Genomic DNA, 72,089 nt, shown 5'->3' on the forward strand with positions numbered 1-72,089 from the left:
CATTGTCCATAAGGACTATCCTTTGATTTCTGAGATATTTTTTTTCAAGATCTCTTTTGATTTTCATTTGCACTTGACCCTCTATCACCTGTGTAGGTGTTAAAGGAAAAAGCACAAAATATTTAGAATTATGAGTAAATGTTATCTCGTTGGTAAGGCCATTGTAAGTAGTTTTCTTGTCAAATTGTCAAGGCCTTCCCAATAAGATATGACAAGCTTTCATGGGTACTACATCACATAAAACCTTATCATTGTAGTTACCCACAAAAAGACTTAATTTTACTTGTTTATCTACAATTAAATCTCGCTTTTCATTCAACCATTGCAACTTATAGGGTTAAAGGTGGGGAATAACTTGTAGATTTAGCTTTTTCAACCAACGTAATGCTACAACAATTGCATCAAGAGCCATTATCTACAATGAGAGAACAAGTATTTTTTAAAATTTTACATTTTGTACGAAAGATGTTCTCTCTTTGTGACTCATGTTTCATAATAGGTTGATTGTTGAGGGTTCTCCTAATCATCAATAATTCCCCCTCACGTGGATATGCACCTCCACTCTTTTCTTTATCCTCATCACTAGCTTCATCTTCATGGCTATTGTATTCATTTTTGCTCCTTAAGATCATAGTTCTTCTATTGGAACATTGAGATTATATATGACCTCTAACAAGACATTAAAAACATTAAATCTCTCTAGTGCGAGTTTGTGGGGTTTGCATAGCTTTTCCTCTCTCTAGGCTCTTGGGAGTTTCTAATTTGGGTTTTTCCTTAGGATAACTCTCCTCCCTTTTGTACTATTTCTTATACTTTTTCTTAGGATAAGAGTTAGAGTAAGAACTTTCTTTTCGACTTGACCCTTTTCTCAAATTTTGTTGTTCAACTTTTATACAATGTTGGACAAAGTCATTCAGATCCCTGTAGGGAAAAAATTATACTTTATCCCTTATCTCAAGACTTTAGACCACTCAAAAACCTAGAGATTGTGGTGGTTTCTTCCTCCCTAATGGATGTTATCATCATGTATAACTCAATTTTTTGCACATACTCCTTTACATTTATATTCTTTTGTTAGAGTCTTTGGGGCTTGTTTATCAACTCCCTATTGAAGTAAAAAGGAATATGGCGACGTCTCAAAGCTTCCGTAAGGTCATTCCAATAAGCAATGGGAAGGTCCTTATGGAGACGTCTCTCTCTTTCTAGAATTGTCCACCAATATATAGCATTTGATTGAAAGATTAAAGTTGCCATGGATACTTTCCTTTTCTCACTAACATGATGGCAAGCAAAACGTTGTTCAACTTTTGTTTCCCAATCTAAGTAGACTTCAACATTTTCCTTCCCATAAAAGTAAGGTAAATCAACTTTGATTTTATTTTTAAGGCTTTCTCTTCTAGTTCTCCTAGGCATAGGTTGATAATAATCATTGATCCTAAGACTCCCTTCCTCAGAATGAGAATCACTAGACCTAGAACTAGGTGGATGAGACTTTTTTTTTTATATTCATCTCTTTGTTTAACCATTTTCAACTCCTCCTCAAGAATTGCAAGATGAGAATCTTTTTCTTTCTTTTCTTCAACAATTTGATTCTCATGTTGTAATTGTCTTAGTTAAAGTGATTGGAGATCTTTAGTCATTTCTTTTAGAGATTTTGTAGAGCTTAAATCACTTTCACTGAGATGAGAAGTATGTTTAGACATGTTTAAAGTTTATGTTAAGAACAATTTCCAAAGAGAAAAATAGACTCAGTGCACTAGGTAGTTTCCCATGAAAGGCAAGTGGACCACTAGGATCACTTAACTAGTAATCCTTTCTTAGCCAGATACTATCCCAACAAACTTCATAAAAAAATTTCTAATCAAATTCTTAGAAACACAACCAAGATGAAAAACACTATTTAAAACAATAAATGAAAAGCAATAAAACAATTAAAATTGCCAAGACTCGAAAGCTTTTAAACTAGGTGTTTCCTAGGTGAGACTTCTTCGCACCTTAGACCTTGAAGACACACTCATCAAACTAAGGTGTAAAAATTAATCCACTAATTAAACGTTTAAAGCAAATACAACTCAAAGAAATACAATAAAAAAGATCAACAATTTAAATGCACTAAAATTTCCTATATTATGCACTCCAAAATAATTTGCTCTTCTTGCTTGTGGCATTTTTAGGTTGATTTTCCTTTACTTCACCTCTTTAGGATATTCAACCTAATTGATTCCTATCCTTGCTTCTCCAATGATTTAGTTTGCACCAAATTTCAGCTCCACTAATCACCAAAGATATTTAGCTATTCCAATTTAGTGTCAAACAAATTTATGTTAGAATTAATGGCTTAAACAAGAGGGAGTGAATTGTTTTATCAAAGATTTTCGCAAATACTTGCTACAAAATGAATCCTTAATAAACAACTCAAATAAGCACTTAAGGAAGGCAATCAAACAATCCAATAAAAAAGTTATCAGAATTTCAACCGGTTAAAGTCACGATTTAATCGGTTGTTTATAGCAACGAAATATCAAACAGTTAGAGAGTTTGAGGGAAAGAGAGATTTACACACAGAAGTTATACTGGTTCACTCAATCCTTGAGCTACATCTAGTTCTCAGTCAAACCATTGAGTTCCACTAGCAATCACATATTACAAGCATACACACAAAGAGGTGACTTTGAATCCCACAAAGCCTACGCACCCCCTTTGCACACACAACACCTCTAGACAAAACACTTTCTGTCTTTATAGGATTTCAAACACAAACAGTATGTAAAAGATGTACAATTACAAGATACTAAACAGGATAGAAAGCACCTGCATTTACAGAACAAGAGATCCTATGATTAGAACTTGTTACCACACAGCAAAGCTTGAAAGTAATCTTGCTCTTTAAAATTCTTTCTCAAAAAGCAACCCTGCAAAAATTAAAATCAGGTTGCTAGATCTGGTCCCCTTACGAATTTGGGTCCATGAGTGTTAATATGTTTCCAAGGAACATTAGGATCCTTAGGAACCCATTTAAGAATACCCTTAAGAACAGAAAACTTCCTGATCCTGCAGAACCTAACAGAATGACCATTTTTCATGCAATAGAAACAACAAACAACCGGTTGTTTCGACTTTTTAACCGATTGTTTTTTGGTGAAAGTTGAAAAAGGTTTTGAACATCCACTTTGTTTACTTTGGGGGTTAAAACCCAAACTAGATTTTCCAAAAACACATGTTTGAGATGCTAACACATCTTCAAGGTTTGATTTCTCTTTTGAAATGGTATCAACTGTTTTCACAAGATATAAAACTTTCTTTTGAAGGGACTCACTATTTTTGCAAAAACTTGAATCACATTTTGAAGAAGAAATTTTATAAATCAGTTAAAGATTTTTTAAATCAGCATTTGATTGGTTCAAATCATTTTCCATAACTGTGATTCTCTTTTTCAACTTGTTGTTTTCACATTTCAATCGGTTATTTGAAAAAGTTAATCTCTTAGCTTCTTCATGGATTTCTTGGAAAGCATCAAGCAATTGAAAAAAAAATTTCACACTTGCTAGAAGAGGCTGTACTTACTTGACTTGATTCAGATTCTTCCTTGGTCACTAAGCAGACTTCCATCTTGATTTCAAAAGAGATTGAATCAGTAGAAGACTCTTCTTTATCCATTAAGTCACTCCATGAATTCTTGTGTCATTTCTCAAGTGTATCCCACATTTCCTTAGTTGAGATACATTATGAAATCTTGAGCAATTCATCAGAATCTAAGGCAGAAACAATAATATGTTGTGTTATACAATCAAGATGTTCTTTAGATGATGCATAATTAATTTCAGGCATATGCATATAGGTATTATTTGAAATAACATTTCGAATGTCCTTATCTAAAGATTGAATAAAGAACTTCATTCTTATGCACCAAATTGGATAATTTTGACCATAAAACAGAGGTGCTTTGTTCAAAGAAGCACCTTCCCCAAAAAGCATTTTATCAGCCATCAAAAAGATTTTTCAAAAAACTAGAAACAAGGACTTGAATAATTTTCAAGAACTTAGTTTTTGATGCCAATTGTTAAAATTGATGGCTTAAACAAGAGGGGGTGAATTGTTTTATCAAAGATTTTCGCAAATACTTACTTCGGAATGAATCCTTAACAAACAACTCAGATAAGCCCTTAAGGAAGGCAATCAAACAATCCAACAAAAACAGTTATCAGAATTTCAACCGGTTAAAGTCACGATTTAATCGGTTGTTTATAGCAACAAAATATCAAACCGTTAGAGAGTTTAAGGGAAAAAGTGATTTACACAGAGAATTTATACTGGTTCACTCAATCCCTGAGCTACATTCAGTTCTCAGTCAAACCACTGAGTTCCACTAGCAGTCAAATAGTTACACAACTGATTCAAAAAACAGTTTCACAACTTTCAGCCAACTAAGTGACAAACAACCGGTTATTTTGTTAAATCAACTGGTTGTTTTTTCTTTGCTTGGAAAAACACTTAGAATCTTAAAACAGATTGAATTAAGCTTTGTGTAGACTTCAATAACTGATCTTACAAAGATTCTAAACACCCTAATCTAAACCTAAACCTAGAAAGCAGCACAGCTTCAGGCTTCATATGGATTTGATACATCAAAGCTCCAATCTTCAACAATTTAAAGCAACAAAAACTCAAGTTAAAAACAAGTACTACTACAAAAAGAGTTTATGCTAGACATTACTCAAATTATTAGACAATAAAATTTAAAATCAAGAAAATAAGGTTAAAAAAAAGGTTAGTACACAAATTAAGTCCTAAAGAAAGTATCTCGAATAGATAAATAAAACTAAAAAGCTCTACTACAAAATTGTTAATGAATTTTCACAAACTTGGTAATAAATTTATACTAGGATTCAACGTTTGAATTTTTTATCATCGAAACATCAATGAATAAACTAAATATTGGCATTGGAATTTCACTGAAACAAATCACAAATTAATTGCTATAAATTTTCAAAATCGCTGCTCAATTCAAATATTTGGAAATAGCTCTTTTGCACTCTATTCGTAATTGATTTGTTATTTTTTTTCTCTTTTAAATTTTGATGTAATTCTCTTTTTTTTCACTTTTTCTCAATACTTCAAATTACTCAATTCCAGATTTTCATATTTTTTTTTATCAACAACTCAAATTATAGTAAATGAGTTCATTCAACAGTAAAATCTAGAAAACAAAGGATTCCTAATTGATTTCAAAAACAAATTTACCAAACGCAAGACATAAAAGAAATTAATGAAATTGGGACTTGTATGGAACTAACAACGAGTATAGAACTCAATTATGTAAAAAAATTAAAATTAAAATGCACCAAAGCTCAAATTTAAATTATAGGTAAGACTCGAATTAAAACAAATAACCAAAGCAATTAGAATAGGTACTACATGAAATTGTTAACATTCTTGGAAGTAGATGACTGAATATGACTTGAACTTGAATTCAAAATTAAAATGACTTTAATTAAAAAAAAATGCACCGATTAAAATTGAAATAAGACTCGAAAAAATATAAAAGAACACACAGTTTACTCAATGGAAGTCTAAAAAATTCATATGGATAGTTCAAGAATAACAACACATTTGAAATGAATAGAAATAAAAACAACACCATAAAAATGGTAAGAAAATGTAATTGAAACAATTCAAGAAAAATAAAAACTCAATTTAAACAACAAGAAATTAAGATCAAAACAATTAGAACAAAAACCACTTAGCTTTTGATGAACCAAAGCTCTAGATACCAAATTATAACATCCTCTTCATCCGTTTGATTTTTCCTTAAGCATAGCTTGCAGTTGATGGAAGCAAATGGAGGAGATGCATCATGGAGAGCTCTTATGAATCAATGAATTCCATGTAGTTTTCGTGAGGTGTAGGGAGAGTGATTGGTGAGACCAAATCACTTGGAAAAAGTGGGAAGAGATCAAAAGATGTCTATACTAGACAAGCTAGACAAGAGAGGGCTAAGGCTTGCAATTTCAGCAGCATAACACTCATATATATTATATGAAAATTCATGAATCAAGCACCTACTTTTATAGGTAAAGAGATCGGCCAAGCTTACAAGAAAAGAGTGGGAAATTTTAAACAAAACTAATTTAAGATTGTCGCCAACCTTGAGTCACACGACAAGTATGAGTTGTTAATCAAGAGTGATCAAGTGCTTTGAAGAATCCAAATCCAAGTGTTTGATGAAAGGCTGTTGTTGTTGTTGTTTCTGGGAGGGATCTAGGTAGAATAGAATGTGATCCACTCCTATGTTTAATCTAAAACTGATGTGATTTAAAACCTTTTTGAAATCAAGTGTTTTTCAACTAAGTGAAAAACAATATGTTGTTTTGTTGAATCAACCGGTTGTTTTACTCTTAGGAGTTTTTGAAAAGGTTGAAAATTGTTTTAGTTTGGTTGACTTAACTGTCAAACCAAACAATCGGTTGTTTCGTGGTTTTAGCCGATTGTTTCTTTGAAAATCCTAACAGAATTATGTTTTGAATGTTGGATCTGCTTTAAATGTTTTTCAACTGAATACGCTCCTTCATTAATTCGTTTTGACCAATATTTGGAAAATATAAATGGTTTGTTTATGTTTTCAAACAAGCAAGAAAAACATATTTGAGTGTTTTAGTTGTGTCAAAGTTGATTCTAAGATTTGAACATTCACATCAAGCTTTGGGTTTTCAAAGAGAGTGGAATAGGATTGCAGTTGTATTGATTTCAGTTTGTACTGTGAACAAGTGTAATCCCTTCTAAACCTGTTGTATTTCTGGTGTTGTGTTGCCAAGGAGTGTTGTTGTTCTTGAGTGGTCAAGATCAATACTCTTGGTGTGTTTTGCCAAAGGTAGTGTGTTTCTTGAAGGGTTCAAGGTCACTACTTTGGTGGTTTGTGTTTTGTAATCTGGTTTGATTGCTTAGTGGATTACCCAGTGGTATTCTGTGGACTGGATGTAGCTCTTGGCTTAAGAGTGAACCAGTATAAATTGTTGGTGTATCCCTCTCTTACTCTAAACTCATTTAATTTATGTTTTTAGCTTTGCTGGTATAAATAACCGATTGTTTTTCTGTTGCTTAGTTGTTTTATTGCTGAAATTCTTGGCAAACTTGATTCCTGTTCTGGATTCACACAAAGAATTTTGTTAAACCTAAAAAAGTATTCAAAAACCTCTCTTAAACAATTCACCCCCCGCCCCCCCCCCCCCCCCCCCCCCCCCGTTTAAGGCCATATATTCTAACATGGGTGAGGTGTGCACCTTGTGTTCTAATTAAGTCTAATGACCGACCTAAGGTTTTAATGTAGGTTATAATTAAGCCCAATTATACCCTAGGTATGTTTTAGAAACTAACCTTAACCCTAATATACTCAAGGTCAAAATACAAGCCAAAATTTTATTCTACTTTTAAGCAAGAAATTTAAATCCTACTCTAAAAATTACACTAAGTTATGGCACCTTCAAACATATATAAGAGAGTGTTTGTGCCATTAGTAGCAGAGTCTCAATCTTCTTGGATTCTTCTAGGCATTGTCCTAGTGGTTGGTCTTGAGTTTAGGCCTCTGCCTTGAAGTTCTCTCCTTACCACTAAAATTTAACCAAAGTAACTTTTCTAAATTTTCATCTCGATAATTACTAAAATTTCATCCCTAGAAAAAAATTTAAATAACATATATAAAGAAATATTGTCTCGATTAATTTCGTTATTTTGCTTGTCCCTTATCAAATAAAACTCGTGTTAGGTAGCACGTGCCTTCACATGAAAAATAGCATAAAACTAAAAAAGAAAATGAGGACCAGACCAAACCCATGTGAAAAAAAAATAAAAAAACAAAGAAAATCACAAGAGTAGCCTAAAAAACTACATTGAGAGTAAACCAAAAAATGAAATATTAAATAAAGACAAAAAGACAAACAAAAGAACATTCTCTAATGCATAGCTCCCAAAAAGACAACAAATATGAACGATTGAATTCTATAAATTCAACAACTGTAATTAAATCCTATAATATTTTTGCACCTCACTACCATTATAGTTTCTTGGGTTGACCTATTTTGGACGTCATTGAATTTCACTCCAGCTTTAGGAGGACGTTCCGATCTCCTAAAGGTTTGAACTAGTTCATCGTCTTCACTTAATGATTCCTCCTTATCCATCTTTTTAGCCTAGAACTTAGAGACCAAATTGACTTTTTCTAAGAAAATACAAATCGAGGTAGATTCAACTGTATTTGCTGCCAAGATGGTCGGACATGACTCTTAAGCCCCTTGTTCACCATCTGAAAGAGATTCAAAATAATTTTGCAAGACCAAATCTTGTGAAATAAATATAAAAATAACCTGTTTGGTAGAAACTATTATAGGACTAATTGCATTTGTTGCATATTTGATATAAGAAAATTCTTCTAAAAGATTAGAATTTTAAAGAGGCAAAGAGTCATTTCTTTGTAGTAATCATTTGATTCATGGACATCTTCAAAAGAGGACATATCAACAAAAAAAAAATCATCCCAACATCTTGAACTAGCCCCTATATCTTCAGTAGATTTCTTAAACTTTTGACCAACAAGAGATCCAATTTCTAACTAGCGAACAACAACTTCAATAAGGGTATCAAGATCAATAAAAACTCCCTCAACTTCCACTACCCCTGCATTACAAACATGTACATCATATATCTGTACCGCTAGTGCAAAAATTTGTTTCTCTATTATACCATTCTTGTGAAAGGCATCATTATTTTCTTTAGTATGGATAAACACAAGTTTATATTGTACAACATCAGGTTTTGGACAAAATAGTAGGCGATTTTGTCGTGTTATTGAGCTTATCATAATTTCATTTGCATTTAGAAATACCATGCCCTATCATTTTGCATGAAAAGCAAATGGAAGCGACGTCTCAAATTCAATATCTAAAATAAACGAAAAATCAGGTCTTTCAACCAAAATTTGATTAGGCAAAAAAGATAGCATATCAATATCAACCAACACTCTAGCAAAAGTACCTCTAGATTTATTCATGGTGCATTCATCAAGAGAAAGAGGAGTATCGATCCCTCACTATAGAGAAAAATGCTTTTGGTTGCCATTATTCCACATAAAGATGGCCCAAAGTCTTTAGTCCAAGTAAATACTCTCAAGATACCCAGATTGAGATTCCAAGACCCCACTGCTAGGACTCATCTCATGTCTTCAAGGGAAGGAAAAGAAAATTCATAAAACCCTTTTTCCAGAGGAATAACTTTCCAAGATCTTGGAGATTTCCAGGCAAGATCCAGCTTTTTGCACACATTCATATGAGTAAGAGGTTTGTCACCTTTGGGTAGTACTATTCTCCTTGAAGGTGATTTTTACACTCTTTAAAACCTGCGAGATACACATCTTCATCAATCTGAACAGATATCAAATCTCCATTGATGCAAGGAGAAGACAGCTGTGGAAAAGGGATATCACAAACATTATTCAAGGCTTGTGCAGAAGTCTTCTTTTGTGCTTAAGCCACATAAGATGACTTGGCTTGTGATGAACAACCTTGGTCCTTGGTCCTTGATATGCCCTGGGAATTTGAAAATCGAAAGAATCCATCCACACCCCACCAAAAATAACCAACACTTCAAACATGTGATAAATAGAGCCGCTAGGAACAAAGCGTTGACCACCGACTAGCTAGCTACCAACCACAGAACACCCACCAAGCCCTAACCACTACACTTTCTCTCCAAAACCCTATAAGAACTTTATTTTACCATTTGAGTTATAAATTTTGTTTACTCATGTAACCTGGGTTCGATTCCTCTCAACACCATATAGTTGATAACAATAACAACATTAGTAATAATAAATTATTATAATAAATAAATATCCTATAAACTTGAATATGGTTTTAGCTATATTAACTAAAATTGAATTCTAGCAAGTTCAATACACTTTTCTAAATCACATAATCACAAATTCACATTAAGCTTAAAAGAGATTATATATGAAACATAAAAAAATAAATTCATATACATATACATACTTCCATAACAATATGTCTTTTTTGGAACAATTGACTCTGGAATGGGGAAGTTTGTTGGAACAATTTGTAAGACTTGAAGACTATGATGAGTCATATTTGATATATCCAAACCCCCATGAAGATTGAAAGTTGAATAATTCTTGAAGATAAAGATTATGACTGTGTTAGGTAAAACATAACTTCACTTTTTTAAATAACATCAGTTTCACGTTTGCACCTTTGCACCTCATACCTCTCTTCAAGTCGCAATACTTCAGTCTTCTTCAGTCGCAACGTTTTAGATAACAGTTTCATCATTTGAATGTGTGTTAAAGGGTTGAGAAGAAGATTCATTGTATTCGACATTCTCCTATGCGAAGATGGTTTTTTTTAGTTTTGTATTCCATTTTTACATCTCGTTGGTTTTTTTTTTCTTGGTGAATTCTAAAAAAATGAGAAAAAAAACAAACAAAAACACAACCACCACCAGTAAAATCACAACAAAACTTACCTCAATCACCAACGTTCCCCCTAGCCATCATTAGTCACCACAAACAACCACCACCACTTGAAAATAAAGAAAAAGACATCACACTCTCCACCATATTTAAAAGGGTATTGTTGAAATTAAAAAAAAAATATGAAGGTGTATGAGAAAGATATGGAGGTGTAGGAAGAATTTGCCAAACAAAAATATCACACTTCTTTTGGTTAACCCCCATTGTTGAGTCAAATAAAAGTAATGTAATATAAAAAATAAAGGCTCCTTAGACTACAAACTTACAAAGGTAGTCTAAGCTTAAGAGAGGACAAAGAAAAAAAAACAAGAAAAGAAAATAGCACATGTTGGAAGTCATCAAATTTGATTTTAAAGATAATCATCCTAAAAATAAGGCACTCATGATTTGAAATTATGTATGAGCATGTTTCCTTTCCAAAAAGAAAAAGAGTGAATATCCTTTACACTTTCTTTGAGCCAAGAAATCATGTTTTCTTTCAAATTGTCCACAAACAAGGATCGTGAAAGGACAACTCAAAAGTCAAATATAAAAATAAACAAAAGTAAAAATAAACAATGGCAAAAATCCAAGAAATAGAAAAATAAAAATTGAGAAAAAGCAAAACACTAATGTGAGAAAACATTGATTGTATTTGATACAATATATGGTTGATGGTCTTGTTTCAAATAATAAAAACTCAAATACTTCAGAGCCTTCATATCCATTCTTTTCATATTGATCGAAGCCTAATAAAGTTTGCACCGATCGAAGAATGACTGCTCTAATTTTTTATAAAGCTTAACTCTACAACAAAACGAGGTGACTAACAATAGTCGCAAAAAAAAGAGTAAAAATGATGGTTGAAATGCTTCAAATAAAAGGAATTTACTTTATCAACCAACAAGTCGACTAAAAATGTACTAGGACATTCCTTAATGTTTGATGCAAATAAACCAATTCACGTTCCGTCCACTTCATCTTTAGCCCTATACATCATAATTGGGACAACTTTATAGACCACACATTGTCCTCCTCTTCTAGCAATTAATGCTGGAAGAGTGCCTTCATTCTTGGAGGATTGTTGGTGGAATTTGCGAAAGCTTAATGGAGGTTCACGGTCAAGGCTCTCCTAGGAGATGTGGCTGCCTTGGAGGTGCAGGTTAGGTATGAAATGAGAGTGGTGAGGTCATCTCTCTTTGATAGAATGAAAGTTGAAGATTATTAGTCTAACCTTGAGAGGTTTTTGACAAGTAGTGATATTAGCTCAAATTTGACAGCAATTCACAATTATATTAATCTTGAAATTACATGAGTCAAGCCCTCTTATTTATAGTGTTTAGAGGGCTGAAAATTCAAATGAAAGTGGAGGAAAATTCAAATGAGAAGCATGTGAATTTAGAGCCAATTCCTAGTCACAAGGGAAGTGTGACTTGGTTTCTTTCTTTGGCACCTCCTAAATCTCCACCTACACCTTCTTTTTATGTCACATGGAAGGTGTGACTTACCTTTATACATTTGCACATCTTATATCTATATCTACACCTCCCTTTATGTTCTACTAAAAAAACTACTAAAAAGTAATTACAAAAAGAGACATCCAATGATGCTTAGTTGGCCCAGATTTTCTATTTGTTGGGCTTGAGCTGAAGCTTGAACTTGTATTTGGGCTTGGGCTTGGGCTTCTTCTATCATGGGCTTGGGCCTTTTCCATCAATTAATGTACTCATTTTAACGAGGAGGGTGCAAGGAACAACATTACCAATATGATTTTCTTATTGAGTCAATGCACAAAACATTACTCATAAGATGATCTCAAGGTATGAGCATCTATATGTTTTGATGATAACAAACACTATAAAGTGTGTCACATATGACTATTCATTCATATGCAGTACAAGATCAGACAAAAACAAAAGAGAAAATGAGCAAGACTCACTAGACGATAAACAAGTGAAAAGTTGTCAGACAAAATAATGATAAAGCTCATTAGACAATCGAGTTATAATGTTCATTCTCTAAACAGATAATGCAAAGAGAACATTGAAAAGAAAAAACTATTGTGTAGAAAAAACAATGTAAAACCATCATATAAGACAAAGTGTTCATTAGACTAAGGACGTATTAGAGCAAGCTCACATAAGATAAATAGTTAAGAATTTGGGTGTTTCTTCCTACACCACTCATTCTTCTTAATGTACTTCGTCACTCTTAAAAATCTCGTCACTCTTAAAAATCCCAAAATTGTTCTCTGTGTTTTATTTCAAAAAGCAGCTTCTATGGTAGTGTGTGAGTTGCAAGTGAGATCATGGTGTTAGTTGTAGCAAATTTGCAGGTGAGATCATGGAGTTAGTTGTAGCAAAGTTCCAAGTGAGATCAAAATTAGTTGTAGCAAAATTGTAGGTGAGATCATGGAGTTACTTGTAGCAAAGTTGTAGATGAGATCATGGAGTTACTTGTAGCAGAAGTTGACCTCAATGCAGGTACAATGAAGGTGTTAATGTGTTGAAAAAGCTTGTTGGTGGATTGAGGTAAAAAATGAGGTGTAATGTATTAATTTGGATTGATTATGATGGAGTGGAGGTTTTCAAAAATTGGGTTTCAAAAATAAGTTCCATACTTGATATTCCATAGGGTAAAATATGAGTTTTATAATTGGAATTCCGTAAGTGAAAAATCACATTCAAGAATGAGAGTTTCATAATTGGAAATCCTTAAGTGAAAACACATTCCAAAGATGCTCCACAAATGCCTATTCCAGCAGGAAACAAGTTTTAATACTGTTAGCTGTTTAATATTTTGTTGGAATTCCAGATCCTGAAGCCTAACCCAAATCCAAAAGACTACTTACCTATTCCAAAGCCTAATCCAAATCCAAAAAACTATTCACCTATTCCAGAATTCCGAATTCAAATTGGATGGACTCCCCCAATGTCTTCCAGATTTACCATTTCCATAAAAAATTAAAAATTAGGGATTCTAGAAGTCAAGAAAAACTAAACCTTATTTTTCTTTTCCGATAAATAACGGCTACAAACCCTCCCACCAACACAGAAAAGCAATCACAATGCACAAAGTCTGTTTATATCCACTGAAACAGTGTTAAGAAAAAAAAAAAAGCAGAGAAGAGGGAGGGGGCGCTGCACTACGATTTATTTAAAACCTAGGGTTATTTTTCTCATTTCACGTTTTTTATGGGATGCGAAGAAAAAAATGATGGGATGCAGGAAGAAACAGAATAATTACGGAGCCCAAAAAGCAACAATAAAAAGGAATGCAATAAAATAGATGGAGTACTACTGCAAATTAGATAGATAGCGCCCACAAAAACACATGAAAAAGGCTTGTTCTAGAAAGCTAGCCCCAACACCACATGACTTATATACAGCATTTTCTTCAAAAGAAGCAAGGCATCTTAAGGCCTCATTCTACAAAAGAACATTGTGCTGCGCACATTGTCCTACAAAAGGTTTCTTGTAGAAAAGCCTCCAGATAGAGAACCGTACTTTTCAGTCTACCACAGAACTTAAACCGTCCACATCAAGCACAAGAACATAACTCATTTACAGCTTTTTCATCAAAAGAGACAAGGCAACTTAATGCCTCACTCAACAAAAGAACATAGTGTTGCGCACATTTTCCTTCAAAGGAGGCATCTGAGGGACGGGAACAGCACCAGCACCAGCACCACTCACTCCACCATGGCTTGATGTTGTATCAGATTTGTCCTCCAATTTCATGAAATGCCCCAGCTGGGATGCAGCCAAGTGTGCATAGCAAATTGGCGCAACTGCAGTGAGATAGATAATTTATAGAGAAGTTTCAACAAATTAATAAATAAATAAATAACAAACTATAAATAGTGAACTAAAAGTTATTACCAACAGAAATGGCAGTAGTGCTTCTCTGATACCTGTCATTCAAAAGCAATTCATGTTGGCTAGATTGATCTCAACTCAAACTGTAAAATAAGTGCAATGCAATAAAATATGTCCAAATTTTCCACTTACACGTATGATAATGAATGGACAAGCTCCTGCAGCTGATCCGGAGAGAAACCAATCTCATCTAGCAGCACATGGTAATGGGTAGGCCTGCTAGTTCCCTGAGCACAATTTAGAGGGGGAAAATGTTAATACAAGTTCTTACACTAAACTTTTCCACACATAACTAGGTCTACCTACATTAAATTGAATTGACTGTTACAATACACATGGAAAGAACGAGGAATCAGAAAAAATAGCACTCCATATCAGTTAAAATTAACCTTAAAAACAAATTGGCACTTACACAACTGGTTATGGCAATTTTTCCACACACTCAACAAGACTAGACAACACACGGTGGAAACAATAGAAAAACCATTAAACCATTAAACGCTTCTCCTGTTAACATTAAACCATACCACTAACCCCTCGCATAGAAGCATGAAAAACCTAATTAACTCTATGCTGCAGGAAGACATTATCCAACCCAGCACCAGCCCATTTTCCTCACCAGTCATTCTGATGAAAAAAAAATAAGATGGCACTTGGCAGTTTTGTGCTGACTACGCCTTCCCATCCCAACCATAGACAAGTTCTCGGATGAACTTACACAGGCCACCATATTCTCCAAGTTAGACTTACATTTTGGATATCATCAGATAAGGGTTCACCTTACTAACTATCACAAAACAACCTTTAGAATTTTTTATGGCCATTATTAGTTCCTCGTTATGGTTTTTGGCTTAACAAATGCACCCTCGACTTTCCAAGCAGCTATGAAGGATCTTCTTAGAAAATATCAGCTGAAGCAAATATCAGCTCTGCCTATCAGTAACACAATCAGAATAAATAAATAAAAGGTAGCAAGGTCTAACTGAAAAGGCACATTTGAAGCAAAGGTCAATTAGAGGGAATAAACATATTAGGTAGCCACACAAACCAATCCACAATAATGCGACTTCAAAATTATTGAAATAATACATCACATACATACACCTACACAATATATACATACATACATGCGTACATATATATTAAAAAGCAAGGATACTCACTATCATTCCAGCATGTGCACAAAGGTAGAAATCATAATTTCTGGGATGACAAATTCTATTGTCGATAACAGTTCCTACAAAAGACCAGGTTGATAAATAGAGGAACAGATAGTATCCATCTAAAAAATCTTATTGCAAAGAACCAGAACACTTGCCAGGAGGGACATTGTCAGGAGAGTCAGGCTGGAAAAATCTGGTGTGGTGATTCTTCTGAGCAACAATTACCAAAAACTTTGGCTCCCAATTTTCATCGAGAAATTTGCAAGCCTAAAATTGTAAAGATCAGTTGTGACTAAAATGATCATTATTTAAAAAGCACAATCGACCAGCATCAGTACCTCAATGATACGATCAAGTTCAATATTCAAAACTTGATTGAACTGTGACTCACTAACTCCATCCCTATATTAGATAGAAAGAAAACAAACATTGTTCGGTTTAATCAGAAATGTAAAACATATTAACATTAAATCAATATACTAAAAAGCATCAACTTAATACTTCAATCCAGACAATTAATAGAAGGCTAAGAACACAATATGATTTGAGATAGCACAATAATCGAACCACTTGAAAAAGCAAACATGGTTTATACAACAAAGCCTGGTCACACTAGGTGATAACAGTTGTAACGACCAAAATGAAGAAACAAGAAAAACAACGGAAAACAATTAACAAAAGCTGCATTTTTGAAAAAGAAAATACCTGAATATGATAATATTTTCAGGTTTTCTCCTTCCTGAAGTTGAATAGAAATCAAGCAGAAGTTCCCTGCAAAAATTGAAACCCATCAAACTAAACAGTCCTTATACACCGACCATCAGGAAAAAATAGGCAGTAAAAATAAATACAACTACAAATAATGTTTTGAACTTCTGCTCTTACAAGACAACAAAAATAAATATTCAAAAAAACAGCACAATTTTATATTCAAGCATCAATTACTACAAAAAATATTAAATGCATTGTTAAACCACAACTTATGAATTATTCAACCTCATAATGCCTTCATCTTCCTTTTCAGACACTTGCTTGAACAAATTATCAATCATTTCAACCTTTGCAGATTGGGTACGAACACAAGCCCTATACTTAGATATCAGAGGCCACTGTCTAGAACTGACCACCTGCATGTGCATATTTACACATTAGGCATGCAGGCTAATGCTAAAAGCTAGTATACCTTCATCCAAAATTTAGGCTTAGCACAGACAAGGATTTAGAAACAAACACAGAAGAACAATTATCATTTACCGCAGCAATTGAAGGAATATCAGTCTGCCCAGGAGAGCCATGTGACACATCCATGCCCAGAATGAGGGTGGGAGCTTTGGAAACAATGGGAAGAGAAGGAGTATGTTCAACACCTAACATTGAATTCAATCCACCAAGCTGCATAACAATAAACAAATTCAATGGGGAGAATTTCCTTCAATGAATCATCAACTATGCAATAAAAATCAATTATACCAAGCCTCACGAAAATAAAATGGGGAAAGGCATTAAGGTATTAGTTATTTGGAAGGACATTAAAAACTACAGACAAGAGGTTTCTGCAATAAAAATAAATTATCACAACCAGGTGATATATTAGTATGTGGGAATACTCATGAACGTGTCCATCACACTTCATCTATTTATGATATTAACATGTTCTACAGGCATTTGCCTATATGAACATGCTGTATAATATTACCATAAATACAACCATTGACTATATATACCTTGGCATTGATCTTCAACATAACATTGGTAAGGTACTGATCATTGACCCTTAAAGGACACATACACTGATTAATGATTCCAAAATCAGCAAGATTCTTCTTTTTCCATGGACCTTCAATGTCAAAAATAAACTTTTCATCTATGGAACATGAAAATTGTTTGGGAGTAAATATACTATTAAAACTAAAATCACTAACCATAAATATCACAATTTTTCCGATCAGGAAGTAAACAGAGTAGGAACTGCGGAGCGCCAGGAAGTTTAGACTGGATTGTTTCAAACATCTTCTCCACTCTAACCATGGGTGGGGCACGCCTAAACTGAGGATTCTCATCAAACACCTCAAACGGCTGCTCTATCAACTACAAAAAAAAAAAAACAGTTAAATCTCAGCCAGTAACCCTTTCACACTTCACTAAATATAAAGTTAAAGAACATACAATTCCTTTCATATCTCCAATTCTAATCAGATCACGCACAAGTCCTCGTACATCACAGCGTGCCGAGAAGTTAGCAACAGCCCATCTTTCTACTTTTGACGGCTCCACAAATTTCTGAAGCATTCTATTTATTAGAATCTGGGCAATATTGTTATAAGGTAGAAAATATTAAACCGACACAGGAATATGAATAGAACTAAACTAAATACCTTGTTGCTAACATTCCATCTCCCATTCCTTGGATTGATGTCCTCGCCATTGCCAAACTTCAACTATTGAAGAAGATTCAATAATTATTTTTAAACCATAACACTATTACAGACACTTATGATTGGCAATGAGGAAATTAATAATTAACTGTTCACAATTAAGTAAAATATGAGTTTTCTTCATTCAGCTTTTAGAATAAATAATTGCTTATAATTCCCAACATTGTGAACCTCTGAAAAAAAAAGCAATTATTTTCTAGGAAAAAATCTACTTTCTAGGAAAAAATCTATTTTCAGGCATGTACTAAGACCTCAAATGAACTGCAAAAATTCAAGTCTGGAGAATTTAAGAAAACAAATCTTAACTATTAGTTAATATAGGAAGCTCTATAACTCAATATTACACCAGAATATCGACTGACTCAACTAAAAAAAAAGAGTTCAGGATTTCCTTAATGGTAAGTAAGCATAAAAAATAGTATGGAATTGGCTAATGGGCTAAGGCAAGCAAAAACTTTAATGTCTTAAAGTTATGACCGTCAACATCAAGGAATAACTACACCCTTAGTAACAAAGAGAGCAAAGCCATTTCTTAAAGTAGGCAATAGTTTCATAGATACCCATCCTTGGTTAATTACATGTTACCTATACATTGATAGTTAGTTACAAGATATCAGTTAGTCAGCCTGGATTAATTGGGAAGGCAAGATTAGAGAAATAAGGTATTCTTCCTATAAATAAGAAAAAGGGATGGACGGTGAGATTTTATCTTTCGATTCAGATTGTTGTGGGGAGAATCCATATCATGGGTTACTTAAAGGGCCATTTCTATCTTGTTTACATAAAAAGGGAAAATAGAAGTTTAGCATGGCATTTGCTAAAAGATAAAGATGTAAATCACTTTGCAAGCTATCTATTGGCGTGGCACCAATAATATTAAGAGTAACAAAGTCATTCCCACAACCACATAAACCATAAAGAAAATATCATTCACTTTGTATGCTTTAATGCAACATAAAATTAACAAAAGGATTCATAAACACAATGGTATGAATATATATATACCCTTGGTGCAGGCAAAACCCGACCCTCCACTTCAGTGAAACCAGTGCTTATAGAAATTCCACAATTACGGAGCAAAGGTTCAGACCCATAGTTGCTGCGTCTAAGTGCCTTCAGCAGAAACGATAGTAAGATTCCTTATTCTAAACATAAGAATTAAAGTTGTATCACTCAATTTAGCAAACCAACTCACATCAGACAAAATTTTCATCCTCTCTTGTGGCTTCTGCCTGGACTTTTCCACTAATGAAGCCCTTTGAAGGTTGGACAAAGCTTTTGTATATCGTTGCAATGATACCAATTCACAAAGCTGTAAAACCAAGAAGGAGAAAAGCAATTGATAATAAAAAAAAGTACAACTACGATCAATCTGTACCCATATTAATACTAACAAAAACATTATGGAAAACAAACACAAAAACCCTTAATATACCTCAATGGGAAAATAAGTTGGTCGTTTAGGCTTGCCAACATTAATGCATGGAAGTTCAGCAGAGTATCGCAAATCTATCTTTCGAACATTAACAAAGTAATCATAAACAGTGATTTCCTCAGTACCATCTCCACCATCCCCTCCACCTTTACCCTTCAAAGTAAAACTGCAAAATACACACCATCTTCAAAAACCTCAACACAACACTGAACGAACAACAGTACAATGCCAATGCAGAACAATACACAAGGTATTTAAATTGGCCATGAACAGCCAAAGGAATTTAAGAAAATTTAAAAACAAGTACGTCTGCTTTTGGCATGAAAATTCACTGAGTCCATTAATTTTGAATTCTTGATTGGATGGCCTGGTTTTAATCCTCAGATTCTTTAAGGTCCTTTTGGCCTGTTAGGAAAAAAAATAAAAAGATCAGACCTAAGCCTTGAAGATCAATGAACAATAATGAAAAATGTTTTCAGAGAACTTGTTCACCTTAACCCAGTCAAGTTGAAAAGGATCTCTAACATTTTGATTGGAAATTAAGAAATCCACCACAGGCCCAGGAGTAATTATCATGGTAGTTGAAACATCTAAGCAAATTAGAAATTGCAAGAATTAGACCAAACATATTGACTTGAGAAGATAGCATACAGGCAACAGATTTAACCTATGTTGAGAGACAGGCCACTCTGTGTGGTTCTAAAACTTGAATGGAATCCTCTACAGCCAAGAACACCACCTCCTACATCAGCAAAATTTTTTGGATCATTGTGGAAAAAAGATTGGCGTACAAGCAAGCAGCCTCTGCAATAAACAATGTACAGTTATATTATCCAGGTAATATAACAATCATTGAAAAAAATACACAGTTAAATATACAAAGAAAAAGAAAGCATTATCTACTTACTGCTTAGCAGCATGCTGCCTCAAAATTATGTCAAGAACTCTAATGCCTTCTTGAAAATTCTCTGTCTCTTGCCCACGTAAGGCATTGGTGATAGCCTGCATTGGAATTTTTGCTGCGTAGCTTATCTCTACTTTGAATGACTTTGCATGGTAAGGACGTCGCATCCTCTTTCTGTCACTCTCATTATCCCCATTACCATCAGGGCTGCAATTGCCATTGTTCCTAAAAAATAAAAGCCAAATTAAAAAATATCCTGTCAATACAATAATAGGAAAACCAATTTGGAGGGCCAAAACAACAACTACATGTCTAATTCTTTCTACCTGTTAGAGGTGACATCCTCCAGAACAACTTCAAATTCAAGCTTGTTCCGAGGGAGAGAGCCAATAGTAAACAAACTTTTCTCCCCATCATATGCAAAGTCCTTACCATTTAAGTCAGAATGGTATGTTTCTTGCACCCTGTCCATTATCTTTCTCCCTACACCCTTACCTTCCACAGGACGTCCATCTTCGTAAGTAAAAGCCACCTGTTTGCATATAATATGCAATACTGTAAGCACTGGAGCTCAATCGAATAACTAAAATTAGACAGACTCATAGAATAATAAACCAAAAGAACTTACGCTATAATGGAAGAAATGTCCATCGTTTTTAGCGACATTAACTTTAAAGTGATTAGTTAGTAATTGTATTTTCATTCCTCTCGATCCCAGATCTCGTCTGGCAATTGGAAGTCGAGACACCTTTTTTTTAACAGGTTCAACATGAGAGAATACTTCTTCAGCAGTCAGAGGTACAACATCAGAGGGAACAACAGGTGGTGGTGGTGGAAGTGACTCCTCCTTCCCATTTCCATCTGGCTCAAATGAACTCATAGCCTGTACATACAAAGTTACAGATATAAGGTAAGCATGGGATCACATTATCCTGAAAATCACCAGAACGATACCAAAGTGCAAGTGGTGTGAAAACTGCAAAAGATAAGTTGATGACTACCATCATAGTACTTCCATACTAACAAGTTCTTCAAACATAAACTAGGATAGACTTAAACAGAGTTAATGTTCAAATAATCTCATGAACTAAAAAGGGTATGCAATCAATGCTAAGTATGCACTTGAGAAAGGTTTTAATCATAGGTCTACAGCAACAATTGGGGCCGCAAAAACATCAGGGTTTTGAAAGCCTACAAAACCACAACTGTAGCCACATCTGATGTTTCTGTACAAGCTTTCCACAACATTGTCCATCAAGGCCACAATTTAAAATCATTCATTTGAAAATCATAAGATATCATTGAAGTGTGTTTCCCCAAAAATAAAAATGCATTACCTTTTGTTGAAGTTAATTATTATTCCATAACATATGTTAAGTTAATTATTAATTTCACGCAAAAACACACACGCATATAAGAGATCAATACATGTATATAAATTGCAAGAGTAATTAGAACCGCAAAGGTTAACTTACATAATACCTTTAAACAAGTCACCCAAAAGCATCCATAAATTAATTATAATCCATCAACACAAATACCCACAAATCAAAGACATGCATGACAAGAAATTAGGGTTTTAAACCTATTCCGAGAATGTTCTAAAGAGTAAAACAAAAATGATCACAAAATGCACACATAACTACCCCAACATAGCAAAAAAAACTCCAAAGAATGAACCAAAACAAATTTCCAGCAAATCTAACTCATTCCTCAGACAAGATGTGGTGATCAAGACCAACAGTAAAAAAAAAAAAACTTTTTCCTTCAACATAAACAGTCAAACAAGCAAGTCCGACAAAAAACAATATATAAAGAACTTCAAAATCCAAAAAAAATGCAAAAGGAAACATGCTTTTATATACTTCTGAAACAAAACAAAAAAACACTGTAACGACATTTCAAATTCAGAAGTTAAAAAGTAACAGAGACACAACACACAAAGTAACCATTTTTACAACAAAGCCAACCCAACAAGACAAACAACTCTGGCTGAAAAAATTCGAACCCAGAACAGCAATGCAGCATTACAATCACACCACCAAATGACTCAACCAAAACAACAACAAAATAGCAGTTTCATCAGTAAGCTTGACCTGAAGAGGTAACGAAAGGGGAACCCTAATAAAGTAAAAGTTTTCGGTAGAAGTTGAGAGAAGAATCAGTGAATTTAACTGGGAAGGAACAGATTGAACGAGTGAGTGAGAGGGTTCAGAATTTTTTAAGGGGTTAGGTGTCGACACTGTATTTAAAGTCTCTGAATAAGGTCATTTCTCCTCTGATGACTGTAAAAGAGAGTGCTTATTGAGTACGGTTGGACGCATACAGTTAGAGGGTGTGAGGACGTTGATTAGAGTTTGGGACTGGATGAAGGGATGGGATTGAGAGAGGGTGATTGGGTGCAGTGCCGTCTAACTCCAATAAAACACACACATTACAAGAGAGTGGAGTATGTATTCTCGTTTAGTTCTTTCTCCCTTGGGCTGGGTGCGTTGTGCGTTGTGCGTTGTGGGTTTAGTTCTTTTAAAAACATTATTTTAAAATAAAAACTTATATAGATTAATTTTATTTTAGTAAAAATTTAGCATGTATTATTTCGTTCTTAAACTCAATTTCAATCGTTATTATTTAGTCCTTAATATGTAATTTAAGAGTATATTTTTTACACTAATATCTATATGTATTAGAATTTTAGAATTTTGGAATTTATAACAGTAATTATGCAATTTTGTGTGCCGGTATGGTCGACTAACATGATGACGTGGTTCGGTCACCCAGGTCGAGTTGACCGAGACACATGCTAACGTGGTTCGATCAGGGATCGAGACATCACGCACGGCCAGGCTGGCCGATACCTATACCATTAACGCTCAAACCAAGGTCAGTGAAGTCAAACTACCATTAAGAATTAGGTAATGCAACCATAAGTGTGATTTATTCCACTAATCAAATTCAATGAGGTAAGATCATTAAAATAATATAAATAGCATACACTCCAAGGAATAAGATACGTCATTTATTACTGTGCAGCTACCCGAGTGCCGATCACCTACTTTACTGACTTGAGCGTCAGAGTGTCTTCTGTAGGTACCTCCTCCATTTGGCATTCACCCGAGACTGAGAGTCGAAGGAGAGACACGAAGGCGAGAAGGATCCCAGCAGAGCCCTCGCAACTTGCCCGACCCAAGAAGGAAGATGAAGACTTCAATAGTTTTCTAAGTCTCATCTCCCTAGTAGGAACATTGTCTATGAAACTCATACACTTCTCTTGAATGGCGTGTTGGTGTTGGATACACATATCGGACAGTAACACTCGTATGACACTTATAGGATACGTATCCGTGAAGTGTCCAATTCAAAAAGTATTGTTGAATTTTTGACAATTATAGTACCGTGCTAACATAATTTTAAAAAAAATAATTTTTTAAAAACTCAAACTTATTGTATAAATTTTTATTATGATTATAAAAATAAGAAACAAATCATTTTGAACCAGTCATGAAAAAATATTTTTCTGCTCCAAAAAATAATTTGGAAGATACTTGTGCAGATAAATCTTTAATGTCAATTTATATAATTCATAATTATATAATATATAGATATGTGTCTCATGTCCTACATTTTAGATATTATACGTATATTCATGTTCATGTCGTATCAGTGTCTTAGTGTCGGTCTTACATAGGTTATGGTAACAATCTCATACAAATTATTTTCTTAGGTTCATGAAAAATAAATTACTTTTCTAAAATATAAATACATAAAAATAATTATTTTTATAATAAATAAGAAAATCAATTAATATAAAAATAAATTTAATACATAAATTAATATATTCTAACAAAACATAATATTTGATAACTTTCATATTTTATGTAATTATTTAGATACTATAATTTTATTTCAAAGTTTTATTTATAATTTTTTAATTTTTTAAATATAATATTTTATAATTAAAAGGAGGAGTAAAAAAAATTTAAATAAGTATTTTCTTTTGAAAAAATTGAAGAATTAGAGAGTGTCTGTAAAACTATAACCCTTAAAAAGAAAAGCGCGAACCCTTCAAAGAGTCACCCCACCGCACACACTCCTCCGCATACCGCCGTGGTGGTGCACCTCTGCGAGAACCTTCTTCCCGCCACAACCTGTTGAAGGTACATTTTCCTTTCACTGAAATTCCTCTCCCTCGACGCATGCAGAGAAGAGAAGTAATTGAACCCTAACCTAACCGCGACACACGCTCCGTGTAAACCCTTTAAGTAACCTATGATAACAGTTTAAATCCCTGTAAGTAACCTTGATAACAGTTTAAACCCCTGACATTTTTTTCACTGTTTTGATTTATCTAGCTGAGGGTTGTCGAAGTTAGAGTAGCCACTGCAAATGGGTGTGGCAGAGGCCAACACAGCCCTTCAAGCTCCCTCCAAAGCAATGTCAGATAGCGTGGAAGCCTTGCTTGATGTAACAAGATTAAAATCAAATGAAGTTAAATTAAGTTCATATGTATGTTTTATTATTTAGTGTGATGAATTGTTATGTTGAGTGTTGTCGATGTTTTGATAGGCTGCAAGATATAATGACATGGATGATATTAAGAGCTTAGAGGCCAGTGGGGTTCCTCTTGATTCCAAGGATGATCAGGGGAGAACAGGTATGCATGAAAGTTATGAGAAATTAATTAACTCTGAAAAAGTATATAATATTTTATTTTCGTTTGACTTGTTATTTTGTGGGGCTTGATAGTTTTGCTTAGAGGGATTGGGGGTAGAGTTTGTTAGGATGCAAAGTTTAGTTTGGTATGTAATGAGGATTTTTTCTGTTAGATTCAATTTCAATCATAATGGAACTAGAGGGTTATGTGGTTTTGTGAAATTGGGATACTATGGTGAGGGTGGAACAAAGGATCGCTTCACAAGTGAAAAAGGAAAACATTAGATAAATTGGTGATTAGGCATTGATGGGACATTGCAAAGAATCAAGCTTGGATGTGGTCCATATTGGTTTTGGAGCGCAGTGTTATCAGCCATGGAAGCTCAATGATGACACCAAAATGTTAGGCATAAATATAGTAGCTATTGGAGATCTATCATCGGCTAAAGATCTAACTAAATTATATTACATAAGTAAGTCTAAAATCTTACCTTACCAAGTCAATTTTGGGAGGTTGAGTTAGGTTTAAACCTCATTTCTTAATATGATATTTGAGCATATAAGTGTCTATTGAGGCTATCATGTTACCCGCTATCAAGATCCCATTGAACTAGCCGTAAATATTTCTTTGACATGAGAGGGTCATTGAACTACCCATAAATTGCAATCACTGATGTTGCAGAAAGTTGTGTCTGATGCTGCTGAATACTCCAAAGTTCTTGACGGTGTGGCTACAATTGCAGTTGTTGACTGTATTTTAAAAGCTCGTCATATTTTGAAATTCTGTCAGGACACTTGTTTCCATTGAGTGAAAATATACGGGACCAGGACTTAAACTTCCAATTCTGAGTAATCATTCTCTTCCTGATAATCTATGAATGTAGAAGCTCAGTTGCTTTCTTTTCATTTTCTTTTTGTGTAAGGAATAAGGTATAATGACAAGAGAATACAATTCATGTTCAAATATTTCATACATAACTAAGCTCACCAATCTCAGTAATGAAAGTGTCTCATGTTTTGGGCCTTTAAGTCAACCCTCTGGTCCAATCTCAAATCCTGTTGTAACAGAATTCTTCCTGGTTCATACAAGATCCATCAGAACCAACTTTGACTTGAAGGATCCACATTACTTCCTTTACTAGAATTTTTGGAATAATCAAACATCCTCTTGAGTGTTCCCTATTGCATTGGCTTCATCTACTCATTAGGATTGATACATGTTAATGTGAAGTACCATTGTTCTTCATTAGCATACTACACATTACTATGAACTTTTAAACTAGTAACGAGGTACCACCCTCCTAGTCTCATCTGATATGATGGATTTTGGGTATAACTTTTGATTTCTGGCTAGAAATATATTTTTTTGTCAAATACTTGGATTCAATTTTAAATAAAATTAGAGCGGATTATAATATTATGAGTGGTTTACATTGATATGTTAAAAATATGTGAAGGTAGATTTTGGTTATAAAGTTTGATTTTAAAGCTTGTCTTGGATGAGGTCATTAGATGTAGGGCTTATGAGGTTTGGACACGCCTCTTACATGTACGATACGTATTGGTGAAATATTCAATTCAAAAAATATTTGTTGGATTTCTGACAATTCTAGCACGACAATAACACAATTTTAAAACGGAGAAATACATTAATTTTTTAAAAATTCAAATTTATTGTATAAATTTTTATTATGATTACAAAAATAAGGAAAAAATCATTTTGAACCAGTCATGAGAAACATCTTTCTGCTAAAAAAATTGAAACATACTTGTGTACATAAATCTTTATTGTTAATTTATATAATTCATAATTATATAATGTATAAATCAGTGTCTTCGTGTCCTATATTTTAGATATTATACGAATGTTCATGTCCCGTGTGTCTGTGTCGTATGGGTCAGTGTCTGTGCTACATAGATGAGAGATCCCATTTCATAAGGTTCCGTTCAATAAATAAATTGACTTTCATATTGAAGAAGGGCATTCAGAACTGCAGTCAGGAATAATACAGATTTTCAAGGAGAAGATGATTTTTTTCCCTTATGATCAAATTCAGAAATAATATATCTATGAGTTATTGTACAACGGTGCTTGACTTTGCTCCTTTGATGTATCCATCCAGCTCTTCATATGGCTGCGGCTAATGGACACATGGATATTGTGGAGTATCTAATCATTAAAGGAGTGGTGAGTAGTTTTTTCTCAAACATTCTCATATGGTTTTATAACTTTGTGATCTGAGTGAGCCATTGGTTGATTGCTACAGTAAAAGTAGACACTTTCTGTCTGATATCAATTCATTTCATTGGCCATTACCAACTTTTTCCTTGAGTAATTCTGTTCTCGCACTTTATATTTGATGAAGATTCACTGTCTGATTTCATTGACCATTACCTACTTTTCCATCTCTCACTTCTCACTTCCAAACATCCAATCATATTTGAGGTTTTAAAGCTTTTGCTTGTGCTTGTGAACAGGATCTTAATTCACCAAATGAGGAAAAGAATACACCTCTTCATTGGGCGTGTCTCAATGGGCATGTTGAGGTAAATAACGTGTTCTTTCAATGATATCTCCGTATTTTCCAGCTCATGGTTTCTTTAACATGCAAAATGCCTTTCAGGTTGTGAAGAAACTAATCATAGCTGGAGCTAATGTCAGTGTTTTAAACAGGTTTGTTATATTGACCGTATCCTCAAGAATTTTAAGATGTGCAGTGAGTTTCTTATAAAAACATAAATAGACTTAGTTTCTTAAATGCTTCCGTGTTCTTTAATTAGAATTGGAGTATTGTATCAATAACCTGATTAATAAAGATTTATTTAATGTAGTTTCTCAAATTAAAATTTCAATTTCCATTGTAGTTCATAAGTTAAGTACAGTGTTCATGTACTTACCACATAAAATAGTTTTACCCTGCCATTGAATCGCAGATCGCTATTCGTATGACTTTTTTGGTAATTATTGTAAAAGTCGACAAATTTAACATAAATGGTAGTTTGTGATTGGATGATAGCGTAAAATTATTTTGCATTGTCTTACTTTTTTCTCAAAAATGAATTTAAATTTTGTCCTTATAATGCATCTGTTTTGGCAATGACATTTTCAGTCACGAGAGGACCCCAATGGATGAAGGTGTGAGTAGGGGAAAGCTAGAAGTGATGGATGCAATTAATGAAGCTGTGGCACTTGTTGAACTTCGTGGTGCTATGGTTTCTGCAGAAGAAACCTGAAGTTTATGTTACTCTAAGTAGCTTGTAATATGAGAATTTATACATGTGTTCTTATAATGTTTACATTGTCAGTGTGAACAATTTTATGAATATATTTTCTTCTTTTATCAGTTTCCATAAAGGATTTTCCTCTATCGAAATTAAAGCTGGTTTATTTCTTCATGTGACTAAAACAATCAAGTCACACCCTATTTAGTTCCAAAAGAGTATTCCAAGACTGATATTATTTCTTTAGAGGTGGCAAAAAGGGTTGTGTTTGGTATGTTGATGCAAAAAGTGGCACAGTAGTTCAACCTGGTGGACGGTATGATTTAATGTCTTTTTATAAAATAAAATAAAAATTTACTTTTAGATTTATTATATATTTTGTAAGATTTTATTGTTCCTAAAAAAAATAAAAGTACGTTTGTTATCATTTGTTTATTTTATAAAATTAATTTCTCTAATTAATGGGAAAAATTAATTACTAAAACATTTTATATCTTGTAATTAAATGTTTATTTAAATTAATTGCTTGTTTTAATTTATTTTTATTTTCTTTTCTTTTTCCTTGGCCTGCCCTGCCAACATGGCAAATTCACCCTGCACTTCAATGGGTGGCAAATTCTCCAATCACCTCAATGGATTCTTCTAAACCTCCATACATTCACGTGATATTCCAATTTTGTCCTTATTTAAAATTTTAAAAATTATAGTTCTCTCTTAACCTCCCAATGCACTCTTTCATTGTACAATCTTAACGCCACACTATACTCTTTCATTGTACATACTAAATTGTATATTTGGATACTCATTTCCTAATAACATATTCGATCGTATAAATCAGTATGTATTATCGGATCATAGTATACATATCGAATTGTAAAATTCGATATTTATTTTGACGCAACAAGATACGATTTTAAGTCTCTTTTGCTGGGGCAAAGCAAAGAAGGAGGACTTTCTGAAGAAGGCGTCGTCCGCTGATGATCTTGAGGTTGGGAGGCAGGTCAGGGGAGAACTAATGCTTGTGGATAGCCCGCTAAAACTCCTGACTTAGGCTTTCCTCCCGGAAGAGCTGATGCTACTTACTAAGATACTTCCGTTAGTGAGGAGAGAACTATAGGATATTTATTTTGTAATAACATACCAAATTGTATGTATACTACGATCTAGTAATACATATCGAATTGTACAATTCAGTATAAAAAGAAAATGCAAACGGAAACCATGAAAAAAAAATACACAACTCACCTCACCAACTAACCTTCACTACCTCGAACAACCACCCGTAATAGCCACCTCCAACCATCAAGAACCACCCACAAATATCCATTGCAATTAATCAAAACCTTCAAAATGAAGAACAACTCACCCACTCAACCAAAATCCTAACATATAATGACAAAGGTAAATTAGTATTTAAAAATTCTATGGAAATGCTAGAAGAATTCATTGAATTACAAGGATAATTTTCCTGCCACATTAGTGGTCAGGTTTTCAGCCTATTTTTTGTTTTCAATTGGGTGATTTATTCCTCCACCCCCATGGTTTGACCTGCACTTCCATGGGAATTGTGAAATTACCATTTTTATATTCCTCGCCCCTTCTTCATCTTCCTCACACCTTTTTCATATTCTTCACTATTTCCACATAATGCTTTGTCATTCTTCTTCCTAACTTTTGCAATCTCTACATTCCCATTCTATTTGCGCTTGATTGGTTCAACGTGCGATTGCAAACTTGGTAACAACCTGGTTTAGGAATCATGAAGACTTATTTGTTCTACTCTCATATCATAGTTAAACTGAATTGATACGCTATCTTGAATCTTATCGTCGTGATGGGGTGAAGAAATGCATGGGGTGCAACTCTCATCACCATCTTACCGAAAACCATGAGTGACAACTCAACCTCCCATACATCTGAAAGCCAACTAATAACACTAAAGTAACTCAACATCAAGATCAAAGAGAGTCAACAAGTAGCAATAGGTGAAACCAAAGAGAGCTAGTAAGCAGTATTAGGTGAAACCAAAGAGAGTCATGTCAAGCTTCATGATCCATAATACAAAATTTTGTATTTCAGATTACACAATTCAGAATTGAAAAAAAAGGCATGGATTTAGAAAGACATTTCTAGGATTTACAGAATTATAAGGTTGCAAGAAGAAATTATGGGGGTGCATGAGGAAGTTCACTTTAATTGGAATATAGCCTAATCCAATTTTTGGTGGGTTAAAATTGGGTTAGGTGTCGAAAATATCCATTTCTGATTCTACAATTCAAAATACAATACAATATGAAATACAATTTTTTGTATTTCAAATTGTACAATGCATAAAACAAAATTTGCATTCTGGAATATAAAAATTTGCATTCAGATTCTATAATGTAGGAAGTCTCCATATTTCACATTCCAAAATAAAAAAAAAAACATTTAATAAAAAATATCAAAAGGTAATTTAAATATTTTTAAAATATGGGAATGCAAAAAGAAATGCATGGAGATGTCAGAAGAAGTCTTCATGTTTTTGAAATGCAGGAAATTGGTTACAATATGTTGGGCTTGAAAAGAATTACTGGATACTTTTCCTCTTGAATCTATTGGCAAATTCTCCATGTCTCTCCATGCATTTCCATACTTTTTTTAATTCTAACAATACACTTCTGAGTATGGTGGACAGTGTGGTGTCTTCTTCATTTTCAAGTGGTGGTGGTTGCTTGTGATGATTGGTGCTGACTGGTGATGAACATTCGTGGTTGAAGTAAGTTTTTTGGGGCTTTTACTAACTTTGGTTGGGTTTTTGTTTGTTTTTATTTTTATGTTTTTGGAAGCCACAAAACCTAAAAAAAATAGAAAGGTACACAAATGAAGTACAAAACTAAAAAAAATCATTTACTCACTGGGGAACGTCGAATACAATGAATGTTCTCGTCAACCCTTTGACACACGCTCAAATGATGGAACTGCTATCTCAAATATTGCGGTTGAAGAATAATGGAAGTGTTGTAACTATAAGGAATGTATGAGGGTGCAACTGGTTATTTAAAAATGCGAGATTATGCTTCATTTAGGATTATTTTACATTTGTAAAAAGGTTAAAACCTAATTTTCACAATTAATATGAAAGTGCACAAGAAAGGTATGGAGGTGGAGGAAGAATTTCTCAAGCTATTTCTTTTAAATCAATAAAATGCATTGCATTCAAGAGGAGACATCAAAACTACAACAACAATATGTACACCAACTAGCACTTGACTCGTGCAATGCATGCATGACACTTGTTTAAATAAAACAAAATTTTAATTACAATATTAAGAAAAAATGATTTTTTTGTGTGTCTAAAATCAGAAATTTCATTACAAAATATGAGATTTATTTTTAAAATATAATATATTTATTATATAAATTTTGTTTGATAAAAATAGATGGATTTGAAATAATAACAAATAACATGTATAATATATATGAAAAATTACTATTATATAATTTTAGAATAATAATAAATAATATAAGTAATAATAATTATTATAATAAATTTTTCAAACAAAGTAAAATGTATTATCATAATTTTGTTGTTTGGAAAATGTTTGTTTATTAATCATCATATTCAATTTGATTTTTTGGACTTATAAAAATTAAAAACAATGTAATATAAGTTTACAATTTTTGAAATTTAACATGAAGACTACTATTGACTTGTGTTTGAAAAAAAAACAAACAAAACATCTACCTATACAAAAGTAAATACTATATCATTTAACCTTATTGGAAATTAAAAGGGAGTGAAAATATTTGACCTTGTGGTAATTCAACAAATTATTATTTACCACTACACGAAACTTTTCAGTTTCTAATAAAATCAAGCACAAATCCATAAATAAGTAGTAATAATAATTAAAAAAACACAATACAACCAAACAATTAAATACGATAAAAGGTAATTGATGCAAAATGTTTCAATATGTTTGTTTTATTAAATTCAAATATTGGAACAGAAATTGATAATTGTAAGAGACTGAAAACATTTGTCATTTTGGTAACTCAACAAACTATCATTTAACATTGCACAAAACTTCTCAAGAAAGTTTCTAATAAAATCAAGCACACAATTTGTAAATGAGTAATAATAATAATAATAATTAAAAAACCCAATACAATAAAATGATTAAATACTATAAAAGGGTAATTGATGAAAAATATTTTTAAAAAAATTTACACTTTTTTAAATTCAAATATTGAAACAAATCTCAATGAATAAAAGAGACTGAACAAATTTGACTTTTGGAACTCAACAAATTATCATTTAACATGGTAAGTAACTTTTCTATTTCCAATAAAACCAAGTACACAATTTGTAAATGAGTAATAATAATAATAATAATAATTAAAAAAAACATGCTACAATAAAAAAAAATTAAATATTGCAAAATGATAATTGAAGATAAATATTTTAAAACAAATTTATTATTTTTTAAATTCAAATATTGAAATAGATCTCAATGATTGAAAGAGAGTGAACATATTTAACTTTTGAGTAACTTAGTAAATTATCAACTAACACTGGATGAAACTTTTCAGTTTTCAAAGTTTTCAATAAAGCCAAACACAATTCATAAATCGACAATACTAATAATAATTAAAAAAATGATGCAATAAAATAAAATAAATACTATAAAAGGGTAATTAATGACCATTTTGCCCTAATACTTTTTGAGAAAATGCAATTTCGTCCTATTTTTTTTTAAAATATTCAATATGATCTAATTTTAAAAAAAAAAGTTCAATTATGTACCAACATTTTTAATATTAGTTCAACACGGTTCAACAATTAGATATTATAAAAGAGTACTTGATCCAAAAATATTTAAAAAAATATATTTTTAAAAATCAAATATTGGAATATCTCTCAACAATTTAAAGATATTGAACAAACTTAACATCTTAGTAACTCAACAAATTATCAATTAATAATTTAGGAATTTTATTTATTTCATATTTTTATTTAAGTATAACATTAAATAATTTAGAAATTTTACTTACATCATATTTTTATTGAAATAGTACATTAAATAATTTAGGATATCTATTTAGGTTTAATGACCATTTTGATACTAATATTTTCTAGAAAAAAATGCAATTTCGTCCTCACATTTTTAGAAACTTCAGTATGATCTCAAAGTTTATTAAAAAGTTCAATGCAATATCTCTTTTGTTAGATTGTCATCGCTAGAACAAGTTCGTCTCAATGTTTATTGTCAGTCCATATTGAATTATATGTGTTGTCACCAAATTAAATCATTATAAAAAGTTTTGGAACCAAATTGATTTTTTTTAAAAATGGAAACAAAATTACATTTTCCAAAAAAAAATTTAGGACCAAAATAGCCATTAAACCTTATATTTATTTAGAATTTTGAATACTTAAGACATTTTATTTATTTTAATTTTTTATTTAAGAATGAATTAAATAATTTAGGATCTGTATTTATTTAGAATTTTGAATAATCTAAATTTTTTATTTATTTTAGATTTTTATTTAAATAGGACATTAAATAATTTAGAAATTATATTTGTTTAAGATTTTAAATAATTTAATAATTTTATTTCAGATCTTTATTTAAGTGGGACATTAAATAATTTAGGATTTGTTTTTATTTAAAAATTTGAATAATTTAGGAATTTTATTTATTTCAAAGTTTTATTTAAGTATAACATTACTTAGAATTTTTTTAGAATTTTGAATAATTTAGAAATTGTATTTATTTAAGATTTTAAATAATTTAATAATTTTATTTCATATCTTTATTAAAGTGCGGCATTAAATAGTTTAGGGTTTGTTTTTATTTATAATTTTGAATAATTTAAGAATTTTATTTATTTCGAAGTTTTATTTAAGTATAACATTACATAATTTAAGAATTGTATTTATTAGAAGTTTGAATAATATACAAATTTCATTTATTTCGTATTTTTATTTAAGTAAAACATTAAATAATTTAGAATTTGTATTTTTTTAAGATGAATAATTTAAAAATGTTATTTATTTTATATTTTTATTTAAGTAGGATATTAAATAATTTAGAATTTTGAAAAACTTAGATTTTTATTTTATTTTATATTTTTATTTAAATAGGACACAAAATAAAATTATGATTTATGTTGATTTGGAATTTTCAATAGTTTATAATTTTTATTTATTTCAGATTTTCATTTAAGTAGGATATTAAATAATTTAGGATTTGTATTTATTAAGATTTTAAATAATATAAGAATTTTATTTATCTCAAATAATTTTTTTAAATAGGACATTAAATAATTTAGGATTTTTATTTTTTATAATTTTGAATAATTTAGAAATTTTATTTCTTTCATATTTTTATATAAGTAGGACGTTAAATAATTTAGAATTTATAATTATTTAGAATTTGGAATAGTTTATGAGTTTTATTTATTTCATATTTTTATTTAAGTAGGACATTAAATAATTCAGGATTTGTATCTATTTATAATTTAATAATTTAAGAATTTTATTAATTTTAATTTTTTTTATTTAAGTAGAAAATTAAATAATTTAGGATTTGTATTTATTTAAGATTTAGAGAAATCTAAGAATTTTACTTATTTTATATTTATTGAAATAGTACATTGAATAATTTAGAATTTGTATTTAGGTTTAATAACCATTTTATCCAATATTTTTTAGAAAAATGCAGTTTCATCCTCACTTTTTTAAAAAGTTTAGTTTGGTCTCAAAGTTTTTTAAAAAGTTTAGTGAAAATTTCTCTTTTGTTCGATTGTCATCATTGTAACAGATGGAGGGGAGGATGATTTTGTAGATATGGCTCCTCTCGAGGATGCCTCAGATCATGATGGCGACGGTTGTTCACTCCCACTTGGAATATTTTAGAACCGGGGATGGTAAAGAATTCACCTTTGATTATGCAAGCTAAGGGCTCAGAGTCACAACTTGTATCAGTTACGACTCCTATTGATGATCATCATGTGAGGGTCTCTACTCTTGTGGTTATACTATCTCCATCGCGTCCTACCACTCCTTGGAGGGCTAAATCACTTAGGGATACTAAAACACCAATTAAGACTCCTATTGATGGTCATCATGTGGTAGTCTTTGCTATTGTGACTATACCCTCTCTATCGTGTCATACCTCCCCTCAGAAGGCTAAATCACTTGGGGATGTACTCCCCGATAATGATACGTTGGTCCTGCAAATTCACTTTTCCTCTCTTGATGATTTGGAAACTACAAATGTGGGAGGTGATCCTCATATTGGTGCGTCAATTATTTCGAATGCCATTGTTGAATTTAATTCTGACCATATCACTGTTGAAAATCGGGTCATCTCCAAATTTTGTGTTGATCCTAATGAGATGGAGAAGCATGCCAGTGATACTAGGGAGGAAATAGTACGCACTAAAAGAAAACCAGGGAGACCACCTACGAGGATTGGTAAATCCAAAAAAACTACTAAGGCAATTCTCTCTACAACGTTGCAATGAAGGTCTCTTCATTTTTCTGGAATGTTAGAGGAATGGGAAACCAAAAAACTGTGGAGATGTTAATTAGCTTATTTAAACTACATAAACCCCTATTGGTTTTCTTGCTGAACCTATGATGTCGTACACTAAAGCCTTCGATGTCCTTTTCAAATATGTTAATATGCATTTGGTGACTACGTCTCCTATTGTTAATAAAGTGCTAAGCTTTGGTGTTTGTCGGTTCCTAATCTTGTACAAAATTTCTTGGTCAATGATCAGTTTATTTTTGTAACTTGCCTTTTGCATGATAAATGATTTAGCTTTGCATGTGTTTATGGTGCAAACACATACTTGGTTAGACGTTTTTTGTGGAAGGATCTTAGTTTCTTCACAGGGCCTTGGTGTATTCTGGGAGATTTTAATTTTGTGCTCTGGACGAATGACTGCAAATGGGGGGTGACTCCTAATCAGGTTTCTTGTAATGAATTCCTTGATTGGATTAATACAAAATATCTTTCTTGTATGCCTTTTACTTGATCTTGTTATACTTGGTGTAATGGAAGGAGAGAGTTGCATAAAATTCATAGAAGACTGGATAGGGCTTTGTAATGGAGTGTGTCAGATGAATGAGATTCTTGTGCTTATCATGTTCTTGTTAAAAATTATTATGACCATTCCCTTATTCTTGCTAGTAATTCTTTAAGGAAGGTTAACAATTTTCATTTCTTTTCTACGTGGCTTTAGAAAACTTCATGTGTGAAGATTATTCATGATTCTTGGGCTAATAAGGTTTTTGGTTGTTCTATGTTTATTTTGCAAAAGTTAAAAAGCTTGAAAATTGAGCTTCGAGACTAGAATAAATTTTTTTTGGTAATGTTCACAATGCAGTTCTTCTTAAACAAGGTCTCCTCCTTGATATTCAACAAAACTTAGAGACTGCTAGTTTGTCTGATATTGATGGGCTTCTCTGTCAAGAAAATATTTCTAAGGAGGAGCTTGATCATGCTCTTCATTGTCAATATTTGTTTTGGAAAGAAAGGGCTAAGATGTTATGGTTTAAAGATATGGATCAAAATACTGCTTTTTTAAATGCTGTGCTAAAGAGGAGAAATAATTCTAGTGGAATTCATCGTCTATGGATTGATAATGACGTTATTGAGGATCTTAAACTCATTGATGATCATATTTTTTACTTTTATAAAAAACTTTATACTGAGTCTATTTCTAATGTTCTAGATACAAGTAATAAGAAATATTTTATTGGTACTTATATTCCTAAGCTAGTTTCCTCTGAGGAGAATATGATGTTGATTAAATGTCCTGATTGTTTTGGAAATCAAGAATGTTGTTTTTAATCTTAATGGTAATAGTGCTCTTGGTCCTGATGGTATTGGTGATATTTTCTATCATTCTTGTTGGGAAATTATTGGGACGGATATTTGCAATGCTGTTCAATAGTTTTTTAAACAAAATTGGATTCTCCCTTGAATGAACAGTAATGTAGTATCTCTTATTCCTAATATTCAGGGTGCTGACTCCATTAAAGATTACAAGCCAATTTTTGTTGTTAATTTCAAATTTATGATTATTTCCAAGATATTGGCGGATAGGCTTGCACTTGTGGCTGCTAGAATAATTTCTCCTAATCAATACGGGTTTGTGCATGGTACACAAATTCATGATGCATTGGTATTACTTCTAAAGCTATTAACATGCTTTTTAAAAAGGTTAGAGGAGGTAATGTGGCTTACAAAGTTGATATTTATAAAGCCTTTGACACTTTGAGTTGGAACTTCTTAATATTAGTTTTTGACATGCTTTGGTTTTCATCCCTCATTTGTCGGTTGGATTAGTACAATTCTCCGTTCAACTATGTTTTCTATCGGAATAAATGGCAGTTTGGTGGGTTTTTTTTCCTTGTAGTAGAGGTGTCAGACAAGGTGATCCTTTGTCTCTTTTAGTTTTTTGTGTTGCAGAGGAAGTTCTTAGTAGAGGTATCTCTAAGCTTGTGAATGATAAGAAAATTGTACATATGACTAGTCCACAAGGTTATCTCACTCCCTCTCATATTTTATATGCTGATGACATATTTGTTTTCTAAAGGGGGAATAATAAGTCTCTTAGAAATTTGAGTATTTTTCTTAAAACATATGGTGATTTCTGGTCAATATGTTAATAATTCTAAGAGTAGTTTTTTCACAATGGATAATTCTGCCAGATTTGTCACCAAAATTCAACGTATTCTTTCTTGTAGTCATGGTTGTTTGCTTTTCAATTATTTAGGAGTCTATCTTTGTTGGTGCTCCAAAATGTCGATTTCTTCAACCTTTGGCTGATAAATTCAAATTGAAGCTAGCATCTTAGAAAGGTAAATCTCTAAGCATGATGAATCGGATTTAGTTAGTCAATACGATGATTACTGGATTTCTAGCTTATAGTTTTAATATGTATAAATGACCAATTTCACTTCTTAAGCAAGTTGAGCAGTGGTGTCAAAATTTTATTTAGACTGATGATTTCTGAAAAAAGGCATAGTTTCCGTTAATTGGGATACGATTTGTTCTCTCTTGAGAATGGAGGTTTGAAGATTATTAATCTTCGTCATGAAAATAATGCATATCTTTTTAAGCTTGCTTGGAACTTTGCTTATAACAACATGCCTTGGTCTTTTCTCCTAAAAGCCCGGGTTCTTAAATCAAAATACAAGTTTAGAATGGTTTATAGATCCTCATCTCTTTGGCTTGGAATTAAGCAGTTTTATGCTACTATACTTGATTATACTTCTCGAACTGTTGGTACAAGTACTTTTATTAATTTCTGAAATGATAAATGGTGTTCTACTACTTCTTTAGCAAATATTGCAGGGTTATCTGATGATGCTATCATTCTGGATATAGTCTTTCAATTTTTGATAGGTTGTGATTAGAATATTCCCCGGTCTTTACAGCAGATGCCTCATTTTTTTTAATCATTTCATGGTTTGGGAGGAATAGGATATTTCTAATTGGATTCTAGAGGAATATGGTTGTTTCACTCTTAAATCGGCTAGGACTTTTTTTCTTGGAACTAGGAGTTCCCTGTGATTGGAGTAAATTCATTTGGTCTTCATCTATTCCACCTTCCAAAACTTTAGTACTCTGGAAATTTTTTCATGGGTGGCTTCCTACAGGTCAACATATTTAGAATAAAGGTTTGCATATATGTTTTATGTGTACGCTTTGTGAAAAACACGAGGAATCTATTCAACATATATTTTTTGAATGTTCTAATGCTTTGCATATTTGGAGTTGGGTTCGACAGATTTTTCTTACTTCTCATTTCTCTAATAAGGATGAGCTTCTTTCTTTTATTAAAAGTGATGGTAGTCCTTTGGTTAAATTGATTAAGCTTGTTGTTATAACTTTTTCTATTTGGATGATATGACGTATAATGAATTATGTTAGATTTCAGGATAAAATTGATGTTTCTAGGGCTATTTTGATAATTAAAGATTTAACATGTCTAGTGGGAAATTCGTCTAAAGCTTCAATGAAGAATGATATGTTGGATTTCAACATGATTAAGTTTTTGGTATTAATACTCGTATTGGTAAAGTTTTTCGTCCTTTTCCTGTTAGATAGAAGTTCCCTTCACCAGGCTGGGCTAAAATTAACACTGATGAGGCTGCTAGGGGAACAAGTTTTCTCCTAGCCTGTTAGGGGCTGTTAAAATTAAAACTTGTTTTCTCAAATGTATGATTCAACTTTAAAGGTAGGAACAAGTTTTCTTTTTTATAGAGAAACAACTTATAACAGATTTTAAAAAAACAGTTAAAGCTGTTATAAAAAGAACAGATTGAAAATAAAATAAACAAATTTATTTTCAAAAGCAGTTAGAGAATCTGTTATGTGAAGGAGACTCAATCAATCACTTTGGTGCAAGGACAAAACGAAAAAAAAACCTTTTAAGATAAAAATTGCACCAGACTAAAAAGAATCTATTCATTTACAGATGAACAAATTTATTTTTCAAAACGATAACAGAAAAGACTTAACTATTGAAACACAGTCGTTTTGAAATAGTGAAGACTTAGTCAAAATACTTGATGCACAAAACCTGATTTTCAAAAGACTTAGTCAATGCATCAGTTTAAAAAAGAATCCATTCATTTAGAAAATAACAGATTTATTTTTATGCAGTAAGGGTGTTTTTTTGCAAAAACATGTGAAAATCAGTTTCAGAAAATTTGTGCTTGCTCTTATCACATGGTCAGGGGTTAAGAGATGAGTTACCCAACAAAAAGCTTACTCTTAAACAACCTCTAAACTATACCTAAGACATTCTTAAAGCAAATGTACATACACATGAAATTTACAAAAATGGCTTCATCAAACACATGTCTTGAAGGGGCAACAACCATCTTCAACAATATAGTCTACTTATATATCATTTTTGTTAACATATGGGTTTTGGTCTAGTCCCCATATGTATTGTCAAGATGACTCTGTAGTGACTAAAGAGAACTTACCTTCTCGAGCTTCCAAAGAAGCGACACTTAGTATGGGTAACTATTGTGTCATTTTGAACCTTCACAATACATGGTCCCTTAAGCAAAGCAGGAGTTAACCTTATCGACACACACACACACACACATATATATATATATACTTATAATGGGTTAATGTTTCATGATATTGCTCTCTTATTGGTAAATGATCAAAACCTTACCATGGGAGATAACGCTGCTTGGTACATCCTGCTTAGGTTTATTATGTTGGCTGCTTACGGGACTTTGGGTTGTATGAGTTGGAAGAGTAGCCCAAGGATAAGTGGTTTTGTTACAGTGTCTGCAATCAAATATATGTGGCTCTATAGAATTTAGTTTCTACAAGAGCAAACATTATACTAGTTTCCTTGTCAAAACTATATTCTAATGATGGTCAAAAGCAACTTGAAGATATCTTTACTAAGCCACTTCCTAAGGAAAGGTTTTTCTTCTTAAGAAATGAGTTGGGTATTCTTGATTCTCAAATTCTTTCTTAATTATGTTTTTATTCTTTCTCTTATTTTATTTGTGAAGACAAACAGGGGGAGAATTAGTAGTTTCTAGTGTTGTACTATGCTGCTACACTTTTGTGTACCTTATTCTGCTATAACTGCTGTTATATCTATGATATAACTCTGATCTGCACCTTAATTCATCATTGGTTTACATACTGATCTACACTGATTTTTCACTCTGTTTTACTGGTTTTTCTGCTTAAAAGCTTATGCAGAAAACTGGTTTTTGTGTGCTTATTAAACCTGGGTTATCTTGCTGTTGTGTATGCCTTGTATATGCACAATTTTTTTTCCAGGATCTATCAAATTCAAAAAATGACAACACAAGCAAACCAGGGATTTGTCTTCATCAAATAGGGGGAAATTGTTGAACAAGGTGCTTTGATGTCTAAAAATCCAAGAAGATTGCTTGAAGACCTTGCTGCTAGTTGTGTGTGTGTCTAGAAGTATATGAATTTGTTAATCCACTCTTTGTTATGATCCAAGATTAATTGAATCTTAATTCTTTTGAAAAAAAAGTGTTTTCTAAAGAGAGTTAAAATTCAACTTGTTGAAATGTCGATTCAAATGGTTGTTTTACACTTAGTGGATTTTGAAAAGGATTTGAAAAACTTGACTTTGGTTGACTTTGCTGTCAAGCCAATTCAACCGGTTGTTTCGAAAATTCAACTGGTTGTTTTTTTGGAAACCTTAATAGAATTATGTTAAGTTGTTCCAATTTGTTTTAAATGATTCAAACTGTCTTTGGTTTTTAAATTAAATACTTTGACCATCTGATTGGAGTATAAAAAGGTTGGTTTACGCTCCTGGTCATTTACTAAGAAAGATAGTTTAATCAAAATTAGTTTTCAAGATTTCAAAGAGCTTTTGGATCATTTTCAAGTGTGGAATAGGATTGTCCTGTATTCTTTGTACTTTAATCTTTAATTGTATCCATGTGTATTCCATTCCTTTCTTCCTTAATTACTGTATTTCTGTGTGACTTGATGTTGTGCAGTTTCAGAGGGTTGTTTTGAAAACTGTGTGTTGTTGCTAAAGGTGGTGTGTCTTCTTGAAGGGTTCAAGATCATCACTTTGGTGTGTTTTTTGTAATCAAGGTTCGATTACTTAGTGAATTCTCAATGGTTAGTTGAGGATTAGATGTAACTCTTAGTAAAGAGTGAACTAGTATAAACATCCTGTGTGAATCTCTTTATCCTTACACTCTTTAAACTGCTTTAGCTTTGATTTTATAAATTGTTGGTATAAACAACCAGTTGTTTTGCAAAAACAACTAGTTGATTTTCTAGAATCAAACTACAAACAGTTTTTTAATTGGCATAACAGTTTTCTAATTGATTGATTCTTCATTGTCTTTCACGCTACCTTCAATACTTGCAAAAATATTTCAAAAACAATTCATCCCCTCTTGTTTAAGACCTATATAATTCTAACATAACGCACTTTTATATTCATGAGCAATGATGAAAAAATATCAGAAGTATAATAATTAAAAGCGTGTTAGATATTATCGAAGAAGGAAAATGTTTAATTTAAAAAGCTAAGATAATTTTTCTTGAACAAATTTAGAGAAATCTTTTTGAAATAAATATACTACAAAATTATATGATAATTGGGAATATTTCAAATTGAGTAAAGTTAAATCAGTTTCAATATTGAAAAGCAACAAATTTAGAGAAATCTTTTTGAAATACATATACTAAAAAATTATACACCCCATCTGATAATTGAGAATATTTCAAAATTGAGTAAAGTTAGACTAGTTTCAATATTGAAGTATTTCGGGAAGCAAATGTTTAAAAGCTTCTCAAGAAATAGACGTCTCTTCATCGCATACAAACTCCTTTAAATTCTTAAGAGTAGAAAACAAATAGTTAATCAATATAATAGGAAGCAACATGAACAACACTTTAAACATAGGCAAATATGAGAATCTATTAATCGATATATGCATATTTTGAAATATAATATAAATGTTTATCTTCTAATAAAAATATATAGAGGAAAGAATAAAATACAACTAAGCCCAATAAACAAAAACATGCAACTCCCATAATATTGTTGCACATCTAATTTGAACCATTTTGAAAAAGAATATTTTTAGGTTTTCTTCAAAAGTGCAGCTGAGTGAGTCAAGTTAATGAGACCTTCATTGTTATCTTTCACGTATTCTACAAAAGGCATGTGGGCTATGCCAAATCGTTTTCCTTTTCGCATGATGCAAAATAAGAAAAAAAAGGTTAAAGAACAATTCAAAGTCACCAATAATAAAATAAAAATACATATTAAATTGATATTTCAATTTTTTAATTGGGGATGGATGAGTGGTGCAAATCTTACCAATTCTCTAAGTGAAAGTTCAAATCTTGTCTGTCTTGGTCACTGCTTCAGTGGTTTTTTTTTTTTTTGGAAAACTAATACTATAAAAGGAAAAACAAGAATGAACAAACTATAGGTAAAAAAAAGAAATTGCAAAGAAATATTATATTTCTCTTGGAAATACTTGGAGTTTTTTTTTCTATTGTCATCCATAGTAATCCTAAACATAAAATAACAAAATCAAAGACTTAGATTATTCATATTGAGAACCAACAAATTTCATATAAGAATAGAGAAGACTTTTGTAAGTTGAAGTTGCACCCACCTCCAATAACATATACATAAATGAATTACTTTAGCACATGACAAATACAATTATATTGAGTATAAAACATAATGATTGAACTTACCAACTAAGTAATTAGTATCAAACCCAAATGAAGTCACTCCGGACAGTGGTGTGTAGTGAGGCACTGAACTTGAAACTAAATAAGTATCTTTGGACATCATTTCCTTGATGGAATTAGTACATTTGTGCAAGTGTGACATTAACTCAAATGAAAAGATGGAAAATTATATGAGTGAATAAAAAACCAAAGAAGTAACCATACATATATATATATATTGGAAAATAAGTATTAAAAAAACTAATGGAATATATATCTTCAACATTTCACATTTCAAAATAAAAATTCAAAAGTACTCGCCAATACAACCATAACCTAACACAAATGGAGTTAAAAACCATAATACAAAATATGAAGCCAACAAAACATAAAGAAGTAAAGTTAATTAATCACTTCGAAATACGATTAAGATCCTGATTAAGATCTTGAAAAACATGTTGAGAACAAAAAAAAAAAAACTCAAAAAACGAAAGTTCATTGAACCAAAAAAGGGTTAAAACCCTAAAAACCTCGTATGCAACCAAACAAATTTTCATATGCCAATAAGGAAAGATCTTATTGAAAATATGGAGAACCATTGAACAAAGATCGACATAGAAGAAAAACCTAGAAACTATGTAATACACTTTCAGTAAAAGACGCAGAAGAAGATGTAGTGTTCCTTTGCCAAGAACACAAAAAAGGCAAAGATCTTTCCTCAACGTGGTGAAGATACGGTGGAGATATTTGTAGCAAAAACATTAGCACAAATAATATGACAAAACCTAAAAGAGCGGTGACTTTGAGAGAAGAAAGAGTGATCACAATCCAAACCTTGCACGACTTGTCATGTAGAGAGAATTCTTATATTACAAAGATTACCAAATTCCTCTGGTAAACTAGGAATGTTTAAGAAGTTTGAGATGTTCATATGTCTAAGATTTGAAAGCATTCCAATTGAATGTGGCATCCCTTCCAAATCAATACAGGAGCTTAGCCTCAGAAGTTTCAAATTCTCCAAGTTTCCAATTTCTTAGGGGAATGCAGAAAGCTTATGGCAATTACTAATATATTCTTCCATGCACTTTTGTATAAAGAGTAGAAAACAAATACCTAATCAATATGGAAGCAACATGACCAACACTTTAAACATAGAAAAATATGAGAATATGCTAATTGATATATAGGGGAGGACAAAAAATCCAATTAAATCAAATTGCTATAGTTTTGCCCTGATCCAATCCATTAAAAAACCATTTATTTAAATCTGGATTTTTTTCTAATCCATATTTTATCAATTTTCCAAAACAGATATCCATTTTGATTAAAAAGATTTTAAAAATTGGAAAATCCAAATTTCCAATCCAAATTTCATTTTTCTCTCTTTACTACCCTTCCTTCTGCTTCATTCCCGTTTTTGCTGCAACCCTAAACCCACCGCCGACGCCTCTTCAATTCGTCTGATCACTGTCGACACCTCTTCAATTCGTCCGATCACCGTCGGCGCCTCTTCAGTTCATCCCATCACCGTCGGCATGTCTTCTTTTCGTCCATCCACCGTCGTCGTATTCAATCACCTCCTCCGATAACATTGGTGTTCTCCTTACCTGACATTGGAGCTTGGACGCTTCTAACCTTGTCTTAGTGAAGCTTCGCTATTGGTGTGCGTTCATCTGCTACATCTTTGGCATCCTCCTTAGCCAGGTTCGTCCTCCTCCAACACTTATTTGGTCTCAGTGCACATTAATCTTGTTTATGTGTTTTTAACCCTGGATTTACAAATATTTCCTTTTCAGTATTGTTTTTTTATTTTTTTTTGTGAGTTCTTGTAACTTGCTCAGTGTTTATTAGCTGAATATTGTACTATTTTGTTGTTGTTGCTATTTGAGGTGATCTTACAGAAAAGATGGGCTCTGTAAATTTACTCAACACTATAATAATAATAATAACACTATCACATTATAGTTTACTCCTAGATTATAATAATAAGAACAAAAAGGACATGAACTGCCTTAATAGAGAAGTTGGTACTAAGAGGAATGGAGGTGAGGTATATGGAAGTGAGGTGGGTCTGGTTTGGTTGTAGGTGATGCTGGTGAAGGAATAGGGGTTTTGGTTGGGGAGCCAATTGGGGAGCAGAGATGGGTTGGGGAGAGAGGCTTTGAAGCTAAGTAGTTATTGAGAAGGGTCTCCAGTAGGAAATAGAGAAGAAGAAGCTCTCCCAATAAAGAGTAAGGTGATGAAGAATATAAGAAAGAGAGCCTTTCTATACAGGGCTTTCATTATGTGAAATGGAGAATAGTATAGAATGAGAGAGAGAGTCAAAATTATCAAACTCTAATGCCTTCCCTCACTTCAGGTTTATACCATCCCGTGACTGTAATGTCTGATAGTAATGTTTGATAGTATTGAGAATTTTTTATCCTAATGACTCTAATGAGCGACAATGAGATCAAAAGGAGGGAAGAGTGGAAGACCATTGTTCTAGAATATGGTAAGGGTTGGACTAAGGGCAAGGGGCAGAAAAGTTAAGAGACAAAAATTTGGTAGACGAAATTTTGAATGAAAGTATCACAGTGTAAGGAAGAAAAGTTAAAGAGACTAAATTAATACAACTAAAAAATCAAAATCTGAATCCTGATACTTAAGTTAAGAAATATAATTGTCTCACTAAATTTTGAAAGCTTTTATCATTTGTAATTTATATATTGTTATTCATTATGGTTGTATCTTTGCATCTAAGTGGTGTTACGATAGTGATAATTCTTAGGTAGATAGAATGTATTGTGACTGTTAAATTAAAAAAACAGAGAAAGAGACATTGTTACTAACTAGAAGTTTATAATTGTAGATAAAATTATTCTAACTGATGGACACCTTTCTAAACAATATCTAGTAAACCAAAGGGATATAAAAAAAAGCAATTATATGTAATAAAAATGTTTAGAATGAAGAAAAGTGTCCACCATTTTACAGATAACCTTTATGGGAATTAAAGTAGCCCAAAAAAATACATCACTAGATGGAACATGTGAAGAACCCCAAAGATCACTAAAAACCAATTAAAAAGGAGAACCATAGACAGATTCAGATAAAGAAAAGGGTAGTCTATGAGATTTTCTAGCACAACGAGATGAAAAAAAATCAACAACAATAGACTTTGAATTGTAAGCTGAACCAGTTGCAATGTAAACCTGACCTTGAATCTTGAGGTTAGGGAAAGAATATAAACCACCAGCTCTAACCATGCTTGAAGAAGGATTTCATTGGTGGCCTGAGATTTAACCGTACAAAAAAGAGGACATAACTAAAAATAAACATTATTATCTAAAACAAATTTAGTGACACTAGAAACAAAACATTGAGTATAAGGGTCACATTTGTTTGGATGTTGAAACTAGATGGAATTCAACTTATTTTATGTTAGATGCTGCTTTGAAACATAAAAATGCATTTGATGAGCTTGAGTTTCACGATACAAAATATGCTAATGAGTTAGGAAAGGGGATTGGTTTGCCTTCTTATGAAGATTGGGAGTATGTTGAGTCAATTCTGCCTTTTCTAAATATTTTTTACGAAGCTACTTTGCGCATCTCCGGTACCTCTTATGTTACTAGTAATATGTATATGCTAGAAATTTGGAATGGGATCAATCATTTGCTTAAGTCCAACAGTCCAAGTAGTGCTACATATAAGATGGCTGAAAAAATGGAAAAAAAATATGAGAAATATTGGGATAAACCTACCAAGTTGAATATGTTATTGCTAATTGCCGTTGTCTTAGATCCTAGACACAAAATGAGATATAAGAATTGGGCAATTGATCAACTTTTTTATTCAGAAAAGACAAATAACGGATGTGTCTTAAAGTCAAGATTAGATATTTCTTTGAAGTTGATGTTTGATGAATATAAAAGTAAAAAAGGGGGAGCTGAAAATGACACACAACGAATGCATGAAGAGATACCTAATTATAAGAATGATCCGTATGGTTGGAATAAATTTTTGCAAACAACTGGGTTAACCTCTTCAAACAAATCCGAGCTTCAAAAATATTTAGAGGAAGAACTTGATACAAGTGCAAACTTGAATATTCTTGATTGGTGGAAAATTAATTCATGTAGATTTCCAATCCTTTCAAACATGGCGCGAGAATTATTAGTTATGCCTGTTTCTACAATAGCATATGAGTCCACGTTTAGCACAGGAGGAAGAGTGCTTGATCCATATCGTAGTTCTTTATCACATCAAAAGGTGGAGACACTTATTTGTACATAGGATTGGCTAAAAGATACACCTTTACCGTCATTGTTAGACTATGATTTTGAAGAACTTCAGTGTATTGACCAAGGTATGTTGATATTCCAATTATGTATTAATGTTACAATTAAATATGTATTAAGTAACGATAAGTTTTTTTTTATTTCTTATAGAGTTGGTTTCTCAACAAGATGTTGGCGGATAACCACAATTTCTCTTACATAGTATGTTGGCCATCTCAAATTCCGTAACCAATCTGTGTGGTAAGCGAAATGCACATTTGAAGCAAATTCTTACTGTGTTTTCATTTGTTTTTTGTTTATTATTAATTGGTGCAAATTGATTATGGTGATTTTATTGACTGCTATTCTTGCATATGATTGTGATGGCTCGTTGAATATGTAGCTACACTTCTTGGGCAACTTTGGAGATTAGAATCCCTACGTTAAGAGAAGAAAGCTATGTGACGAAGAGAGATAGAGTGGTTTCTTTCTGTCTGTGATCATATAGTTGAATTGACACCTAATTGGCAGACATTTCCAGATGGAAGCAAGCTTGTGGTACAACTATACATATAGTTTTTTTTTTTGCACTCATGCAGTTGTTTGTTGTACTATGAATATGTACTTATTATCCTAATGAACCTTAACATAACTCTTATTTGGCACTTGAAGGTCAAAAGATGCAAATAAATATTCATTATTTGAGATGTCAAAACATCTGCATCTCTTGAAGGTCAAAAGTTGGCATTTGTGCACACTCTTTTTTGGCATTTGAAAGTCTAGAGTTGTGTTTTATGTATATTATAAACTGTAAATTGAATGGGAAAGCTTCACATTAAGTTATGCCAGTAGGTATTAGGCACACTACAAAATGACTCATTGTTGCCTGAAATTGAAGTTGAAAGATAACAACGCAAAATGATGCAACTTGGTTATGTAATTTTCTTGACCTAGATAATTTTTAAGACATACATGTCCTTAAAATGCGTTGAATGTATGTTGTAGATTAGTCATGTTGGTAGTACATTGGATGCAACAACATATTATCCTCAGAGTTTTCTTTTGCAGTCTAGTTTTAGTTTATTTCTTTTGAACATATATTTTAGTTCATTTTGACATCTCAAATGAAGGGTTGTATTGTAGAATTTTACTTGGTTGATTCATATTCTACAAGCAATGCACAAAGATAAAAAGTATTGAATTTGTTTGTTGTTGTTCCTTTTTAAGGGATTAATTATAATTATTATGGTTTCAGTTCCTGAAGTTATGGTTCCTAATTTGGATTTGACCTTGCCAATGAATAGAGGCAGTGAATCAACCATTCCAAGCACCATCATTTATGAATCTGCCTCAATAGGAACTAACCTCTCCTTCACTCCCTCTTCTGCCAAACTAAATCCTCTGCCTTTTCACAACCATTGTCCTGTTCAGGTATCCTTCATTGGTGGGTTTTGGCATGTATTTTGGTGCTTGGAAGGGTTCATTTGAGGTTGGGCACATGGGAAGGCTAATTGGTGCTTGAATTTGATTAGTTGCTTGTTAAAAATGTGAGATCTGTGATCGTGGTCTGGTCTGTAGTCTCAATGAAAATTATGTTGTGAATGATTAGGTGACAAAATTATCTGGTTTGATTTTGTTATTGATTTCTTTGCTGGTTTTTATTCTTTTTGTTCTTATTTGTTGACGAAGATAGCTTCAAGAATTGGATTTCAATATGTTATTTGACCACATAAATTTGCATATTGAAGGTTTATTCTGTCTTTAGTATTTTTTTTTTCTTTAATGCTTCCAACTTTTCTTCTTGCAGGATTGGTTTTAGAATGATATGAACAAAATTAACTAGTTTCAAACTTTTAAAAAATAGTAGTTATAATTTTTGATATTATTAAATTATTATTTTATTATATAATATTATTTTTTTACATATTATTATATTAATATTATGTTAGTTTTTTTTAGGAAATATAGATTTAAATTTAAAATCCAATTAATTTATTATTATATTAATATTATGTTAGTTTCTTTAGAAAATATAAATTTAGATTTAAAATCTAATTAATTTATTTTATAAAAATATGGATTTGGATTTGATTTGGATTTATAAAAATCCAAATTGATTTTATAAAAAATAAGGATTTAGATTTAAAATCCAATCCAAATATTTGGATTTGAATTTTGTAAAAATCCAAATTAATTTCATAAAAAAATAATCCAATCCACATATTTGGATTTGGATTGAATTTTGGATTTTGTAAAAATCCAAATTAATTTCATAAAAAAAAAAAGATTTGGATTTAAAATTCAATCCACATATTTGGATTTGGATTGAATTTTTCAAAATCATAACACCATATATGCATATTTTGAAATATGATGTAAATGTTTATCTTCTAAAAAAAATATAGAGGAAAGAATAAAATACAACTAAGCCCAATAAAAAAAATGAAACTTCCAAAATATTATTGCACATCTTATTTCAGCCATTTTGAAATAGAATTTTTTTAGGTTTTCTCTAAAAGTCCAATTGAGTTAATCAAGTTAAGGAGAGCTTCATTGTTGTCTTCCACAACATATTCTTCATTGTTGTCTTCCACATATTCTGCAGAAGGCATGTGGACTATACCAAATCCTTTTCCCTTTCGCATGATGCAAAATAAGAAAAAGAGATTAAAAAATAATTCAAAATCACCAATAATAAAATAAAAATACATTTTAAACTGAGATTTCAATTTTTTAATTGGGGTGAACAAGTAGTGCAGATCTTACGGATTCTCTTAGGGCCTGTTTGTATCCAGGCGGGGAAAAGCAAAGAAAGAAGGAGAGCGCAGAAAGTTGGAAAAACGAAAAAAAAAAATATAAAATCCCGAAAAACGATGTAATTTTTGTGCCTTAAATTTTTCTCTTTCTTTTGAGAAGATTTGTGGAGAAAGATGACGTGGCACTATTTTTTTTTAAATTAATAAATTATATATAATTATATATGTAAACTATATTCTAATATATATATATATATAACACTTATAATTTTTTATTAATTATTAATATTAAATTTTATATTATAATAAAATAAATAATAAATAAAATATTAATTTTAATTATTAATACATATTTTTATTTAATTTAATATTAATTTTTTATTTTAAATTATTTTAATTCTAATATATATTTTTAAATTCTTTTATAATAAATTCTTTAATAATTTTTTTAAAAATTTATTATTTATTAAATTTGTAAACTTACATTTTATACATTTTAAAAAATTAAAATAATCTTTCCCAATATCACATCAATTACAAACTTCAATAAACTTTCCTCACAAATCTACTCTAATATACCCCAATCCAAACAACCTCACTTTCCTCTCAAATCATTCTAAATCCTCTCCCTCAAATCCCCTCCCTAATCCAAACACACCCTTAGTGAAAGTTAAAGTGTTGGCTGTCTTGGTCAGTTCTTTAGTGATTTATTTTGGGGAAACTAATACTGCAAAAAGGAAAGCAGTAATGAACAACAACGTACCTTTTGTAACACTTATTAATACGATATTATTATTCATCTTTATCTTCCTTTATATTTTTTTGTTTGTAGTTTCTTTTGGTGTGATTAACAATCAATATTGCAGTATTTCATTGTTCTTTGGGCTCATTTAAGCACTAAGTGCACAATACTGGTATTAGAGTTACATTCAATCTTGTTTTGTGTTTATGATAATTTTCTAAGAAGATGAGTACCATATCCAAGATCGAGAAGTTCAACAAGAATAACAATTTCAAACTATGGGTCAAGATCAAAGCCTTGCTTAAGGAGAAAGGGACGTAGACACCACTTTTCGAAATCATGTCACACACAAAGAGGAAGGTTCTAAAGCTTTTAAAGGAAAATGACTAATTTTATGATGCTTATATCATTGTTATATGAGGTTCTTTATTAGATTGCAGAGGAGAAAACTCCAACAACGTTGACTAAAGTTGTATAAGTTGTTCATGACAAAGTTTATTTGCAATAAGATTCTATTCTAGAGGAGGTTGTTCAGGTTACGAAGAAAGGTACGTCACTCAAGGCTCATTTTGATCTCAATTCAATATTGATGGATCTTTGAGACATCAACGTCAAGGTAGAAGATGAAGATGCAACAATGATTTTTTTATCATTTCTCTCTCTCTTTTCATCTTATGAGAACTTGGTAAGTTCTTTGAATGTAGGGAAGGATTGCATTATACTTGAAGAGATTGTCTAGTCTTAAGTTAAGGGAACTTCTTCTGAAAGAATATGTGATGGAAGAGGCCTAAGCACAAGTCCAAATGCAAGCCCACCAAAGAGTAGATTTGGGCCAACCACTAGAGCTATGGCCAAGAAGATCCAAGAAGACTGGAGGCTACTACTGATGGCAGAGAAACCTTCTTATACATGTTCAAAATGCCATAAACTCTAGTGTAGAGTAGACTTTAATTTCTTGTCAAAATTAGCATAGAAACTTTATTTTTACTTTTTCTTAGAATTAATTTTGACACCTAAAACACCAACCTAGGTAAATTTAGGGTTTCTAAAACCTCTAAATTAACCAAGGCCGGTCTACAAAGCCCATAGAGGGGGTGAGCGTACAACACTAGTCACGCCCCTCCCATGTGCTTCATTAGGCGCCACTTTTTGGATGGAAGTTCATTTGAATTTCCCTCCATTTTCATTTGAATTTTCAGCCCTCTAAACACTATAAATAAGACGGTTTGGCTCATGTATTTGCAAGATTAATCATATGAGTGAATTGCTGCCAAATTTGTGCCAATTACACTCTTGTCTCCTAGTCTTCCTGGGATAAAAGTTTGATCTTCATTCTTCACCTTTCAAGTGAGATGACCTCACCACTCACTTTCCACACATGACATGCACCTTCAAGGAGTCCAACTCTCTAAGTGAGATCCTTGCATGCCTCATCCATAAGCTTCCGCCACCATCAAATTCAAGTTTCAATTCAACATAAAGACACTCTTCCATCAATATGAGGGTGTTGCATCATCTTATGAGTTAGAAAGTCATGAAGTTGAAAAAAATAAGGTTAATTCTAAAGACATTTGTGGATATTGCAAGTAGCTGGAGCATTAAAGGAATGATTGTCCAAGATTGGAGAAGCAAGATTAGGTGAAAGCTATAGTTCATAAGGCGGAGTCCTCTAATGATGACATGGTGTTAACCATCCTTTCAAGACAACCATTAATTAATAGGTTAGGGTTGGATTCTAAATGCTCCTTTTACACGAGTTATTGGAGGGACTAGTTTACCACGTTAGATGAGTTGAAGGGTGGTAACTTTTTGATGGGCAATGACACTGATGAAGTTCCTTGTAGAAAATGAAGAACAAAAGCAACTTCCATGGGGAGGATGATTGGATGCAATGGAATTTGAAGGAAGAGTCATGGTTTTTGCAATGTTTTTAAGAGAAGCTAACTTCGAAATGTTGGATTTGAAGAGTAAAATCAAGTCTTTTGAGAACTTATTTGGTGATAATGTTATAACTTTCATTACATGTGTTTGTGAGTCTTTCACACAAAGAAATCACAAGAATATACCTTAACCATAAAAATTGTTTTTAAAAGGTTAAAATATGATGAAAAGGTTTTAAAATTGTTTTAATTGAATTTTTTGTTTCGACAATATATAAATCTTGTCCTGAATCAAGAGTCAAATAGTTAACTGAATAAAGGAACACAATTATATTTAACCGAGTCAAAGAGCATGAGTAGCAAAAAGGGATTGAATATGATTGTGCACAATCAAGAAGAGCACAGAACTAGTTATTCTCTTTCGAAACAATTCACTCAATAATACCCACCTAAGACAAAAGGCACAAAAATCATTATGTACTAATCAAATTTAAACCAAACTTAAAGAAGTCTAATGCATGAAATGGAAACAAATTTAAGCCACTGAGGATGTGAGAGTTGTTTAATGCATGCATATTGTCTTAGGCAATGTCACTGGTTTCATGACCATGGCAACATTGGTATTTAACAGAAGCTACTTCCATTTCATGTCCACACTTATTTGGACATGGTAAGTGAGCTAGAATATCTGTGGGGTAATTAGCAAACTCCCTATGTTCACATTTTTTAGGAACAGTCTTAACCTTGCATTTCTCATAGTAGTCCTTGAAAGCTACATCAAAGCTCACTTCATGGTCCAATTTCGCTTTCCAACCTTCAAAGTCTCTGACAGTTATAAGCATAGCCTCACCATGACCTAGAAGCTTCACGTGAGACCCTTTTGTAAGAATGGCCCATCCATTTGGATCTTGTTTGAGGAACAACAATTTCTGAATCTCTCTTGTTGTGGAGTCTTTCACTTCTTCACCACCCTTCTTTATTCGTTTCCTGCTGGCAAGCAAGTTGTCAATGGTGATCCAGAAGCGTGGAACGATCTTGGGGCTCTCACTTCCCAGTTTATAGGACTCAATTGTGGTTTCCACTAGGTTGAAAGTTCCATTATTTTTCAATTTCTCCACAGCTGCGGTGAAATCTTCAATCCACTTGGTGTTGCTACCTCCATAAATGAAGATGTAACAGTCCCTATTGCTCTGAGTTATGGACATAAAAAACACAGATAAAATTATTTAGCATAGAAATTTAACTGTTAATTAAAGATATAGTTAGTAAATAAGCATCATAACATGATTCCATTTTGTGTGACATGTAGAGGTAATATAATAACTTAAATAACTTGTTTGGATGCACTGCACTGGTACAACTGTGGCAGATTATTTGGAAGAATTCAACAATAAGAAAACAGCCATCAATGAATTATGTGTGTTATTAAGAAGAGGATTTAAGCCTAACTCAACCTTATAAAATCGATTTATAAGATAAGGTTTGCACTCATTTATATACTATGAGATATTCTTATTGCATGCCAGTGCGTAAGACTATATATTTATGGGTGTGATTCGATAACAGGTGGCCTGATCAGTCCAACAAATATCGACTAGAAATAAAGACATTTCATAGTATATAAGTTGGTGTTAACCTCACCTTTTAAGTCAGTTTTATAAGGTTAAAATTTACTTCTCAATACATACATGTATCAAATAGAAAAAGCATTAGTTTGTGGAGCTTACCAATTCCCTTATTGTTGGACTGAGGCTCTTCATCTCAGTCCAAAACCAATTCCATTGCTGAGTAAGTCGGGTGTGATCAGAGGTTCTAAAAGGGAATCCCTCAATCCCCCACATGGAAATAATTTGTTTTGCATCAGGGTTTTCCACTTTACCCTGGGGGCTAATCAGCAAGATAATGGGGTTATCCTTGTAGTTGAATACCTCTTTGATAAGATCAATACCTGTTTGGAAATTGAATTCCTTCACCACATACCACCCAACCTCAGTAATATTTTCTACCTTTTTCCTTTGCTCTTCATCCCAAACACTCACAATGGGGATCCACAAAATACTGAAATCATCTTTCATGTAACCTTCTACTTCTCTTGGCTCTTCCTTCAATTTACCATCAATTGATATTAAAAGCTGAGTCTCATATTCAATGTTGTCAATGCCCGAAATGAACAACAAGACATGCTTGTTCTTAAACACTCCAACTCCAACCTGTATATAAGTCAAGGAGATAATAATGCACAATGAATTTGTTATTTTACTCAAAAACTATGATACTTTACTTTAATGATTAAACCCTTTGTTTACACCGAGTTTAATCACTCATTATCTTTATTTTAACTTTTATTTCTTACTTTTAAAGACATCATCTTTTTAGTTTCTATATACATTCGATTAATACTAAAGTATAAGAAAATAGTAGCAGTGAAGATAGAATATTTTAAGACATTTCTTTAATTGATACCTCTTTTGCAGTAAGAACATTATACACTATAGGTCTTGGATCCTGAGGATCAGTAGGGATAATAAGAGCTTCCAAATATTTTACAATGTCACATTCAGTGGAATTGTTGATAATATCCTTGCGCTTTGAGTAATCTTCTATTCGCCCTGCAATCAACACAAAGAACATTTACCTCTATACCCTATTGTAGTTCAATTTATCACCCTTTAATAGTTCAGAGAATTTAAGGGAAACATGCTTCTAATGTTCATATAAAAGATTTGTAAAAGCACTGAACACATAATTAACCTATCTGTGTGTTGCACTTCTCCTGATGCTCCGTGAAATTTTTGAGAATGTAGTCCAGCTTATAGTCAAATTTGGATAAGTCATATCTATAACCCCTGAATCCAAGCATTTGCAATTACGAGTCATTATACAAAATTTTAATATACATAGAGCAGATTTGGATCCTCTCATGTCAATAATTAACACGACAATTACATGTTACAAGAGAGAGACACAAAAAGCAACTTGAAGGAGTACACACCATTCTTTTTGTTGGTTCCCTTAACTTCACTTTTTCTCTTTCTCCCTTATTGAATGGAGATTTGTATCAAAGAAGATATTGGAGTGGTATGATTATTAGAGATTCAATATCAACTAAAGATAAAGATCTTTCATAGTATATAAGTGAATGCAGACTTCACCTTATAAGCTAATTTTCTAAGGTTGAATTAAGCTTAAAGTTTACTTCTTAATAAAGATTCATGTTCTATAACCCTATAATAATGGGAGTTACTTAAAAAGAATATTGGAAGAAGTTGTTGAGAGAAATGTCACCATTAACAATAAGAACCTTGCATAGAGCTTGATTCTGGATTCGAACTCACGACCAATTTGTAATATCATGGCTTGCTCTCAATCTCACATAATATAATATTTTGATTTTTTTGTAATTAATAGTGTCAAGTCAAATGATATCATACAATCTATGTAACTGATTTGGCTTGGCAAGATGAAATTTGGTTGTTGATTTGTCTTATAGCATGACATTATATTAAGTTAATAAAAGAAGCTTACTTGTCACCCAAGAAATCAATGTGGCTAGTACAAGTGACCAAGGTACTAATTGTCCAGTAAGCAAGAACAGGAATCTCATGCAAAGTGTCGGTTATAGAAGGCACATCCTTTATGTTATACTCTCCAGTAATGAGCTTCTTCCAATCAGTGATGCATTTAACTACTTGCATCACCTTCTTCACCAAATTGTTGAAGTTAGCTAGTTGTTGTAGGTTTTCCATCAGGCTGTGAAGTCCATTCAACTCTGCCAATGATTTTCCAAGTTTATCTCGAGGAATAGGGGCAAGTTGCCAAAACTTTCCATACTCAAGGGCAAAAGCTGCAAGAGCTATCACTGCTTTTGCATCCCAGGAATAATCTCTCAGCTGTTCAAGGATCAACATTGTTGTTTGATGCGCATATTGCTCTCCACGAGCCGTGCAAATCATCTGCAACCCATTGTTAAATCTCACTCTTTTATAAACTTAATCAATTTCAGTCTGAACATGAAGCTGTGTTCTGTTTTTTCTGTAAGTGCTAGTGTCAACACCCAAAATTGTTACCATATATTATTTGATGCTTCAAATTTAGTATTTCTACTTTGATGAGTTTATTTATTATGTATTACAGAAATGTATGCTTTTAATTCAGAGAAATCATTAGTTGTTCTGAAAAATCAGAGTTAACTCATGGTTAAATAACTTCATACTATTTTGAAAGAAATTTTAAATTTAATTCTGCCTTTACCTGACAAGAAATTCGCTTCAAGGTAGGGAGTCGAGGGAAAGAGTTTAATGGATCCTTTTCTTCTCTGACTTGTTCAATTTGTTGGCCATTCTCCTGTACATAAAATTGAAAAATACTTAAAAGAACTTACAATCATTTGCTAGTCACATACAAATCATTACAGAAACAAATATCTCAACAATGGGATAAAAAATGCAATTCAGATCCTGATTTTTTGTCTCCAAAATTGTACATACAATCCATAGATAACAAATTGATCATTCCAATACACTAGATAAGTTGAGCTTGGAATCAATAAATGCTTTGCACAATCATTTGCATTCAATGAGAATATATATGATTGTGTTTGATGTGCACAGCACTGTAAATAGAAGAGTGTGAAGTGGTTGAAGTTACCTTGATCAAATCAGCAATTTCAATTGAGTGGTTGATAACGTTTGAAGCAATACTATAAAGAGATCCAACATCATACTTCTCAACACAATGGAAATGAGTCATGTAGATTTTCTCCAACATCTGATCGTCATTGACTTCAAATGGGTTAAGCAAGAGCTTCTCCTGATGAACAGTGTTGCTGGAAACTTGCTTAGACGACATGTTGGTGTTCAAAGTATTTAGACAAATATTTGAAAGCCAACAATGTGTATTTATAGAGTGAAGAAAAGCACTGCAAGTTAAAATGCAAAGCCAAAATAGTGATGAACTAACTTCAGTATAGATAAAGAAAGATAGTGAATTACATAGTACAAAATTCATGTGGCTTTTGTGGCCCATATGTTTTCTCTCATGAAAAATTCATAGCATACCCTCGAAGGAAAGAATATGAGTAACAAACAGTACTATAAAGAGTGACATGTTTTCAAAAAGATAAAGGTGAAATTGCGAATAAAGGAAATAATATACTCAGAGTGCTTCTGTTATCATGAGTGCTTCCCTTTTATATATTTTACCATCTTAAAGATTACATAAGATTCAAGTTTAAGGTTAATTAAATAAACAAAAATATGCTTGATTGTGCCATTTTCAGAGCCTAGAAATGCAATAGTACCAATACAGGTAAAATAATCATAAAGGGAGAATTTGCTTCCATGTAGGAGTCCCTTTTATATGCTTTTAAACACCCTTTATTTTGGTTCAAGATTGGTTGTTGGGTACATTATTTTGAAGTGACTAATTAATATAAACTACTAAAATTTTACATTTTGTCGAGCTTTGAATTTTATATAAAAATTAGTAAAAAATGAGTTCTCTAATTTGTCACTGAATAAAGAGTTATTTAAGAATTTTTCCTCTTGCAACAAAATGTGCAGAAAATCTTCCTGTGAACTTTCTTGCAGAAAAGATCCGCGGTAATTTTCCTGCAAAATTTTATTCTGCAAGTTAGTTTACTGCGAATTATGAAAACGCGGTAAATTTTCTTATGAAATTTTTATTCGTAGGTAAGTTTTCCGCTAGTTTAATTTGAAAACAAAAGTTCACATGAGATTTTGCATAAATTTTAAAGTATAAATATACATAATATTTGCTTTCAAAATAATTTTATTTTGTACCAAATAATTTTATATTTATCCAATTTTTATTTTATTTATAAATTCCACATGAAATTTTTTGTATGGATTTTGAAATATACATATACATAATTTTTTCTTTCATTTTCTTTTTATATTTGACCAAATAATTTAAAATTTATAATGTTTTTTATTTAATTTATAAAGAATATTTTCATTAATATTTTTTTGAAAACATAAACACTTTAGTTGAAAATAATATATAAACTAATAAATTATATTTTATGTTCTTGCCGGTTGACTTCGGTTGGGTTTGGAAGTGAACTCTTGGCTGAAGCAATTTTGCTTGGGTGTTGAACCGAGTTGAAGACGTTTTGTGACGAAGGGGACTCCATCTATTAATCACACTCCAACGATCAAGTCAGTGAGAGCATTCAAACTAAAAATTTGTATTAGTATCAAATTCATAAAAGTTTACCTTTACTCGGGGTCTTAAACCTCTTTTATAGACATTCTTTAAACGATTTTCATCAACCAGAATATTGTTTTAACAACAAGAATATAATATCAACAACAAGAATATAATTTCAACCGTAAGAACATTCTCTTAACGTGTACCTTTATTTTCGGGTGTAATGCCACATCATCCCTAACAACTTTTATTTGTATTTAAAAGATATATACCCTTTTACTAATTCTGCTACTCCTTCTGTTATTTTTTTCTTTAATTATCTTTTTCCTATAGTATACACAACATCTGGGTCGACCCCATAATTTGTCATTGGGCCCATACCTTCCCCAAACCGAGTTGGGTATAACCTGTCAAACCGAGCTGGGTATAATTTGTCTAACCGAGCTTACTATGCTTAAGTGTTTGGGCTGAGGACCCGAGCACGTTCGACCAGTACAAAAGCCCCACAGGCTCAAGCCGAGCTTGACAAGGTGAAGAGGCTCTCCAGTACTGGTGGCTGCATGAAGTTTTCTAAGTGGGTAGTTGGACGCGGTTACCGAAGTGTCTCACGAAAAGATATCTTACCTTACTAACGTGGAGCGTACACATGACACCTGCATCAACGGTGGGGGAACACTACCGCTTCATCTTCCTCTTTTGAATATACATTCCTCTCTTTTCATTTTCATCACATTACCCCCAACCTTCTTCATCGCTTTGCCTCTAAACCTTCCTTGGAACTTCCTTCCAAACTTCTTCTTTCACCTTCGCGCCACCGCACATCACCGTCACACCAGGTATTCTTTTCCCACCTAACTTTACTGACGATCATCATTTAGCTTATTGATTGCATTACGAGAAATGCATTTTTAATTTACATTCCGTTCATTTTGTCTGTCCTAAATTGCATTTGTATTATGCTCGTGTTTATGCTTTAGTTGCTTCCGACGATGGATTATAGTTTTGCATACCCTTGGGCTAAGAAAGAACTCCTTAAAGAGACCTCTTACTATACCACCCGTTTACATATTAGAGAATTAAGGGAAGGTTAGTGTGTTCTGAGTAATAAACATGAGGGTTTCGTAAAAACAATAGAGTGTAAGGAGGGGGAACCGATATGCTGTGACGAGTCATCGGACCCTGATGGTCCCTTTTGTTTTTTCTATGCTACCTTCTTCAAAAAGGTCCTTCTTCGTCTACCCCTATCCATTTTTGCAAAGTAACTATTGACCGAGCTAAACGTAGCTCATGCCCAGCTACATCGAAATAGCTCAACATTTTGCCGACTATGAAAGTCTTTTTTTACCTTTTTTAGGCCAAGCACTTAGGCCACCATTTGTGGGTTTCCCTAAACGGTGCCCCTAGGAGAGGTTTACTTACCCTCTTCCAATCGTCTTACAAAAATTTTAAAGGTCGATTTCTCAAGATTCGAGCTTCAACAGGAGATTCGTCCCTATTGAACGGTTTTCCCTTGTATTGGACACCAAACCCTAGATTCCAGAGTGCTCGACGGTTAGAAGATCTGTCTCCAAAGGACCAAGGAATTTGCGAATTTTTGACAAGTTCAAAAGCTGTCTTTGATACCTCCACTCTAGTGACCAAAGAATACCTCCCCGATGTCCTGAAAGCCCACACCGATACTCCTTTTTTCCTACCTTTGACAAAAAAAACTTATATCATTGCCACTAATCCGTTTTTCGTTTTTTGCAGATAACATGCTCTCCAACATCAGCAAGGTTGAGCTGGCTGAGTTCACTAGAAAGATGAGGGCGGATGCTAGCCTGCCTAAGGATTCTTTGGCTCAAAAAGGGAAATCTCCAGTTGTAATTACCTAGACTCCAACTGACCCAAACGAGCAGACTACTTTAGGGCTTGTCTTTAAAAGGAAAAGACTCGCGACCACTCCCTCTACCGAGCATTCACATTCAGATGGTCGAGCTCCACACCAAGAGGTTATCACAATTCGAGAGTGCGAGGCTGAGAGCTCGCAGGGAAAAAGCCTGTGGAACCCTGATTTTGATGTCCCAGCCCATGGTGAATCCTTCTTCTTACCCAGCGAGGATAGAGTCAGGCTAATGATTCATGACGAAGATCACCTTCGTCGTGATACCTTGAAGCTACTTGGACAAGCATTTGCTATGTCTTTCCTGGTCGACGTTAAGAATAAAGATCACAAAATATCCAAGGACCACAAGATTAAGGAGAACATGGAGCTCCACAAAGAGGTAGAATGCCTCCAAGCTAAGATTAAATGCTTGAGTGACCTGCATCAAGAAACCGAACGACTCTGAGCAGAGAAGACCCAAGAGGCATCGAGCTTAGCTGAAGAGAAAAACAAGCTTTTTACTAAAGTTGAAGAGTTGAAGAAGGAGGTGACCCGCAAAGGGGGAAAACCTCATCAAGGCCACTATTTCCTTCAAGCAAGATGTTTCTCATTCCTACCTCGTAGGACTTAAGGCTGCTTTGGAACAAGCGGTGGTTGTTCATCCCACCATGGATCTTTCAGAACTTGACCTGGGTAAAGCCGTGGTTGATGGCTGACTAATGGGGGATTAACTCAAACTCTTTATGGACTGTAATATTTATATGACTGTCGAACTTGTTTAACACTTCAAACTTTTTGCTTATATTTATTTAGTACTTTTAAATTTTTGGGTGCATACTACTTTTAAAATTAAAAGGTTTTACTTGCATCACTACAAATGCATGAACCAACGCTTGACCAATTAAACTAGCTCACCCTTTCCAACCCTAAACATAATATAATTAACACAATAGGTTCTTGCTAACTTAGGTGAAACTAAGTGTAAAGAGTAATAAAACACTTCTCTTAATAGAAAGTCTAACCTTTGATGAATGACATCCTCATGGTTATGACAACCTTTCACTTCAATTTGATTTCACGGGAAACCATGACCTTTGTGTTGCGTTGTCTTACAGTGTAAATACTGGATCTATTCCATGATGTCTCACCTCGCAAGGCGCCTACTCAGATAGTTGCACCTACTCCGAGCTCGGTCGTCTTATCATGTGTTATCTCAAATGATTCACCTTGTTAACTAATACTTATTGTAGGGTGCCAATACTCGGGTAGTTGCGCTTACCTTGGGCCACATCAAATAAACTCATCTCATAGGACACCTATACTCGAGTAGCCGTACTTACACCGAGCTAGGTCGTCTTACCATGTGCCAAATCAAATAACTCATCAAATAAATTCATCTCACAAGGCGCCTATACTTGGGTAATCGTACTTAGACTGAGCTAGGTCTTCTTTCCATGTGCCAAATAAAATAACTCATGAAATAAATTCATCTCACAAGGCGCCTATACTCGGGTAATCATACTTACACCAAGCTAGATCGTCTTACCATGTGCCATCATTGCTATTCAATTCGAGTTGGCTTATTTCATACATCATCTTCCAAGAACAAATTTATTACTAGGTGACCTCGTTAAAAAACCCCTTTAAGGGAAAAAGAGTGTAAGCTCAAACAGCATAATGTTCAAAGGAAAAGAATGAAAATCTAGGTGTCTTAACTGAAATAAAACTTGAGATTTTCCACGTTCCACATTCGTGGGATGGCTCCTCCCTCTAGGGTTTCCAGCTTATATGCATCATTTCCTAGCACCTCGACTACGCGGAACAGGCCTGTCAATTTTGGAGATAACTTGTTCTTAATCTAGTAAGGTGGGCCTTTCGCATCACCAATTCGGAAACCTTGAACTGTCAAGGTTTCATCTTGGTCTTGTGCTTTAATTCCACCCTTCTCTTTAAGGTTTCCGAGTTTATACGGGCGTGATCACGCAACAAGTCCAGATTCACCTTCCTTCCTTCGATGGATTCTTCAACAACAAAGCTTTGGAACCTAGGAGAATTCTCTTGTACCCGTACTTGTATCATGGCATTAGACCCATATACCAAACTGAAAGGCATCTCCTTGGTTATTTATTGCGAGGTGGTGTGATAGGACCACAAAATTCTTGGAAATTCTCCTGACCAATTTTCCTTTTCCTTTTCCAACCTCCTCTTCAATCCTCTTAATAGGACCCTGTTGGCCCACTCAGCCTACCCATTCATTTGTGGGTGTTTTACCGAGGCAAATATTTTCTTTATTTCGAGCTTTGTGCACAATTTTCCCAATTGTTGACTAGAAAATTGGGTTTCATTGTCAGATACTAAGTGTATTGGAATCCAAAAGGGGCATACAATATTTTTCCATACAAAATGATGAACTTTGTGAGGGGTTATTTGCGCAACCATCCCAGCTTCAATCCATTTGGTAAAGTACTTGATGGTAATGATGAGGTACTTCATCTGACGTATGGCCAAAGGGAAATGGCCCAAAATGTCTATACCCCAGGTATGGAAAGGCCATGGGCTATAAATTGATCGCAACACATCAGCTAGTGCATGGCATCAATTAGCGTCCTTCTGACATTGCTCACAACGCTGGACATATCTCCCACAATCTTCCTTCATTGTCAACTAATAGTACCTTGCTCGGATGGCTTTCAACGAGAGAGCTCGTCCACCAATGTGACTACCGCAAACACCCTCATGAAGCTCGGCCATTATATGAGTACATTGGTCTCCACTTACACAGGTGAGAAGTGGGTGAGTATAACCATGACGAAATAGGTTCCCATCTACCAAGGTATATCGACCTGCGTTCCTCTTGACAATCTTGGCCTGTGCAGGCTCGACAGGAAGTAATCAATCGACAAGATAATGCTTATAAGGTGTTACCCAAGTATCTGTGGTGCTGATTTGCAAGACCTCAAAAGATTCATCTTTAGGCAGCTAATGAATGGTTATTCTTGGGACTTTTAGGGTTTCTTGAATCATCGATTGATGTTTTCTCCCTTTCTCTGGGATGATCTTTAAGACCTCTAGGTGATCAAACTCAGACAACAGTTCCGCGACTGTCCTAGGTGATTTCAAGGTTTCTTAGATTACCAACCTTTGCAAACCTCCTTTCCCCGAGCTGGCTAACTTAGACAACAAATCTGCTCGAGTATTTTGTTCTCTAGGAACATAAACAAGATTGAATGTAGAGAAACCCACTCTTAAGACCCTTACATACCTGAGATACAAGGCCAGTTGCGGGTCCTTGGTCTGATACTCACCTATGACTTGCCTGGTTCCAAGCAGTGAGTCACTTTTCACCAACAAGCTTTGAGCTCCCAATTCCTTTGCCAGCAACATTCCTGCTATCAAAGCCTCATACTCAAGCTTGATTGTTGCTCACCTTGAATGCAAACTTGAGGGCTTGTTCGATTAAGAGCCCATTTGGTCCTTCTAAAATGACTCCAGCTCCACTCCCTTATTGGTTGGAGGACCCATCCACCGAAAGGACCCATTGAAAATTATTAGGATCTGGCTGGGAGTCCTTGGATGAAAGCTCTACCATAAAGTCTACATATACCTGACCTTTAATTGGCCCTCGTGGTTCATACTGTATGTCAAACTCGGACAACTCAACAGCCCAACAGACCATTCGACTTGCAATATCGGGCTTTAAAAGAACCTTACGGATGGGCAGGTCGGTCAATATGATCACGGTGAAGCTCTGAAAGTAATGGTGAAGCCGCTGAGCTATGAACACCACAACTAGGGCAGCTTTCTCGATAGCTTGATATCGAGGCTCTGGTCTTTGTAGCACCTTGCTTACGAAATAGACTAGCTTCTAGATCTTCTCCTAATCTTGCAAAATGATCGAGCTGATAGTCCGATCTGTTAAAAAAAATAAAGACGAATTGGCCTGGGATTAGTTTACCGAGAACAGGAGGACTAGCCAGGTATTCCTTTAACTTGGCGAAGGCTTCTTCGCATTCACTAGTCCATGCAAAGTGGTTGTTTTTCTTAAGGCATTGAAAATAAGGATACCTTTTTATCTCCACTAACTAACAAGAAATGAGACAGGGCGGTCATGTGCCCAGTTAGCTGTTGCACTTCCTTTACATTAGTCGGGCTTTTCACGTTTATGATCGTTGCGTATTTGTTAGGATTTGCCTATATACCTCTCTTAGTCAGCAGAAAGCCAAAAAATTTCCCTACTTCTACCCAGAACACACATTTATTAGGATTAAGCTTTAGATTGCACCTTGTTATAGTTGTGAATAGTTCTTCTAGGTCGGTAACATGTTGGTCTTCCCTTTCCGACGTGACGACCATGTCATCCACATATGTTTGAACGTTTCGTCTGAGCATTGGTGAACGGATCTAATCCATCAGCCTTTGATAGGTCGCCCCAACATTTTTCAGGCCAAAGGACATGACCTTGTAGCAATAACTAGCGACCTCAGCCATAAAAGTTGTATTACTCTCATCCTTCGGGTGCATACGAATCTAATTGTACCCCGAAAATGCATCTAGAAAACATAACAGTCAATGTCCCGAGGCGTTGTCTACCAAGAGTTTATGCTAGGTAGAGGGTAGGAATCCTTTGGAAAAGCTTTAATTAAATCGGTGAAGTCAACACACATCTTCCACATTCGCTAACCACTCAGGATAATGTATCTCCCTTATGTGGCCAACAATAAAAAGTTTCTGATTTTCTTCTCGGATGACGAGGCATTTCTCTTCATTGAATTTTCTTTGTCTCTGAACCATGGGCTTGACCTTTTCATCCATGGTAAGAGATGATTCTTTGACATTCTATGGACTCAACTTGAGTTGGAGATAGCTTAGGCACTTATAATAGAATTGGATCAAGGTTCTATGTTTCAAGAACTCACCAAGACTTGCACCAAACACCAAACTCATATGGAGGAGCCATCTATTGTCAATTGAACCGAACAAATTGTGTAAAAAGACAAAAGCACCGATTCAAAATGATCAAGAACAGAAAAGCACCGAACAATTAAGCTAGAATTGAAGAAGAAACAACTAGAAACAGCCAAGGAAACATTGAATCGAAACAAAGATGAAAATGAACTTAAATGCTGAACCAAAAAGGAAGCTAAACATGTTTTAGGAATTTCATTTGAAAATGGAGATGAAAGAAAGAAGAACTTATGGAGATGGATGTTTTGGTTTGATGATCACGCCATTTAGAGGATGACGACTCCAAGATGAGTGAGCTAGTGCCGCCACTTGAGAGAACCAAATGCACTCAAGATAAGATAAGTGAAGGAGAAGACAAGCTCTCACAAATTCTCTATCAAATTGAGTAGAGTTTCTATATTACTAATTTCCAATCTGATTTTTACAGGAGACCACACCTCTATTTATAGTGTGAGGGTGCTAGAAAATAGGTGGGAAATTTCAAATAAAACTCATTTGAAATTCCCACCAAAAACAAGTCACATGGGAGGTGTGACCTTTTTCTACTATGACACCTCCTAAAAACTACACCTACACCACTCTCCTAAGTCACATGGACAATGTGACTTTCTTTTACATATTCACACTCCTTTATTTCATATCCACACCTCCTAAAACTATAAAGAGTATTTCAAAGCTTGGCCTTGCCCCTCATGGGATGGACTTGGGCTTTGGCCTTCTTGGGCTTGAGCTTGGGCTTTGGGCTTGGGCCTCATCTTTATTTTATGTCTTCTTTTAATTTTGAGAAGACTAGAAGGAAGAACTTCAAATGTGAAGGCGAATGTCCTCTTCCTTCATTAATAAAAGCCTCCTTTATTTGATTCTCATCATACTCCTCGAGTTGGAGAGAATTCGTCCACGAATTCTGAATCCCTGCATATAACAAAGTCAGTTTATTTTTACAATTAAAAGTTGAATAAAAAGGCAAACATGACTTAGAAGTTGGCAGCACGGGAAGTTCAGAAAAGGAAGTTCTATGAAGTGACCAAGCTGGAAAAATTTGTTTGGGAATGATGATATCTTTTGAAGAAAGGCCTCTTAAATGGTGAAAACCTTTAGGAGGTATGAAACAATCATCCCTAACATTTTTTAACCAAGATGGTGGTGAAGTACGAACCTTTGGTAATGAAAAAGATAAGAAAGGAAAACACCTTGGATGTGAAAGTATAAGACCCATGTCAACTTGGCCTTCTTTGTCTTTTTCATTTTTACTTGGGGGAGGTGGGTGAGTTAGGTCTTGTTTTACCTTGTTTATCTTGAAGATTTCCTTTTGTGGACAATGAAGAGCTGTGTGCCCAAAACCTAAACATTTAAAACATTTGATATTTGAAGTTTTGGTAGGTGACTTAGGAGTAGAAGGATTTGTAGTAGAAAGTTTTTTTGGAAACATGGTTTGTTTGGAAAAATTGGAAGGAGAATATTGAGTAGAAATTTTGTTGGCATCCTTCCTAGAAGAGTTGTAGAAATCATCATCATGAATATTTTTGAAAGTTGTTTTCAAAAGATAGGATTCCACCTTGATGGCTTTGCGAAACACTTTCTTTAAAGAAGAGTACTCATTTAATTCTACAATTTCTCTAATATCTCTTCTCAAACCACGTACAAACCATTTTATCTTTGACTCTTCATTAGCATGCATATTCATTTTAGTCAAAGTTGTTTCAAAATCTTTAAAGTATTCATCTACCATCCTATGTCCTTGAGGAAGCCTTTGGAACTTCAACAAGTGTTCCTTCCTAGAAGGAGGAACAAACCTCACGCGCATACACTCTTTCAAATCATTCCAAGAAACCACGGGAGGTCTCTTGCGATATATAATGTCCATTACAAGTTTATGCCACCATTCTTTTGGCAAAATCTAAAAATTCTAAAGTGGCTAGCTTATATTTGTGCTCATCTAGGATCTCATGGAGGTAAAAAATCTGTTCACATTTAGCCTCCCAATCTAGATACACATTAGGATCACTATCCCCATTGAAACTAGGAATTTTGACCGAAGGGAGCTTGGCCTTTGCATCACGGTAGTAGCCATCTTCACGTTTATCTTCATGAGCATAAGGTGGTTTATATCCATGAAAGTTGGGTTAAGGTCTCCTTCTTCTACGTTCTTCTTCATGTACATGATCATTGGAAGAGCCTCTTGATGAAGGTCTATGAGAATGCCGTGAACCATGGTGAGAATGAGAAGGTCTAGCTTGCTGCACTTCAAGGCTTTGCAATCTTTCCTCCAATCGTCTAATAGCTGCAGCTTGTTGTGTAATAGCTTCATCCTTTTGTGTAATGGCTCGCTTGGCCTCCTTTAATTCACCAAGGACAGAAGCTTTGCTAGGAGAATGCTGGTTGTAATATTCATCACTGGAATATGCAGCCATTTGGAAAAGAAAACAACAAACAACAAAACAGCAAACAAGGTTAAGAAAACAAAGTTAGCTAAAATAATTTGGAACCAATTGCCGAAGTGAAGTGGCATTGAAAAATCAATCTCAAAGAAAGAATACTCTCTGCGCCAAGCTTATCTTGAGGCCTTTGTAATCCTCAAATAAAAGATGCCAAAGCAAGAGCACACAATCTTCAAAGCACTTCACCACAAAACCAATGAATAATGAAAGACAAGCAAGAAAAGGTATAAGCAATAAAAGGCTATATCAAAAGGAATACTAGATGTATGACAAACTCAAAGAATAATGAACAAAAGACAAGCAAGAAAATAAGGTACTCAATGAAAAAGAAGGCACACAAAAGAGACCTAAAGAAAAACACTAGAATAGATGAAGAAAACAAAAACAGAGCTACTGGAAAATATTTTTATGCAAACTGTGCTTGATGTTCACTGATTTAACTGGAACGATATAAAGCGAACTGGATTATGAAATTTTAACCACAAAAAGTTCAAGATCTTAGCTCAACAATGGCACTAGAATTACTCAAAAACAGTAAGCCAATTAATTGAGATAAATTTGTCAAAATCACTGCCAGATTACCGTATTTTTTCGGCAGAATTGCACACTTTGTGGTTTTGATTTATCATTTTTTTTGTACTTGGAATTTTTAAGTACTTATTTTTTCTACCTTTTGATAACACTTCAAAGAACACAAATCCAGAATTTCAGAATTTTCCAGTGGGTAAATCAATTGCAATAAATCGAAATAGTAAGCACATTTTCAGAAAAACAGAGGAATCCTAACAGGAATGAAAAACAGAATTAAGAACTAGCAAAGACATAATGGAAAAGATGTATAAGAACTTGTATAGATCTAAAATAAAAGTATGAACTCAATACTAAAATAGAAAATGCACAAAGGATCAAATATCAAACTCAGAAAACTGTATTACACCAAAGCAAGAAACAAAAAATTCAATAAAAGTACTACAAGAAGTGATGACATGCATGGAAAAACATGACTATGACAAAACTTGTATGGATTCAAAAAGGAAAAGACACAAACACATGATAGGCACAATTAAGAAAACAACAATAAAACTCAAAATAAGCCTAAAAACAGAAAGGTAAACAACAAGAATTAAAGAGCTCTTGAATTAAAGTGCAACACAACTCAAAATTAAACAAGAACAAACCTAAACTCTAGATACCACAAGATATGAATCCACTAGCAAAGAAGAGATGATTCTTTGACATTCTATGGACTCAACTTGAGTTGGAGATAGCTTAGGAACTTATAATAGAATTGGATCAAGGTTCTATATTTCAAGAACTCACCAAGACTTGCACCAAACACCGAACTCATATGGAGGAACCATCTATTGTCAATTGAACCGAACAAATTGTGTAAAAAGACAAAAGCACCGATTCAAAATGATCAAGAACAGAAAAGCACCGAACAATTAAGCTAGAATTGAAGAAGAAACAACTATAAACAACCAAGGAAACATTGAACCGAAACAAAGCTGAAAATGAACTTAAATGCCGAACCAAAAAGGAAGCTAAACATGTTTTAGGAATTTCATTTGAAAATGGAGATGAAAGAAAGAAGAACTTATGGAGATGGATGCTTTGGTTTGATGATCACGCCACTTAGAAGATGAAGACTCCAAGATGAGTGAGCTAGTGCCGCCACTTGAGAGAACCAAATGCACTCAAGATAAGACAAGTGAAGGAGAAGACAAGCTCTCACAAATTCTGATAGAGATCAAGCTCAAGAGGACATGGAGGCCAATCAACAAGATCAAGAGGAGGTAGAGGCACAAATGGAGGACGTCCATGGAGGTCAAAGCCCACCTCAAAGGATTACAAGAAGCATGTTCAAAGCTTTAGGAGCTAGGGGACATTTATTTTCTCTTTTTGTAATTTCTTTAGTTGAAGGTGCTTAGAGGGAAACATTAGAAACCTCTTTTGTTATAGCATCTTTTAGGCTTTAGTTAGGAGCTTTAGGAGGGGGGGTGTATTAGTAGATAAGTGTAGGAGTAGAATAGGAGGTGCCAAAGTGAAGGAAGAGGTCACACCTTCCTCATGCATGGTTTAGGCGCCAGTTTTAAATAGGTTTAGGAGGGAATTTTGAATTCTCTTAGCTTTGATTTTTCAGCACCTTAGGCTATAAATAGAGGTGCTCTCTTTGTATTTTTCAGATTTGAATTTATCTAAAGAAACTATACTCAAAATTGGAGTGAGCATTGGAGAGCTTTTGAGCCTTCTTCTCTAGTCTTATCTTGAAGGATCATGGTTTCCTCAAGTGGCGGCTTGCACACTCATCTAGGAGCATCCATACTTCTAGTGGCGTGATCATCCAACCTTTCTTCCATCTTCATGAGCATTCTCTTCTCCTTCCTTTCTTCTCTTGTTAATTTCCTTGTCTTAGCTTGTTTCCTAGTTGTTTTGGTTCGACAATTTCAGCTTGTTAATGTGTAGCTATGGTTCATTTGTGTTCTTGGCTGTTCTTCATCTTTTCTTCTTCAATTCCAGCATTTTGATTCGGTACCTTGCTGTTTTATTTTGTTAATTAGTGTTTTTGCTTTTCCTCCATTTCTTTTGGTTCAATTTGACAATATGTGGAACATCCAAATGAGTTTGGGATTTGGTACTAGTTTTTGGTGAGTTCTTGTCTTAGAACAATGATCCAACTCTAAGAAAAGTGCCTAAATAATGTCCAGCTCAAGGTGATTCCTAAGAATGTCAAGAATCATTCTCTATATGGCTAGTGGAATCACATCAAATTCTCTCTCAAATTGAGTAGAGTTTCTCTATTGCTAATTTCCAATCTGATTTTTACAAGAGACCACACCTCTATTTATAGTGTGAGGGTGCTGGAAAATAGGTGGGAAATTTCAAATAAAACTCATTTGAAATTCCCACCAAAAACAAGTCACATGGGAGGTGTGTCCTTTTTCTACTATGACACCTCCTAAAAACTACACCTACACCACTCTCCTAAGTCACATGGACAATGTGACTTTCTTTTACATATTCACACTCCTTTATTTCATATCCGCACCTCCTAAAACTATACAAGAGTATTTCAAAGCTTGGCCTTGCCCCTCATGGGATGGACTTGGGCTTTTTGGGCTTTGGCCTTCTTGGGCTTGAGCTTGGGCTTTGGGCTTGGGCCTCATCTTTATTTTATGTCTTCTTTTAATTTTGAGAAGACTAGAAGGAAGAACTTCAAATGTGAAGGCGAATGTCCTCTTCCTTCATTAATAAAAGCCTCCTTTATTTGATTCTCATCAAGTTTATGCTCAGTAGAGGGTAGGAATCCTTTGGAAAAGCTTTAATTGAATCGATGAAGTCAACACACATCCTCCACATTCGCTAACCACTCAGGATAGTGTATCTCCCTTATGTGGCCAACAACAAAAAGTTTCTGATTTTCTTCTCGGATGACTAGGCATGTCTCTTCATTGAATTTCCTTTGTCTCTGAACCATGGGCTTGACCTTTTTCATCCATGGTAAGCCGATGGCATAAAATGTTTGGATTTATTCCATGCATGTTTGCGGAGTTCACATTTAGCCTCCGAAT

At 33.4% G+C, this 72,089-nt stretch overlaps 3 protein-coding genes and 1 pseudogene across 4 annotated transcripts; 2 read left to right on the plus strand and 2 right to left on the minus strand.

The window, feature by feature from the left end:
* Nucleotides 1–13,798: 13,798 nt before the first annotated feature.
* LOC137831045 (protein argonaute 4) lies at nt 13,799–22,853 on the minus strand. The gene is made up of 23 exons (XM_068638551.2): nt 22,425–22,853; nt 20,957–21,211; nt 20,655–20,860; nt 20,332–20,553; nt 20,092–20,228; nt 19,917–20,014; nt 19,732–19,829; nt 19,425–19,590; nt 19,185–19,301; nt 18,995–19,102; nt 17,930–17,992; nt 17,721–17,834; nt 17,477–17,642; nt 17,279–17,391; nt 16,809–16,946; nt 16,551–16,681; nt 16,260–16,325; nt 15,893–15,956; nt 15,710–15,821; nt 15,555–15,628; nt 14,524–14,618; nt 14,395–14,426; nt 13,799–14,303 (listed from the first exon to the last, which is right to left on the minus strand). Exons 2-23 carry the CDS (start codon nt 21,206–21,208, stop codon nt 14,122–14,124), a joined length of 2,754 nt encoding a protein of 917 aa, XP_068494652.2. The 5' UTR covers nt 21,209–21,211; nt 22,425–22,853; the 3' UTR covers nt 13,799–14,121.
* A 1,480-nt stretch (nt 22,854–24,333) lies between these two features.
* Nucleotides 24,334–28,319, plus strand: LOC137831046 (ankyrin repeat family protein). 2 transcript variants are annotated; one of them, XM_068638552.2, is made up of 7 exons: nt 24,334–24,482; nt 24,678–24,789; nt 24,892–24,979; nt 27,102–27,166; nt 27,457–27,525; nt 27,603–27,652; nt 28,089–28,319. In XM_068638552.2, exons 2-7 carry the CDS (start codon nt 24,712–24,714, stop codon nt 28,210–28,212), a joined length of 474 nt encoding a protein of 157 aa, XP_068494653.1. In that variant the 5' UTR covers nt 24,334–24,482; nt 24,678–24,711; the 3' UTR covers nt 28,213–28,319. The 2 variants fall into 2 exon arrangements, with proteins under 2 accessions (XP_068494653.1, XP_068494654.1); XM_068638553.2 differs by having other exon boundaries at nt 24,342–24,574.
* Nucleotides 28,320–35,112: 6,793 nt separating this feature from the next.
* On the plus strand, nt 35,113–47,904 carry LOC150027183 (zinc finger BED domain-containing protein RICESLEEPER 2-like; annotated as a pseudogene).
* A 5,545-nt stretch (nt 47,905–53,449) lies between these two features.
* On the minus strand, nt 53,450–58,036 carry LOC137831047 (protein SIEVE ELEMENT OCCLUSION B). Its single transcript, XM_068638554.2, has 7 exons — nt 57,727–58,036; nt 57,331–57,423; nt 56,605–57,032; nt 55,831–55,925; nt 55,543–55,688; nt 54,807–55,289; nt 53,450–54,269 (listed from the first exon to the last, which is right to left on the minus strand). Exons 1-7 carry the CDS (start codon nt 57,925–57,927, stop codon nt 53,661–53,663), a joined length of 2,055 nt encoding a protein of 684 aa, XP_068494655.2. The 5' UTR covers nt 57,928–58,036; the 3' UTR covers nt 53,450–53,660.
* Between the last annotated feature and the right edge of the window lie 14,053 nt (nt 58,037–72,089).

This window comes from Phaseolus vulgaris, chromosome 6 (assembly GCF_051622355.1).
Source record: "Phaseolus vulgaris cultivar YP4 chromosome 6, ASM5162235v1, whole genome shotgun sequence".
Classification (NCBI taxonomy): domain Eukaryota; kingdom Viridiplantae; phylum Streptophyta; class Magnoliopsida; order Fabales; family Fabaceae; genus Phaseolus; species Phaseolus vulgaris.

Excerpts from the sequence above, each read along its gene's own strand:
- LOC137831046 (XM_068638552.2), top strand. The coding sequence starts at position 24,712 with ATGGGTGTGGCAGAGGCCAACACAGCCCTTCAAGCTCCCTCCAAAGCA. Across the intron at positions 24,980-27,101 it reads GGATGATCAGGGGAGAACAG|CTCTTCATATGGCTGCGGCT; the intron begins GTATGCATGAAA and ends GTATCCATCCAG. Across the intron at positions 27,653-28,088 it reads AATGTCAGTGTTTTAAACAG|TCACGAGAGGACCCCAATGG; the intron begins GTTTGTTATATT and ends TGACATTTTCAG.
- LOC137831045 (XM_068638551.2), bottom strand. The coding sequence starts at position 21,208 with ATGAGTTCATTTGAGCCAGATGGAAATGGGAAGGAGGAGTCACTTCCA. Across the intron at positions 19,302-19,424 it reads CAACTTATTTTCCCATTGAG|CTTTGTGAATTGGTATCATT; the intron begins GTATATTAAGGG and ends TTGGTTTTACAG. Across the intron at positions 16,326-16,550 it reads GAAGATGAAGGCATTATGAG|GGAACTTCTGCTTGATTTCT; the intron begins GTTGAATAATTC and ends CAATTTTTGCAG.
- LOC137831047 (XM_068638554.2), bottom strand. The coding sequence starts at position 57,927 with ATGTCGTCTAAGCAAGTTTCCAGCAACACTGTTCATCAGGAGAAGCTC. Across the intron at positions 55,926-56,604 it reads ATTGATTTCTTGGGTGACAA|GGGTTATAGATATGACTTAT; the intron begins GTAAGCTTCTTT and ends GCTTGGATTCAG. Across the intron at positions 55,689-55,830 it reads GAAGTGCAACACACAGATAG|GGCGAATAGAAGATTACTCA; the intron begins GTTAATTATGTG and ends TGTTGATTGCAG.